Genomic DNA, 71,529 nt, shown 5'->3' with positions numbered 1-71,529 from the left:
TTGTGGGTCCCATGGAAAAGAACAATTCTGAGTGCGGCAGTTACTTGGGTAAGTATTACTCCTTGCCCACTTGGGTAAATAACTTTCCTACCCGTAGGGAAAATTGTTTACACATGAGGGGACAACATTACCCCTTCAATAATGAAATTTTTATGGATCAAACATCATTGTTTAACTTTATTTAGAAAATAAAAGAACATTGATAAATACATTTACTTGAGTAGGTGTTTCCCAGAAAACATTTGCCTAAGTAAGTGCATTTACCCAAATAAATGTCCTCTAGAAAAATGAACAAGGCCTAGGACTCTCTTACTTAACCTAGAAGCCTTCCAGTCCATTTTTCCACCCACCTCTCCATGGCTTATCACCTTGCTGAAAACCTAGAAGCCTTCATTTGACAATGCCGTTTAACACCAAAGTTCATCTAACGAAACAAATACTCCACGAACTCTCATTGTGCATGGGAAGTCTGGATCTGCTCCTTACAAAGCGCTCCTCATATAGACCTCACAACGTGTCCTGGCCACATATCGGAAACATCACTTGTATTTGTATTTATCCTTCATGGGGAGATGTTCCTAATACATGGTGGGATGGCTGTGATGTTGGTGTGAGGAGCGCTCTATGAGGAACAAATCCCAATTCATATATGGTCGCAAGGTTCAAAATATCGATACGCTGATAGGGGGGTATCGAGCATTTCGATACTTTTTTGTACTTTTTTTTTTCAAAACTGGTTCAGGGGAGACGGTCTAGGACCCCTCCATCCCCTGAACCGGTCAGATCCCCGATACACCCACTGTAGGGGCATATTGGAAGGGTCTTAGAACGATACGTATCGGTTGATACGAGTCGATATGTAATGATACTTTAAACCTTGCATGGTCACATGCCTTCTACAAATTCAGCTTACATAGTACGTCAGAGGTACCTTTCTAGATGGGGGAAGGGGGTACATTTTTCCTATTTATTTATTTATTATTGTATTTAGATGGTAAAAATGACCAAGGAAGTGATTGATTTATGCAGGTGTTACAAATTTTGGAAGATCTATGAGGATTGAGGACCATTAAATAAGGCCTTTTCTTTTAGGGATATTATCACCAAGGGGTAGGTGCATGAATTGTCCCAGTGGTGGTGTGGTTTCGAATCCCATTATTATCATTTCTGTAAGAAAAAGAAATTGTGTGATTACTTGAGGTTGTTGATGTGATGTTGTATTCTTCACTTAAAGAGTAATGACCCCTATGGGGGGGTGATTAATACCAAAAAAATAAGGCCTTTTCTTTTAGGGATAATATCTTAAACTCCCCATAGATTTTTTTTTTGTATTTCTTTTAAACTCATCATGACTTTTGAAAACCTCCAAGAGCCCCTATCAATGAGTTTTATTGTCCATAACTCACCTTCCATTAAGGGGGCATTCTTTTTTCAGATTCTGAGAAGGGGGAAAGTTGGTCAATGGGATTTTGGTTCCCATTGACCAAGAATCCCATGTTCTTTTTTTTAGATTTATGTGGAGAATAGGGAAAGTTTATTTTCCTGTGTATCACTTACTCGGGTAAGTGATATCCATCTAGGAGATGGGTAAATAACTTTCCCACCTAGGGGAAAGTTACCAACACTTGAATGGGACAAAAATGCCCTTTTTAATAATGGATTTTTATGGCTAAAATGGGCATTGCCTTATTTACATGAGAAATAAAAAAAATATGGGTAAATGCACTTACCTAAATAAGTGTTTCCCAGGAAAAACTTACCCAGATAATTGCATTTACCCGAGTAAGTAACTTACCAAAAAGCGAACGGGGCCTAAGAATTCCATTACAAACCTTGTATAGCTTTCCCTACCTTTCCCTTCCTTTCCCTACCTTTTCCTTCAAACCAAACATAGCCATATCATTACTGAAAGTTGTCCATGTAAGCATTTAAGTATTTTACATAGAGAAAATTATCCCTGAATGTTAGTCATCATTATTAAATATTTTGATGACAAAATTACCCCTGACTGCCCACATATGATAATTATACATATATAATCCTTTGTTTAATCAGGATTGGATGGGTTATATTTAGGGATGATTATGGGTCAAGTTGGCGTGGGCCAAGCCTAGGTCAGGCTTTGAACCTATGAGAATTGTTGTAGCCTAGGCTTAACCCGACCAAGGTTCCAAGCTTGAAACATAAACCTCATGCTTATGTTAAATGGCATATAAGAAATATATAAACTTATTTTATACATTAACATAAAATATTATATAATATATATTGTGTCATTACAATATTTATACATAAAATATAACATGAAACAACATACATACATACTAAAATTTGTAGGCACAAGGTGGGTCTATGCTCGGATCAGGGGTAATTTTGTCATACCTTATCACAGAAAACCTGGAGAAACATGGGTTTGATCCTAGACAGGTGAAATTTGGGCAAAATGAACCTCGTCCAATCATATTAGAATGGACTGATTGACCAACCCAAGTGCATCTAATTTTGGTATGTGCTAGGACCACCAGATTGAACAAATCGGGCTTGACTGTAGGCTCAGTCTGAGCTTGGGCCTTATGCCTAATTTGTAGGGTTGGGCCTGGGTTGACCTATAAACCCGGCCTAACCCGCCCAGACTTGCACCCTTACATAGAAGGGCGCAAGTGACGATCTTAACAAGAGAGAATGATGGTTCAGCCCAGGGTCAGAATTTTTAGGCCCAAAGTATAGTTGGGATTAGTGCCAGCTTGGAATTGATGCCAATTCACGCGGGCATTGATGTATATAATATGGGTTTTTGACATTTTAAATGTTTATAGCTCTGCAGTGGAAATGAGAAATCTGCATTGGACCTGTCCGTACTTTTCCGTCAATTGGATCATCAGAAAATAGGGCTTTTACGAAGTACCAAAAAAATCCTCACACGTACGGAAAAAAAACATTAGAAATGTAACTTTCATTTTGGTCAACAAACGTTTTCTTATCAAACACCAAACTGGAGCGCTAAACGCTTTGATTGTTTGAAAAATAATTGCACAACTCTTTTATGTTAGTTTCTACCAATAATAACTGGATAATATTAAAACATCAACAATTCTTAATTTGACTATTACAACAACAAAAAAGAGAGAGAAAATGACACCATTTTCCTAATAACGAAGCATCTAAAGTTCGTGTTGGCACGTTGTTGCGCACTTACAGCTTTTACCATTTGATTTGATCTGTTTCAATTCTAGACCCCCTTCAAGAATGGGGGGAGAAATTAATCTAGCAACCATAAACGAGAGTCTCTTCCTGATTGCTTTTCATTTAAGCTTTTGACTTCTTCCCCTTCACTTCTGTCTGTGGGCTTGTTTGGAAAGGAAGGAAGATAGTGCCACCCATGTAGGGTTGCAAGGCTTTTGGAATCTCAACGCCATCTTCCCTCTGATAGTTCTCAAGAATACAGCAGATGGTTCTCTCTGTTGCAGTGAGGGTAGAGTTCAACAGGTGAACATACTGTTTCACTTGTTCATTGCTCTGCAACCCAAACCAATGATAAGTTGTAAATATACAGATAACAGCAAAAGAGTCCTCCAGCAATTGAGTTGAAGAGTAAAACTGTGCTTAAAGTTTGAGTTTCTTACATCCTGCAGCTTATATTCTAGGGTCTACTGTCAAACGAGCAAAAGCATGAATTGTAATTAGGAACCTACCTTTTTCTGCCCATATCTGATTTCTAATCTTCTGGACTGGTAATCTGTACAATTTGAGCAGGAGACTAGTTCTCTATATGTCTTGGATGCAGGAAACCATCCTTCCAAATCGTACTTCTTTGCAGCTGCATCATTTAAAGCACCAGAAACAATAGCCACAACCTGATAGGGGATATTCAACTGTAATAGAGAATACAGATCAGACAAATGTGGCAGATTCTACATTTTGCATTATTCACACAGAAAAGAGTAAAAAGATCAAAAGAGATGGCAACTCCCTCCCAGAAATTTTCCTAGGAATACCCTATACCTCCTTGTAAAAGTCTTCTGAATTTTTTATCATTTCCTCATGCATGTCCCATGAATCATTGCCATTCGGGCTGGTAATGCAGAACTGCTCCACTTTTTCAAATTGATGGACTCGGAAAATACCTAGAGTATCTCGACCATGTGAACCAGCTTCTTTACGGAAACAAGTTGAATATCCTGCGTATCTGGCAAAATATCCAATTGTTGTCATGAACAATTGACAATCATCTAAGTGAAAAAAAAAAAGAAATTTATAGTATAGCTTATTGGTTACTATAATCCCTCTGTTTCCAATAAAACAGCAATCGCAATATTTTCTACCTTATGGGTAGTTCTGAAGGATGGATCCAATCATCAAGATGATAAGCACAGAGTGGTTGTTCAGATGTAGCAATCAGATACTTGTCATCTCCCTCACCAGTTACCTGCAAATAACAAAATCAACTGAGGGGAATATACTTCTTTTGGGTGGGTGTTTGTGTACATATATGTTCAGGGGTAGCTAAGGGAAGTAAGCTTGTTTTTTTAAAGAGTAAATGATCATAGAAGCACATAAGAAACCTCCTGATACTAACAAGTCTGGAGTGAATGTAGAAATGGGGTCCCTTTTCCTTGCTTTTGATGAGCAAGAAATGGGGATCCTGGTGGATGTGGTTGATGAAATGATTTGGTAGAAAATTGCTTTGAAGAATTCTTTTTTTTTTTATCAGTACATTGATTAGAAGAAATTATCTGATTAGACTTTGAAAAAATGTATCGATTTTACATCTTTATTCACATTTGTATTTTACACTGAGAAAATTTAAAGGGTGCACCAATAAAAAACAAGCTTTATGATTGCTGTTTTCATGTCTTATAGATTTAACATAGCATGTATACAGCACCAAAGATGTATAGTGCATCTTCACTTGTGTATGACATCTTGTATTCGTATTGGAGAAGCAGTAAGTTGTGGTCCCTCTTTATCATTGATTCCCACCCTTTATTATCTATGAAAAAAAAAATCTCACCCTTTATCCCTTTCCAAAGCTACCCAAAGGTTGCAAACTAAGTGATCCTTGAATACAATCTCAAGAAAAGACACCTACTTCACTAAGTATAAAATTGTTTCTGTAGACCAATCATTATCGCCATTACTACAGCATCACTTGGCTTCAAGTTTTTAAGAAGAAATTATCAAGAGTTTTAAATGATTCTCACTTTAGGATGGACAAACCTTCATTTAGGAAGGCCTAATGATTGCATGTTTTCCTATTATTATGAAATTCTACCATTATTCAATAAGGACTGGGGGCAGGTTCCGATTAGTATTATGGAATGAAGGGTGATTTCTGGCAAGGACTCGTTAGAATTTGGGGCAACACACGGAGATGGGTAAACAAAGCCATCAATAAAAGAGAAGAGGAAGATTACAGAGAACAAGCATTAACAAACATGTTTTTCTTGTTCCAAACTTCGTTTTTTTTTCATCATTTATTTTTCCCTTGAACTGATTCTAGGCAATAGCCTATTTGGTTAGTGTTAAACATAGTTTGTGCACATGGTTAGTTCTACCAAGTGAAAATTAATGATTCTCTCTAGCACTCCTCTTTCTATTAGAAACAAGTATTTCTAATTGAACTGATAAAAGGCTGAACATGGCTAAAAGCCTTGGAATAGCATCCCTACAAACCATATACCAAATGTGTTTGTTTTGAAAATAGTTGGTTCATGCAAGTTATTAGCCTTCATAAACAAAAATAAAAGAACAAGGAAAAAATATCCTAGCCTAATCCAAGATATTAACAAGTCTTATAAAAGAACAAGGAAAAAATACCTTGTAAAGTTCTTCATCAAATTGAGCTAGTTGAGCACATTTTGCCATAATATCCTTTTTCATGAAGAATGGAGTCTGCAATGGTGTATACTTCCGGCTTGTCAAAAATGTCAAGGCAAAGTTTAGCAATGCCTGATTAAGGAGTAGACCAGCCCCTTTTAAATAGTAACCTCTTCCTCCCGCTACATTAGTACCTATATGTGTCACGAATATTTTCATAAGCAGACACATTGGAATCAAGCATAGATGAGTAAAAAATGTATCGATACATATATTTACTAAACTTATTTATGGTACCAGTTTCACAATGGCATTGAACAGAGTGGAATGGTGGAACAAGATTCATGTAGCCAACCTCATATGGTTGGGACATGGCTTAGTTGAGATGAGTTTCACAATAGAATTCAATTATCTGTTTTTGGCCTACTGATATAGGATGGGAAGAAAACTGTCCTAGGATGAATGAAGTGGGTGAAAAAGGGAAATTAAAGATTTGAATTAACTTCAAACAAAGTTTTCATTCCATTAATTCTCATTTAAGTTCAAAATTCAATGACTCTACTTATAGACTAAATACAAGGGTTAGGGTCTCCCTTTGTACTCCAAACTCAACTGGGAAACTAACTGAAAACAACTTCTAATTGCTTCAAAACTAAGACAAAAATCCAAGGAGGCACTGAAACATGGACTAGAAGGGTCCAGTCCTAAGACCATGACTTCACAGCCAATACTTGCAGCCTACATGCAAGATAGCCTATGCACTAGACCCATTTCATCAGTTTTGGCCAGCTCAAGTTGGTCCCATGGAGATTTTTTTTATCAGTGTTGAAGGCTTTTTTTTAATCCAAATAATATTTAAATAAATTATAACCCAAATAAGTGGGTTGGTTAGTCTGCTAGCCAAGTCATCAAAACTATAAAAAAGTGTTCCATATGGGAGTTCCCTCTCTTTAAGTGGGAGGGACAGGTGTCCTTCACCTAGGGGGAGGAGGTAGTTACATAACTACCCCGCTCCCTCTTTAAGCTCCTTAAGGGGAAGCTAGATCCCCCCCTTTGGAGAAAATTGTCTCAAGAGATTCTTAAGAAAAGCCAAGATAAAGAGAGAAGAAAAGACAAGTGCTCAAGGGAAGACAGGGAAGGAAAAGAACTCTCATTAATACAGGTAGGAAAAAGTCCTGGAATTAGGGTATATCCGAATCCGGTTCGACACTGTTAAGAGACGATATGATCTGAATATCCAATCGGATCTCATAAGTATGGGTTCAAATTCGAATCCGATGAAGAAGTCAAATTTTCGGATCAGATCAGATCCTATATAAATTTCTTAAAAAATTAATAAATTATTAAAATTAAAATAAAATATAATAATTTAAAAATAGAAAACAAAAAAATACAAGTATCTTTTCAACTATTTTCATCATATATATATATACATGTTTTTATAAAAAAATAATTAATATAACAAATTTACAAAAGTGCAATAAATAATATATTTATAAAAATAAAGAAATAACATATATATATATATATTGGAAATTCGGATCGAATAGGGGTGATCCAAATATGATCCGATTTCTGATCGAATCCTATTTTCTGATCCGATCCGATCTGAATAGGGGGGATCCAAATACGACAAAATAGGATCGGATCAGAATTTGATCCATTTGCACCCTATATGTCTTCTACTATGTATCCTTCTTTCTCTCTCTTTTATTTTTATTTTTGAGAAAGGAAATAGAGAGAAATAAACCATCTACAACCAAGTGCTTCTACTTGGTTGATTATGGTCCCTCTTCCAAGACAAGTTAGGGATTAAACCATCTAAAGTCTAATTCTCAAGGGTTGATTATGGTTCCCTTCAAATGAAAATGAAGAACTGAGGGATAAAAATCGTCTATAATCAAATATTCAGTTTGATCAATTACGATTCCCATCTTGTATGCAAAAATCCAAAGGATTAAGGCTGTCTACAATCAGAATTTCATTTGATTGACTACATCTCATTGTGAAGAGGAGTGAGAAGGAAATCTTCTTTGTATCAAAAAGAAAAGAATGAGAGAAATGTATTGTTGTAGAGCTTCTCAGTTGTATTTTTCTTTTTTTTCTCTCTTCTCATTCTTGTACACTTGATGTAAAAGAAATGCAAATGAAAAGTTCTTTTTAAGTACTCTATTGTTCTTTTCTTTTGTTCTATATATTCATTTCTCTAAGTCAGAATAAAAAAGTGTTCTCTACTTTCTTGTGGAGATGTAATTAAGGGGAACAATCCGTATTATTCCCTGAATAGGCCTTATCCAAAATAATAAAAAAAACTCAATCACATGATTGAGTGAATTATGTTGCATGAGAATTTATTAAAATTTTTCACACCAACAATCAGCAACACAAAAAAATTGATTCATTAGATTAAAAAGAGCATATACAACAAGAAGCCCAAGAAAAAACTATCCCACTATTTACAAAACAGCCTAGAACATGGATTGTCTCTGAATTCCTTGTTTAGCTAAACCATCAGCCATACTGTTTGCAAATCTCCAAATCCACTTTATTTGGATCAACATGTCTTTAGATATCTGCTTGAAGCACCTTAGTTCATTCCTTAGACCCCACCAATACCCAATGGGTCAGGATTGCCTATACAGCTGCCATCAAAGTTTAATTTCTTCCATCCAGAACATGGAAAAGACCAGACCTCATATACTAATTGTCTTCTAGATGAAGAGTCAGCAATTATTCCCCACGAACTGAAGAAATCTTCTACCTTAAAGTCAGCAAACAACTTTAAGGTTTTCACCCAATGCGCCACCCTTAAGGTTATAACCTTGATCTTGCTTCTTTCCTTGTCATCAAAGATTCTTAGGTTTCTTTCTTCCCAAATTGTCCATGGAGATTCTCTCAATCAAAGATTTTCTTTGATATCATATCAATCAAGAATTTGATAGAGATTGAGAAAATATTTCAGATTTCATTTTCTCTCCTTTGTAAGTGTTTTAAAAGTGGAAGGGGCATCTTGCGCCCATGGTGCAAGGCACAATTTAAAAAAAAATAAAAAATTCATAAAAAACGAAAAATAAAAATGAAAATAATATTAATTTAAAATACATACTTAAATTTTAAACTAAATGTGTTAAAAATCATATTAACTCAAATTAAACTGCATGAACATAAAACATAAAGCATATGCAAAGTGATAATGTAAAAACAAAATCAAACATAACATATAAAACATATTCAAGCACTCAACAACTTAAGCATGTGAAATTTTCAAGCTCTTTATTTCTTTCCCAATTGCATTACTCTAGTTCTACGAGCTGCCTTTTTATTGAGCCCCTTGAAGCAAGCTCAAATATGTCAATGCTATGATCTTAAAACTCTTAATACCTACTTAAAAAGTTGGTTTTATGGTTTCGTTTTAGTTCCTTGTCTTTTAAAAAATGTTTTGTATTAGGAATAACGAAATGAACAATATTAGCAATAATCCGATGCCAATATTCATGCTCTTTTTATCTGAGAGTTGACCCATATAAAAAATTGGATGCCAATAAAATTTGCGAACTCTAAAGCAAATGTAGTACTGTAAGTCAATATAAAAGTAAACCACAGTGACGCCAAACTTTTTAATAGATTGTTCACAGCAGAACTTCTTTGTCATGTGAGAATAAGGAAATAAAAAAGAATCTATCCACAGGTGCTTCAAGATTTTATTTATATACCTTTCTTCATATCTGCAATTCCGAGAAGTTCAACTAATTCAACATGATTTTTCAGTTTTGGCTCCTCTCGTTTCTCCCCCCACGATCGAATAACAGCATTATTTGCCTAACAGGGAAGGAAAAGAAGGAAAGCCGACAATAAAATGTTAAACCAAGTCAATAACCTTGATCTGTGGCTAAAATTGAAAAGGAAATTGCTGATAAAAAAATGAAAAGTAAATTATAAAAACCACAAACCTCATCATCGCTGATGGGAACCGAATCGTGCACAAGGTTTCCAACAATTTCCAATCTGGAATACAAGGCCACTCTCGCCTCCTGAACTTCGATCTCTTTCTTTGCCGTCAACTGCTTATTCTCATCCGTATTCTTTATCATCTCAGTCGCATCTTCACCCGCCTTGCAAAGCAAAAACCGCAACCCACTTCTAAAATTCCAGCATGCCACAATTTAATCTCAAATAAGATGAGTATAAGCGAAGGAAAGTGGGCAACTCACAACTCACAATTTTGAGGCGTGCGACTTCCTTGTTGATCTTGTTGAAGTCCTTGCGCAGATTATCGAGCTCGAATTGACCTGAACAACCAAAACCAACAGAAAGCCATTGCCTAAATTATTGGTTCGAAAACATGAAGTCACAAAGCACAGGAATTAAGACCATAATCGAAGACTTTGGAAGCTCACGCTGTCGCCATTCCTTGTCGAGGCGGATGATCTCATCGACGATCTCGAGATTCGCGAATCTCCGACGCTGAGATTCCCGGATCCGTTCAGGATTGTGGCCCTTGTCTTCTCGAAAGAGATTGATGTCCAGCATTTCTCTTCCTGCTAAGGGACGAGAGAGAGAGTGAATAGCAAGTCAACCTAAAACTCCAGAAGTCAGAACCTTGATAAATGGAAGGGATGGTGGGATACCCATTAATGCTAATGCTGTTTTATTAATATTTTATTTATAATACAAAAATAATAATAATTAAATTTTCGATGTGATTGTTTAGGATCGTAATTTTTCCTATTCTCTCATTAGTGGGATTCGGGGTAGGGATGGACACTTCCTGCCCCGTGTGGACTCCCATTTTCATGATATTTCTGCTAATATATATATATATATATATATATATATATATATATATTTATATGTTAATATTTTTAAAAATATGATTGAATATATTTGAATTTTTTTAATAATATTATAAATTTTAATTATTTTATTTTTATTTTTGAAATAAAATAAAAAACAAAAACGTAATAGTTGATATTATAAAGAATCACGGGGAGTGAGGAACCTTGTATGGGGATAACTTTGTCCTTGTTAGTAGGGACCTGGTTGGAGATTTTCATGAGGATGGGGATGGCGAGAGGCTCCTTGTCCCCACCCCCACTCCATCGCCATTCTGAATCAAACTAATGAAACTGACTGACCCGATTTTTAGTATTTCTAGTCGGCTTTAGTTCAACAATTTACCAACCCGACTAGGTTGGATAAGTTTCACTTTGGCCATTTGTAAATTGACTAAAATTGAACAACCCGATTATAGATATATATTAGTATTTTATATTCTAAATATATTTTTTAATACGAGAAAGTGGGAAAATTCCAATATTTCTTAGGCTAAAATAGTTTATATCATAAATTTAATTTTAAAATTTATTTTATAATAATGCCATTGTAATTTTTTAAATTTAAATTTAATTTTTTAAGTTTAAATCTTTTGAACCGACCGACCAAACCAAAAATTGACCCAAACTGGTATAACCTCCCCCAACCTAACCAGGTCGATTTGGTTGGCTAATCAACCTACAACTAAATCGAATAATCCCGTGAATAATAGTTTAATCGCTGGTAATTATTAAAATTTATAGTAAAAATACGCAATAAATTAAATTTAAAAAGACAAATAACAGTAGTTTAAACTTCAATAATTATTGAAAATTTTCTATTAAATAACAAAACAAAAATATATTTATATATAATTATTGAAAATATATTTATCACAAAAAATAATAAATAATTACTAAAATACAATAAATATTAATTTTAGTATAGATAAATATTAAGCTTTTACAATTATTATTAATAAACAATAATTTTTTTGAAAGCTATTTTCCAGAATTATTAATTGGTATGAATGAAATAAGTTATTTACAATATTATTTATTTATTGAATTAATATCATTATTTAAATTTTAAAATATTAATTACTTGTTGAATTTAATAATTCATAAAATTATAGTACTATTAATACATAATTTTGTTATTTTAACTATTTAAAATCTAGTTATTCAAAATATTTAGTTATTTAACTAAATCTTTAAAATCTTAATCTATTTATTATAATTGAAAGTTATTCAGTAACTATTTAAAATATATTATTAATTTATTTAAAATATTAATTTCAATATTTTGTTATTGAAATATTTAATAATATTTTATTTTTTTATATTAGATTTTTATTATTTGAATAACATTTAGATTGAATAATCTAACCAATCATAATTTATATTGTTTGTACATAATTTTGTGATGAATTTTGTAAAAATATATAATTATTAATAATATGAATATTTTTAAATCAATTATAATTGTTTTTTGTCTTTTTAATAAATATTTTAAAGTGATTATATAATTTTGTTAGAATATTTACATCATTCTTAAATTTTTTAATCCAAACTTTCTTTAGATAGATGTAGATAAAAAGTGGGGTAGTAGATAAATAAGAATTAGAGATAATTTAGGAGAGAAGTTATCTACTAAATTAGAGATAACTTATAATCTAGAAAATCATAATTTATATTGTTTGTACATAATTTCGTGATGAGTTTTGTAAAAATATATAATTATTAATAATATGAATATTATTAAATAGATTATAATTATTTTTTGTCTTTTTAATAAATATTTTAAAGTTATTATATAATTTTATTAGAATATTTAAATAATTCTTAAATTTTTTAATTCAAACTTTCTTTAGATAGATGTAGATAAAAGGGGGGGGGGGGGGGGGGGGGGGGGGAGATAAATAGGAATTAGAGATAATTTAGGAGAGAAACTCTCTAATAAATTAGAGATAACTGTTGATCTTATATTCTTCTTCTTCTTCTTCTTCTGTTTTTTTTTTTTCCAAAAGGGAAAATGGAAATATTTTGTTTGACTGTCTTACCCTCAGTTGGTCTATTTTATCTACAAAACTGAACATACGTTAAAAAATTTCCTATTTGCACAACCCGAGATAACTTTGTTTTCCTAATTACACAGAAAAATACCTCTACCACTTATATAAAGTAGGGATGCAGATGGATCGGATAGGATTCAAATCAAGGTATAATGGTATATTTGAATCCGATCCAACACTATTCATGTTGAATCTGATCAGATCTGAAAGGACTTAATATGAATTCGAATCCTATCAGATCTTCAGATCTGATTTTATCCAACTTGTTTTCTTTAAAAATTAATAAACTATTAAAAAAAATAAAATATACTAATTTAAATAAAGAAAAACAAACAAATATATATTTTTTATTTTTTCATCATATATATACACGTTTTTTATAAAAAAATAAATAATATAACAAATTTATAAAAATACAATATAAATAATATATTTATATTTATAAATATATAATACATCGGATCGAATCTTGTCGGATTGGATGGGGTGATCCGAATCCGATTTGATTGGAGCAATTTTATTGCAACAGTGGGAGAGCAAGTTAGGATTGATCAAAGGGTTTATAGGCAAAGTTTTTTGCAATTCTGAATGCCATTTGATTTGCTGTGGAAATGAAGTTGAAGCAGGTGGTAGTTCAATCAAACCCCTTGATGTCTGTAAAAACTGTAGATGGAGACATTGTTTGTGCCACGTGGTCTTCTATGCATGATATTAAGGCTTAGTCTGGGTAAAGTGCCTTGTATTTGTACTGTACAGAAATATTTTTTCTTGTGAGTTGGTAGCTTTGTTTTGCTACGGTATGGCTCACAGGGTGATGCAAAAAGTTTAAGGCTTCGGTTGTCTAATGGAGTGGAGGGATTTCCCTCCAAGTTGGCTAGCTTAATTTTATTTGTCTTCTAACGTCATGTTTCAAAAGTAGCTTAGTACACGTCATTTTATATGAGAGCGAATTGATATAAGAGGGAGATGATGCAAAATTTGTACTGACAATGAGTATAATGGGACAAATGTACAAATTTTATATCAGATGAGAGTGCAAATCATAATTACAAACAAATAGATACAAAACTGAACCAGATGCAAATTTTGTATCCAGTCCAGATTTGTTCCACAAACAAATACAGCTTAAATTTTAAACTTCTTACAAAAACTTCAAATATCTCTATTTTCCTCTAATCCTACATGGAACTACTACAAGTTTACAACACTACTAATATGTTTACTTGTAAATCTTACTTATACTTCTATTATTCTATAAAAAACAAAAGTGTGTGGGTTCTTGAATAGCATTGTGTATGCTAAATCCACTGCTTTAGAGATAGGGATTAGTTTTGACTTTTGACTGTTAAAAAACACTTTTTTTATTATTTTAAAAAGAAAATCCAAAAGTTAAGAGTTATAGGTGTAACCAACAATTGCAACTAAATCTTGTAATAGTCAATAGTCGTTAGACAATAATGAAATCAGTTTAGTTAAACTAGTTCTTCAAGTGACTCTCCAGTATCCATAAAATAGGTGTAAGCAGGATCTGGGCTAAACGATAAATCCAGCCTAGGATCAGCTCTATTCGGGTGTAGGGTTGGGTTAGGGTTTTTAATCCTTAACCCGAGTCAAGTTATGATTTTGGTTATTCGGGTGTAGTGGTGGGTTAGGGTTTTTAATCCTTAACCCGACTCAGGTTAGGATTTTGGCTATTCGGGAGTAGGGTTGGGTTTGGGTTTTAATTTTAACCTGAATCGGGTTAGGAATTTGACTATTCAGGTGTAGGGGTGGGTTATGACCTAAATTTTGGATAACTCACCCCTTTGGGTCATTATACCCCTCATATATAGGATATTATTGTAATTTGACAACTTCTAACTCCATAGTCTCAAATCATTTTTATGTTTATTTTGGTTTTTCATCTTTCAATAAAAGAAAGTAGCATGTCAGACTGAGTAAATTAAATTCTAATTTAAATTAATAGGTTTTAAGTTTTCAAAATATATTATAAAGGGAATATCTATGATACAGAAAAGATATGATATGGAACAAATTTTGACCAAATCAAAATCTATCCATGAAAGGCTATAGGTCAGGTTGGGTTGGTATCGAGTTGAATCCTATAGAGTTGGGGCTGGTCCAAAATTACATGAATAGGGTTGAATTCTATGCAGGTCCGGGTGGGAACGAGGATTGGGTTAGGTTCGGGACAAACCCATACTGAACCCTACTGGTTGACATCCCTGACTGCTTTTATTCATGGCCCATACAACTTTGCCCGGTCAACCTTTCTATGAACCAATGTTTTCTAACCATCTCGGAATCAGAACCACTTTGACCATTGACTTCTGGGTCAGTGGTTCAACTGTCCAATCCGAATAGACAGCCCATTACAATTAAAAAAAAAACATTAAAACAAAAAAATCAGCCAAAAACCGTTGTCCAAGTGAAACAAGTTGATGGTTTGACTGCTCAAATCAGTAGGGTACTGACCAAATCAATGCTTTTTTTGGCAAAAAAATGGTTTAGGGGTAAAATGAAACCGATTTCCAGGCCAAATGGCCTGACCATCCGGGTCAACAAAGATTTGAAAACCATGCTATGAACAATACATCAGAACCATTTTGGGTGCAATTCCCGGTCCAACCATCGACCCATCCGGTTGGAGCCTGACCCCACTACCCGGTGCACATGCCATGGGAATTGGGTGGGGTTGGGTTAACAAGTGGTGGTGGCAAGTGGCTGCCATGACCATGGTGGAACTGATAGAACAGTGGGGCCCACGAGGCATGAAAATCGGGAATAGTTCAGGCGGGTTGGTGTGGTGGTTGTAGAGCAGCAGCAGCAGCAATGGATGCGCATGGCGTAGGAGGGAAAGCCGTGGTCCGGTGAGCCAACAACGCCCCCCCCCCCCCCCCCCCGGTCTCTCAAATGGCTGGTGTGAGTAGAAAGGTGGGGCCACCCCCTCATTCAGTTTTTTTTCTTCCCCCTAATCCATGTGTCGTTCAAAAGAATCAAAACCATATATTTTGTTTAAATATATAAATAACTGCAACAACCAGGGGAGGAGGGGCTTACCGAACCCAATCCAAAATTCCAACCCAATCCACGTCCCTCATCCCACTCCTCACGTCGTCGTGAGCATCCAAAATTACATTATTGTCCCTTGATTTCTCTATTAAGCAAACTACGATACTGCCTCCTCAACCTAACGCCATCATCTTTTGCAAGGTCGCTTATACCCTTTTTGTTATTATAAAATGACAGATCTGCCCTTTTCCGATGGTTTTGTGGTTCGACTGGTTAAATCAACCGGGTCTCAGCCCAAACCATCTATTTGATTAATTTTACTCTGTAATAAAGGTACCTTATATACAAAAGGGCACGTGATTGATTCAGAATGATCAATGGTCAAAATATCGATACATAGTGGGACAAGGTCCAACATTTCAATACGGGATCGGATCAGGTAGGCATGCCATTGTAAGCACGTTAAATGAATACTTTAAAAAATTTTACACTTGATGGCCCTTGAAATACCCCCAACTTACACTTGAAAATGATTAAAGATAAATTTTAACAGTTGTTAGAATATTTATAAAGTACTCACCGGATGTACTTTCTATGTTTTGCCTATTGGATCCCATCCCAAATACTATTATCAATTTATCATATTGTATCATATCTATGGGGTTTTAATAGAGGAAATAATGGGGTTGGGAATTTGGTCATTTTTAGGCAGGCCTAAGGCCAATTCTTTGACCAATTTTAAGAAAAATATAAAAAAAAGAATAATATTTTATTGTATTTATCATATTGTATGCTTGTTCATGTATATCGGATGTATCGATATTTTAAACCTTAGATTGGATGTAACATATAAAGTGTTTTGACCATACTCATTTTTTAATTTTTTTTTTCAAAAATTAATCAGATAAATTAATCTTAAGCATGCCATTTATTTATTTTTAGAATATCAGTGACCCATTAATAAGATACATATACATTGGAAAAGTTTGATCCTTGACAATAATATATGTTAAAATGTAGCATTTGAATGAGATCTAACAGACTTGGTCTAATCTGTGTAAGGGTCCTGCTGCCCTGCCTTGTATGCATCGGAAACTATATATGATCATTGATCATATACGCTTTGGTTCATATTATTTCTTGGTCCAACCGCCCGGTTCATTTGGGCGGGGCTCTATATAACCCCGTGTCTGACTTATTTGGGGGAAGGGGGGGTCCATTTGTGAAACCGAAGTATGAAATAGAAGGAAAGGGCAGTTTGGTCAGTTTGCTGACCTCATCTACACTCCATACCCCACGCCCACGGGTGTTGGATCGTAAATACCGTGCGGACTCGGGGTCAATCTCCCATGATAGAATCCCATTCCTAATACACACACACACACTCTCCAGTCTCTCAATTTCCCCACGTTACTATAATTGGTTACGTTGCAGGTCAGAGGTTGGAGCTGAACAGACTCCATCGTATCTTAGAACGAGAGAAAAAGGGAAAAGAAGAAGAAGAAGAGAAGAGAGAGAAAGAGAGAGAGAAATCCTCTTTACCTTCTCTCGCTCTCACCTCTCAGATGGCGTCTATGGCCGAAGATGGCGATGTGGACATTGAGGAGGCGATGCTGTGGCTTCCCGCTGACGTTCTTGACGAGCCCTGCGAATCAAAGGTCCTTCTTCCTACCAGAAAACAAACAAGTTTGCTCTTGAATGATACTCCTCTTCTGTGTAAATTACTGTAGCGTCATCTCATCTCATTGAATCTGAGATTCTAAGTTGTGTTGTTTGGGATTTCCATTTTCTATGATTGCAGGAAACTTTGCGCCACCACCACCACCACTATCAAAATCATCAACATCATCTAAACACCTACGCCGGCACTGTTACTCGGGTAGTATTTCTGTTTCCTTTCGCAGTTTCAATTGAGAGAGAGAGAGAGAGAGAATCTAAACATGTAACGACTAAACAAGAGAGAGAGAGAGATTCGTCTCCAGGTTTTTTCTGCAACTTTTTTCTCTCGAAATACGGCCGTTTAGTTGTGAAGCTCCAGGGGCTACTTTGTTATTCCTGAAATTTCTTAAGTCCGAAAGGATTTTCTCATCATCACCATCCATTAATTGGTAAGTGGGCCATTTCTAAAAGGTAGGTGGCCCGATGGTCTCTACCTGATCGAATGCAAATGAAGCAATTAGGTAGATAGTTTCCTTGAACCACAGTATCTAATTGAGCAGATTGCTTTCTTGAGTGAAAATATCATCTCCCTTCTCTACTAATTAGAAATTGAGGCCCCGGGTAAGTTTGGTTTTAGTGTTCTTATGTGACATAAGTTATCCAGATATATAGAGAGAGAGAGAGAGAATTGGGAAGAAGAAAACATTATTTGGTAAATTGCAAATGAACCATAAAATGGAAGGGCCTAAAGGTAAATTGAAGTTATGAGTCATACACCTAAAACCTAACAAGGATCTTTGTTGGGCTTACACTGGTTTGGGTTATATTACTCAAAATGGAAAAACCAGACATAAAAAAGGAGCTTATTCTAGTAGGTGTTCAAAGGGTCTCCAAATTTCCATCCCCTCTTGAACAATACAACTCCCCTTGGACCCCTTGTTTGCTTTCTCTTTTCTATTCTTCTTTCCCTTGTATTACCAAATTGATTACATCAAACCTCAAGAGACACTGATGGAGGTTTTTCTTACTTTCTTATGTGATGAAATGGTATCAGCACCAATTGTCAAAATGGCATCACAGACCACCAAAGTACCCACTGAACCGGGCATCTGGAGGACCGGGAATGCAAGCCATATTTCTAGACTCCAGCCAAAGATCATGCGGCACAGGGGTTTTCCTCCCTAGGCGGGCTGGTACCAACTTCCAACCAAGCAAGAAACCAGGTAAAGAGAAAAGAGATCTGTTTTCCTTACTCTAAATATTTGTTAAAGAAAAGTTGTTCAATACTGGTCCGTTTGGTTTATAGTCTGAATCGGAGATTCAGAATTGGATTCAGATTCGGATTCGGAATTGGAATCAGAATTGGTTAGAATGAATTATCATTCTCAGGGGAGGAGAGAATGGGATTTTCATTCCACCATAAATGAGAATGGGATTTTCATTTGTCCGACCAAATAATTAAATTTCATTCCAATTCCAAACCCTATTCCTGCAAACCAAACGGACCCATTTCTCCAATTAACATCGAAGAGGTGGTTAAAAGTTATGGTTATGATTTCTGAACTTCTAACCACCAAAGAAAGTCAGAAAAGTTGGGATAACTTGTGATCATCGTGCAGCTTGTTCCCCTGTGCTTCTCCCTTCTCGTGTCGTTCAATCTCTCAACCTCAATGTTCATGCACTGGGTTGTTCCCAAACAACACCTCAACGAGGTTAGTCCTTCAATTAATTAATCTCTCTCCTCACTTCAGATGAGTTAGCTCACTAACAGTCTGGATTGTTTGTTTGCAGAAGTAAACAATAATCTATACAATGGAAAGAGTCGGTATTCAGTCAGTAAAAGAAATGGCAACGACGTTACTGATGGCGTATCACCTCATCAGTGCTGTGTCTTCCCACAGTCTCGCAGCTCTTCGCCAGAGATATTTCTTCCAAAGGAATGGAGCTACTAGCTCAAACGGGGGGATTGATTAATGGCGTTGCACTTGCAGCGTACAGAGAACAAATAAGAAAGAAAAAGATGTCTCCTGTTCTGATAATGTAATTACTGATTCAGTAATAATAGCAAACGTTTCAGTTCCACTTTAGGCTTGTCTGATATGCAATGATAGATAAGTTTTGCTAGCTCATTTCTAAAAACATGTCGATTAGAAGCAGTTCAGTGATTAACCTAAACGAGTTTAAATCTGCCTTCCATAGAGGCCCCAAAAACGTCTCATAGCACATCTCAATCGTGTATTGGGAACATCTCCCAGTGACAAGTATGGGAGATGTTCTTAATGCATGTGGGGCGTTTTGGGGGCACATTCTGTAGGGGGCAGATGTGAACTCTAACTTATACATACGGTGTGTATTGATCCATGAGATTTTGGTTTTAAAAAACGACCTGGAAACAACTGTTCAGTACGAACGGATGACCTAATAAAAAATTTCAGGTTCAAACATTTAGAGAAACAATGACATTTCATGTCAAAATGTCAACACCGGCGTTGTTACGCAAGTTTTTGAAACAGTATTGTGTTTGGTATTGACATTGCTACCTAATACATTTAAATCCAATGCTTTATATTCAAAGTGACACCACTCAACTGTACTAGAATTTACATCTTATCCTCACAAAACTCGTCTTCACAATCCTTACATATGGGCATTGGGAACATTTCCATTTCCCAACTTGTATGTTTGTATTGATCAAAAGATATTTCTAATGCAAAGTTGTAAGGGCTGTGATAACAACCTGAGGATGAATTTTGTGAGTATCAAATCCAAATTCACTGTACTAATTCTCATCCAATGGTTAAATTTAAAAAATAAATGTTTTTCGGTGATTGGCTCATTTTTAATCAAAGTTCTAGAAACACACAAAAAACCTTTATTTTGGAGGTGAGTCTATTGGCATTCTATGATGTATTATTAGATCTGTTCATGGGCTGGGTAGCCCGATGGCCCGGCCTGGCCCAATCCGCATCCCAGTCGGGCTTGGTCATGCAATTAGGCTTGAGGGCCTGACCTTGGGCCTAACACAGTAAGCCTGACTGTGTTTCTGGCCGAGCTTGGGATTTGTCAAAAAAGCCCGGCACGAGTCCGGCCCGGCCCGACTCAGCATTATATATTTTATAAAATATATAATATGTATTTTATAATATATAAAATATATAAATAATATAATATTTATTAAAATATATATTTATAATTTAATATATACATTTTTATTCTTTTCTTTATAATCTCTCTCTCTCTCTCTCTATTCAGCTGCTAATAGTATGGGCTAAATTTCGGACTCGGGCCCAGGCCCGGGCCTCGGGCTTTTTATGAGGGCCGGGCTCGGGCCCAAGTTGTAGGCCCGATGGTCGGGCCGAGCTCGGGCTCGGGCCTTAGAAAATTCTGTTAATACAGAGTGGAAGCCCGGCTCAGCCCATCCCATGAATAGGCCTATGTATTATCCATCTTTGCACTGCAATGCAGGACACCAATTAAGAGCCATGCCATTAGAGGTGTAACCGGGTTGTGTCGGGCTAGCAAGGTACAACCCACAGGTGGCCCGTGCTTTTGGCGGGTCGTGCTTGCTACCTCTAGGATATTTCAAAGGTCCAGCCCAGCATGACCCATGGCACAAGCCTAGGCAGCCCAAGCCATGTTGTGCCATGCTACGGGTCGAGCCTTGGGCTAAGATGGGCCGTAGACCTGGCTAAGCCATGAGATGTATATTTTGTTTAAAAAAATAGAATAAAAATAATGAAACTTTAAAATAAATTAACAAAATAAACAAAAAATGAAAAAGAAACTTAAAATTTTTTCATATGAATTTTGATGTATACAATTGTTTATATATGAAATAATAAAATGAACTTAAAAATTTACAATGCAATTGAAATAAAATAATATAATATAATTGAAAATAAAAATTATATATATATGGGTTGTGTCATGCTGTTTGTTGGGCCATGCCGGCACGCAGGCCACGAACAGTACAGCCCACTTGGTCGTGTCGTGACGGCCCTTGGGCCTGGAAACCCAAGCCCAGCATGGCCCGATTTACAGTTCTGCATGCCATTGGACAGTTTCTTCAAATAGGCAGTTGATGAAGGAAATATCAATTTAACATTTTCCCAAACACGCCTTGTTTTATGTTTCTAATATAAACATCTTACAGCTATTTAACTCAAAACATTCTCAATCAAAATCAGACAAAAAAAAATGAAAAATTGATGTTTAAACTCAAAATGCCTAGGTGTAGGGATGTCAATGGGCCGACTCTGACTCGGTGGACCCAATGGACCAAAACCGATTGGGCCAATTCTGGTTCCAAGATCTGGTAGCAATGGATCAGTTCTGGTTCCTAATATATTGTCCCGACTATTATTGGTTCAGAACCAATTCTACCAAATCTCAAACCTACTCAAAGTTAATTTGGGCTATATATTATATATATAATATATTAATTTATTTAATATATATTGTCCCAACTGTCTCGAGAATTGATCGATTTAGTTCTAGGTCTAAAATTGTAAATCCTATCAGGTCTGGTTCAATTTCAATTCCTTGATATTTCTTGTTGGGGTCGATCCTGGTTCGAGCCAGACCCAACCCATTAACAACCCTTGGTTTTTCCAAGTTTGAGACTTGCCTTGTGGAAAATGTTTGGCCAGAAATCTCTCAAGTTAATAAACCAGAAGTTTGGAGGGTTATCATTTATTGTTAGGGCTGTTAACGCATTCTGGAAATTTGATACTTGATTCCGGTTTTGGATGTTAAAACTTGCATCATATCCATTTCGATTACATAAAATATACTAATGTTTTGAATAAATGTGTTTTGTTGTTGCTTGGATTCTTGTCCAACCTTATCCATTGGATTTAGATTGAATTTGGATTAGATTTCTTTCTTTCTTTTTTGGTAATCGGATTCATTTCATTGAGGCTCCGTTTGGGAATAGTGAAAATGTAGGTTCAATATATGCACTCTGGTTCAATTTTGCTAATGTTTATATATATATATATAGAGAGAGAGAGATAATAAAATTGAAGGTGCCATGTCAGCATATCTTTCTTTTGAGAGAAGCTATTAATCTATTTTTTCCATTTTTTTTATATTTTTTATTTTCTTTTATTTTAAAAATATAAAAAAAGTAAGCATTGCCTATTTTGATTGGATCAATAACATTGTATACTATTAGAGAGAGATTTGGGTTTTCTAAGGCCTTATTACATTAGAGAGAGAGAGAGAGAATAGTAATAATATAAATAGGTTGAGGTTAAACAATCAAAAAATTGTTAATTTAAAAATCCACTAAACTTTCACTTAATATTGAAAGTTTGAAGCCTAATAACTATAATTAAAAATCCAACAATTAATTAAAATTCCAGAAAATTCCGAAAGCCCTAAACATAATTAAAATACTGAAAATAATTGAAAAATATTGAAAGTTAATAGTATTTTATATTAATAAAGGAATTTAATAAGAAATAATTAAAAAGTACAATTAATATTATTTTATTATTAATAAGGGAGTCTATCAATATTTCTGAAAATATGATAATTTCCAGAAAATTACTGTATTTTAAATAAATGCAATAATTTAACAGCTAATAGTATTTTAATAATTAATAGTATTTTAATAAATTCAAATTTTATTAACAACACTATTAACAATTACATTAATAAATAATGTATTTATTAATTAATCAACAATATTTATTACAAATAATGTATTTATTAATTAATCAACAATATTTATTACAAATAATGTATTTATTAATTAATAGTAAATTAATAATTACAATACTTTTAATAATTAACAGTATTTCAACAAATATAGTATTTAATAATTAATAGTAGTTAGTTAATTAGAGTATTTACTAATTAACCCTACTTAATTAATTATAGCATTTATTAATATATATATATATATATAATTGGATGGTCCATGTCAGCATGTATCTCCTTTGAGAGAAGTAATTTATCTATTAGAGAGAGAGACCTTTGGGTTTTCCAGTATTTTTAATAATTACAATATTATTAATTAATTAATTAAAATTATTTATTAAAATACTGAATTTATTAATTAACAATATTTTTAGTTAATATAGTACTTTTAATAATTACAATAATTTTAATAATTATAGTATTTTAATTAATTAAAACTATTTATTTTAAATAATGTATTCTTTATTAACATTAAATTATCTAAAACTCACCATGAGTTTTCAACATTTCTCTTTAACTCACAACTTTTCAAAATGTCTAAAACTCACCATGTCATTAACTTGACGTTAAACAGACTAATGGGCATTAATATATTACCATTCTAACTTTCATAGAAAAATATATATACAAAATAAATTGATGGGTGTTAATATATTACCATTTTAATATTTAGACATGAAAAAAGGAAAAAATTCAAAAAAATATTTTCAAATATAAAATACATAAAAACATAGAAATTACAAAAAATATAAAAATATATAGAAATTGCAAACAAAATAAAAAATTATTTTCAAATTATAGAAACTATAGAAATTGAAAAACAAAATCAGAAAATAAAAATTGTAGAAAAAACACCAAAATTTTATAGATTGTAGAAAATATAAAAAAATGTAAAAAAATAGAAATTATAACAAAACACTAAAAATGCAAAAAAAAAAACAAGAAAATTGAAAACTATAAAAGACCATTTTTCCTCTAACTCACCATCCAAGGGTAATTTGGTCATGAAAATTATTATTTATGCTGATATGGACACCTCTGTTAAGAAGCATTAACGGTGCACTAACGCAAGGTGAGTTTTGGAAAATAAAAATTTACTAACAGGGTGAGTTTTAGACATTTTGAAAAGTTGTGATGAGTTTAAGAGAAATGTTGAAAACTCATGGTGAGTTTTAGACAATTTCCCTATTTTTAATAATTATAATATTAATAAATAATCGTATTTTATAGTATTTTCAATAATTGTAGTATTGTTAATTACAATATTATTAATTAAATATTAAAATACTGTATTTATTTAAAAATATTAATATTTTTTTATTAATTCATTTTAAATTGTTAACTAATGTAATTTATAATTTAAATTGTATTAATATTTAAATTATATTTGAAAATGTAAGTACTATAATTAAATTTTAAATTGTAATTAAAAGTAATTATATTTAATTTATTTATTTAAATATAATTTAAGCTATAAATAACAGAAATTTACATTTAATGAACAGAAATTAGCCAAAAAATAACCAAAAATAAAGTACCAATAAATTTGTCATAACTACCAAAAATTATCCAAGAAATTACCAAAAATTGATTAACATGATTTCTAATAAATATGATAAATTACCAAAAGCTAAAAAATAAAATCATTAAAATTACTTTTTGAGAAAAGTTATTTATCTATTTTCTCAATTTGTTGCATTGTTCCTATTTTCTTTTGTTTTAAAAATATAAAAAAGTAATCATTACTTATATTGATTAGATTAATAAAGTTGCACACACTATTAGAGATAGACATTTGGGTTTTGCAAGGCCTCTTATTTTAATGCATGCTATTAATGCACTTAAAAATGACATTTAAGAGAGAGAATAGAGAGAGAGAGAGGGAGTAGCAACAATAATTATTGTATTTTAAAATTTACAATATTAATAATAAGGGAAAATTCCCGATCAGTACCCTATACTTTGGCTTGAGTGGCAATTTGGTCCCCAAACTTTAAAATGTGATAATCTAGTACTTGAACTTTCAAAATGTGACAATCAAGTACTTGTCGTTAACCAGTTCGTTAATCAGCTGTTAAGTGACATTTGAAAAGTCAAAAATGCCCTTTGAATGCCATCTAATTCTCTTTATCAACCATCTAAACGTTGACAAAAAATTGAAGAGTCCCAAATCCTATCTTCTTCTATTCAAAAAAGTTGGTGAATATTTAGAAAAATCTAGAATTTGGGATTGTTCATTTTATTGTCAATGCTTGGATGGTTGATAAAGAGAATTAGATGGCATTCTTAGGGCACTTTTTACTTTTCAAATGTCGCTTAATGGCTGATTAGCGGATTGTTTAATGACAGGTACTGGATTGTCACATTTTGAAAGTTCGGGTAATGGATTGTCACATTTTGAAAGTTCGGGGACCAAATTGTCACTCAAGCCAAAGTACAGGGTACTGATTAGGAATTTTCCCTAATAATAATTACAATATTTTTAATAATTAACAGTATTTTTACTAATTAACATTATTAATCGTATTTATTAAAAATAATGGATTTATTAATTAATATAATGTAAGTTATAATTTATTAAATCTACTTTTAATTAATACAGTATTTTTAATAATTATAATATTATTAATTAATTAAAAGTATTTATTAAAATACTGAATTTATTAATTAACAGTATGATTGAAATTTCTCATAAGCCAATACATTACACAGGTTTATATTTCATTTTGATCCCTTTCCTTTATCCATTTGAACATCACAATTTTACTCGCATGGGGCCCCGCTAGTAAAAACAATAAAAAACAGATTCTAAGACATGTTCTCAAAATGAGAGCAAAATTTGCATCCAAAAAATAGATGGAACCTTTTGCACACAAAGTTGTTCAATGTAAAATTAAACCAACTTTGCATTTGCATGGACACAAAGTTGTTCACTCTACGTATTTGCATTTACACTCTATTTTCACTCTTCCCAATCGAAGACCGGATGCCTTTAACAAATTAAATGAAAATAACCAAAACATTATATTTATACGATAATGAAATAAAAACTGATATCAGGATAAATTGCACCAATAGCCCCTATATTTTTGAAAAAGTTCACCCACCTCCCCTGTAACAAATTTTTCTAATCACTTATCCTTTGTTTTGGGAGTGCATCAATAAGTTTGCTCATGAGGTAGCTCAGCATGTTGGAGCATGTCAGAAGTCATTGAACTAGGGCAGGTCTATATTTGATCCAAATTATGAATGAAGTGAATTTGTATGGGGAAGATGCATGTTTTACTCAGCTTCGATTTCACTGGTCCAGCTTCCCATGATTCCATCTTTTCGCAGTATGAATTAAGAAATGGACTACCACCATGGCCCAAACAATTTCTGGGTGACCTTACCATGAGATTTAGAGCTCAACAATTGGAAAGTGAAGAACAAGACTGGAAATAGAATCTTTATTGCAGAATTGATGGTTCACCGTTAACTAGTCCAGTAATGTTTATGACTTGTGAGAATCAACCAATCAAGTTCCATTTCTTAAAATTCTTTTTCCCTTTCCTCTTTTTTTTTTTTTTTTTTTGTTGGGGAATCATAGTTGTACATGGCTATATCTGTTTATGTGGGTGCCCGAATGCAACCAGCACTGTCATTTTATACAAAAGTGATGCAACAGGACAATATAATAGTAATACATCCAAAGCCTATGATACAATTTTTAACAGAGGGATTGAAAAAGAAAATGTACTGGGTACCTAGACAGATCAAATTACAAGGCTGAGCACCCACTATCAACCTCCGGAATCCAAACTGCACCTTTAGGTACATTCCATTTTAGTAGAGGCTCTTTAGTTCCTCGAAAGCCCAAGCTGCTTAATGCGTTTCCTTCCAATCAGCTTTTGTAGTGAACCCCCCTTGTTGAAGGTGACCACACTGATTGAATTGCAAATTGGTCACAAAATTTCCTGAATATGTCCATATTAACTTCTTCACCAACTTCCTCATTTACTGACATGTATGTTAGGTAATTTTGGAAGATCAAGAGATATCCTATTCACCCATAAGTTTGCTAGTGTCAGAAAGTAGTTTTCTCCATTCCACACCACAAATTTCATGCCTGGTGAATTTAAGAAAGTAAACAGTGTCAACGTGAGAATGTTCTTACATATATCTGAAAACTACAAATTCTAAAACAAGATGGAAGCAGGCCATCTCTTCATTTATGGTGGCGCAAAACCAACCATATTTTGGTGGGTCCTCCCTTGTAAGTATTATAAGCCAAAATCACATTGGTAAGGACCCTAAATATTCAATTTAACCACTTCCAGACCAAGATAAAGTAGCCAATCCAATATCTACTCAGAATCATCTTTAGGGAAAAAACAATTGACTTGGAATATATTCATTTTATGTATATCTATGTGCGTCAGTCTGTGTGCATGTGTTGATGCCTGCACAACATACAAGCTGCGAACTTACTTGACTTTGATTTTCTTCAAGAAATATGATATATAGATCCACTTACCAGGCACCGCCACAAGAGATAATCCTGACAGCTGACAAACTGGTTCTTTCTTAGCAAGGAGATGGTTTTGCAGGACCACTTCATCAAGGTCATGAATGGACTTGATTGATTCTAGCAATGCCTTGGTAGTTTCGTCACATCCAAAACCAAGTCCATTGGATAGAGACTTGAGAGCTTCTTCCAGACCTGAATTTGACCATACAGCAACACACTCCTCTAAAAGAGCAAAGATATCAGATGGGTCCGCAAGAATAGAAAGTATCCAAGGCTTGTAAAGCTTTCCTGATGCTCTTAGAATTTCAACCACTCTGTAAATTTCTCCAAGGGCAAGAATATATCTCTGGCCTGAATTATTTGTTGAAGTGTTAGGAATGACATCAATAGCTAAAGCTATCAATAAATGAATTCATTCATTCAATGTACTAGACAATACCTCGTGGTTCAGATAGTATTTTCTTATGTAAATTCTTCTGCACTGACTGCTTCCAGATCAGGCCACCGTGTTTCAACTCTTCAACACAAACCAAGATCATTTGAGATAATGAAGCGACATAACTGGATTTCTCTTCCACAGATCCCATGGCCAGAATATTTATAATCAAAATAGCATGTTCGGAGAGCTCAATTGCAGAGCTTAAATCCTTTTCTGCCTGTTCATGATCCCACAAGTTAGGGAAAGTGATAGAGAAATCAAATGGCTTCACAAAATTAAATTGAACATTGTGAGCAGAAAAAAATAATAGTTGTAATTATCTATCAAAAAAATAGAAGTTGTAACTTCTGAGGTTCAAAATTCCGATATGTATTGGGCCGTATTGGCCGATACGTATCATATCAGTGGCTTCCCGATACAGCCCTACAGGGGGTGTTTCGGGGTCTGACCTGGTTCAGGGGGTAGAAGGGCCTTAAACCGACCCCTATGAACCAGTTGGAGAAGAAAAACTAAAAAATTTTGTTTTTAAGAGCCCAGAACTTGTGGCCTTAAACCTTAATTATTTCAATGAACTTGTGGAATCTTGTTTTTAAGAGCCCAGAACCATGAGCACCAAAGTAAAAAATTTTGTAATTCCAATGTATCTGTGGAATCCATTGACAGAGGACAGCCAATTTTTTATTTTGGTGGTGATCCTAATTCACTTGCTCCTCAAAACAAGTGTCCATCCATCGGAATGTCCAGAAAAAAGAATTCAAATTGAAAAAAGAAGAATGCGTATTTCATATAAGGATTTGCCATAAAATGAATAAGGAATAGGGAAAATCAACCAATTTTTTATATAAAAAATTGACTAGGTGACACCTAGACAGTGTGAAAGAAGCATAAAAGTGTGAAAGAAAACTTAGAGAAGGCCTTTATGATCAGTAAGAAGCATGGGGTCAATCTATTGAAGAGGTTAAAGATGCTAAAAAAAAGAGGGCATGAGAACTCATTGCAGGGTCTCTGATTTCAAGGCATCAGTCTACTGTCCAGACCTATTGCAAATTTCTAATAATTAGAGGTATTTTATCTACACCATTTTTGCAAAACTGAAAATCATTTTTTCCACAGAACTCATTAGAGAATAGAATCATACAAGTGATATTCTTCTTAACAAGTGATATTCTCCTTCGAGTATTTGGAAGTCTGGTTCTTGCATAAATTCATCAACTGAAATATTTATTGTCGCATGCTCCTCTGTGAATGATTTCTCAGAAACCACATTTTCCATATGCAATTTCCTACAAGCCACCTGAAAAAAGGAAGAAAGAATAATATAAACAAAATTTGCTGCTCATTCAATGCCAAGGGCTGTGCATTAGCACAATAGCACCACACATCAATGCTCAAGGTTGATCCAGCTTGAAGCAAGTGAGAAGATGAGTGCACTAGCAGTGTGATGAAAAATGGATGTATGGACAGTGTCTTTACTTGCTGGCTGCACTTTAATGAAACAGCTTGATCACTAGGGACAAAAATCAGCTCTGGCTCAAAGGATTTGATAATTGCACTGACACTCAGGCAGTTGCATATTAGTGCATTCAATGCTTTTGAACATATATGTGCTAGGGCACACAGTACTTTTCACATGTTGCTACCATGCCTATAGTTTTCTTTCTTATTTCTTTTCTCTGTTGCCTGTTGCTTGCACTAAAAACCATTTTATAATTCACAGTATCTGAAAACTACTACTAACATAGACATGACAATATCAATTAAATATTCAATAATTCATCTTGAAAACCAGAAAGACTTTAATATCTCAAAGAAGAGGAATACATTAAGGAACTCTAACTGAAGGATTTAAAAGTTAAAAGTTGAACAAACCAAATGATATACGACAATTAACGGATCCAACAAGTTCTCAACTTGGTTATACACTATTTGAATGTCCAAACCCATAAATGTACGAGAACTTACCAAAAAAGTGTGCAATAACCCATACTGCTTACTCACTTGGCAAAAAGGTTTCCTATGCTTCTAGGAACTTTAAGATAGGATTAAGAGTGATGCGGGAGCTGAAGAGTCAAAATTGGAATTTTATGAAAATTTATGTATTTTTTTATTTTTTGATAGTAGGGGTATTTTTGTCATTTTGCAATTTTCTTTGGGTCCAATGATAGGGTTTAACAGTTGACTCTTAGGATTATTATGAGTTTAGAGTCTTTGGGGCCCAATGTAAAACATCCATACATATTTAGAATGGAATCTCTTTTGGTTAAATGTTGGTTGTTTTCTTTCTCCCGAACTGACCGTATTTGCCGAACTGACCATATGCCTGATCTGTCTCTGAGATGCCGATGTCCTTATTAGTTCGTTGTCACCACTTCGTTAGCTCGGCATCCTAGCCCTTGGGCTCTGATAGCGATTTTGTCCACTTCGCTTGGTGGTTATAGGTAGTATCGCCTTAAGTTGACGATGTTCCACGCTCGGGGTACTTGTTTGCCCTCTAAGGTTTCGAGCTCGTATGCTCCCCCAAGCGCTCTCTTTACTCTGTATGGCCCTTCCCAATTTGGTCCAAGTTTGCCCACACCGGGTTCGGGTACCATGATCTTACGGAGAACCAGGTCGCCGACGCGAAAGCTCCGCTTCTTTACTCTGGCATTGTAGTACCGAGCTACTTTTTGCTGGTAGGCTGCTGTCCGGATGTGCACGAGGTCTCTTACCTCATCCAGTAGGTCGAGGTTGGTATGTAACTCATCTCCGTTTGTCTGATCGTCATATTCTTCTAATCGCAGTGTGGGTATTTCGATCTCCGCCGGGATTACCGCTTCAGTGCCATAGGTGAGGTTAAAGGGGGTCTCTCCCGTGGCGGTTTTTTCCGTAGTCCGGTGAGCCCATAGAACACTTGGTAGCTCGTCCGCCCACAGCCCTTTAGCTCGGTCTAGTCGTGCTTTCAGTTTGCGGAGGATGGCTCTGTTCAATACTTCTGTCTGACCGTTTGCCTGCGGGTGTGCAACCGATGTGAAGTTCTGACGAATTCCCATATCTTGGCACCATTCTTGGAACTTGATATCCTCGAACTGCTTGCCGTTGTCAGAGATCAGTACCCGAGGTAGACCGAAGCGACATACTATGTTCTTCCAAAAGAAGTTCTGTATGTTTCGAGCTGTAACTGTTGCCAGAGGTTCAGCTTCTATCCACTTTGTAAAGTAATCTACCGCCACCACTAAGAATTTCTTCCCACCTGTTGCTGGCGGGAATGGCCCCAGGAGGTCGATGCCCCATTGCGCAAAGGGCCATGGACTGGTGAGGTACTTGAGGTCGACAGCAGGCTGATGGTGGATGTTGGCATGCTTCTGACACTTGTCGCATTTTCTGACTAGCTCGATGGCCTCTACCTTCATCGTTGGCCAGTAGTATCCTTGTCGAAGTGCCTTTTGAGCGAGGGCTCTGCCTCCCAAGTGTCCGCCGCACAGACCTTCATGAGTGTCACGGAGCACGAGCTCGGCTTCAGTAGGTCGCAAGCAGCACAGGTAGGGCAGCGTGTAGGACCGTCGGTACAGCTGTTCGTCTATTATGACGTATTTGGCTACCTGGCGCTGCACCCTCTTGGCTGTATTGTGGTCCGCAGGGAGGGTTCCATCTAGCAAGAAGCTCGCGAGTGGGTCGATCCAGCTCGGCTCTGCTTCAAGGACGGGAGCGACCTCCTCTGCCCCACCGAGAATGCTAGGCCGAGGTAAGTCCTCTATGTACATGGTTCTCATGGTGTTGTGACTCGTGCTGGCTAACCGGGACAGGGAGTCAGCCTCAGTGTTCTCTAACCTCGGTATTTGCCTGATGAAGTGTGACTGGAAGTTGAGCAGAGCCTCCTTTACCTTTGCCAAGTAGGCGATCATAGTCAGCTCGCGTGCTTCGTATTCGCCCGTAACTTGGTTGACTACAAGCTGGGAATCGCTGCAGATAACTATGTGTTTGGCCCTTACTCTTTGCGCTAGGTTCAGTCCGGCTATCAGTGCCTCGTATTCCGCCTCGTTGTTGGATGCCGCGAACTCAAAGCGTAATGCGTATTCCAGTTTCGTGCCACCTGGGCCGTGTAGTACTATTCCAGCCCCACTGCCCTGTTGGTTCGAGGAGCCATCTACGTGAAGGATCCAGGGCTCCTCATCCCAGTTCGCATTTGTCCTAACCAGGAGAGATGCCACACTGGCTGCTACTTCACGGGGTTTAGACTCTGTTGGCTTGGGAGCTCCGTGCTCACCCGAACTGGGGATCTCGGGCTCGACCGGCCTGGGGACTTCGAGGCTGAACGTGCATTCGGCGATAAAATCCGCTAAGGCTTGGGCCTTAATAGCAGTTCGTGGCTTGTACTGGAGGTCGTACTCGCTAAGTTCGATGGCCCATTTCGTCAATCGACCGGAAACCTCGGCCTTGAGTAAGACTTGCCTCAGAGGTTTGTCAGTCAAGACAATGACAATGTGAGCCTGGAAGTATGGGCGGAGTTTCCGAGCTGCTATCACCAGTGCGTATGCTAGCTTTTCTATATGCGGGTACCTTGTCTCTGCTCCCTGCAAAATTTTACTAACATAATAGATGGGTCGTTGGACCCGATCTACTTCTTTTATTAGTACCGAACTGACCACCTCGTCGCTTGCCGAGAGGTACAGTTCCAAGACTTCGCCCTCCTCGGGCCGGGCTAAGGTTGGCACACTAGCGAGGTAGCTTTTTAGCTCGTCGAACACGAACTGGCAGTCTCGGGTCCACTCGAACCCTTTGCCTTTGATTGCTTTGAAGAAAGGTAGGCAGCGGTCTGCTGATTTGGACATGAAGCGGCTCAGAGCGGCTATGCGGCCGTTTAGCCTCTGAACCTCTTTTACTTTTCGGGGTGGTCTCATATCTAGGATGGCCTTTATCTTGTCCGGGTTGGCCTCAATACCGCGCCGGTTGACAATGTACCCTAGGAACTTACCCGAGGTGACACCGAAGACACACTTGTTAGGGTTCAGTTTCATGCTAAATTGACGCAGAATTTGGAAGACAGAATCTAAGTCTTGTATTAATTCCTATGAAAAGTCGTCTACATAACATTCTATTTTCGTGCCAATTAAGGGCCGAAACAGCCTATTTACAAGTCTTTGGAAGGTCGCCCCGGCATTTTTTAATCCGAAGGGCATGACCTTGTAGCAGTATAGGCCGAACTCGGTTATGAAGCTGGTTTTTCCTCATCGGACTGGTCCATCCTGATTTGGTTGTAGCCCGAGTAGGCGTCCAGGAAGCTTAGCAACTCATGTCCCGAGGTCGCGTCCACTAGGCGGTCAATTCTGGGGAGGGGGAAGCAATCTTTCGGGCAAGCTCGGTTCAGGTCGGTGTAGTCGACGCACATGCGCCACTTGCCGTTTGCCTTTTTCACCAGCACTGGGTTGGTTACCCAGCTCGGGTAATGAACTTCCCTTATGAAGTCTACTGCGAGGAGCTTTTCGACCTCCTCGTCGACCGCCCTCCAGCGCTCTGGGGCTAAGTTGCGTTTCTTCTGTCTAACGGGTCTTACTACAGGGTCAGTATTAAGTTTGTGAGTTATAAGGTTGGGGTCAATACCGGGCATGTCGGCCACGGACCAGGCAAAAATATCTAAATTTTGAAGTAAAAAACTCACCAGTTCGGTTCGTAGTGGTTCCTCGACGGAAGCACCGATCTGTAGCGTGCGAGCTGGGTCTGTAGCCGAAGTCGGGACTGCGACCGTTTCCTCTGTGGGCGAAGCTCGTTCCTCGCCTTGCTCCGTAGGCCGCTCCAGTTCAAGGTCGTCAGCCGCCTTGGTTTTTCCCTTCAAGGCGGCAACATAACACTTGCGGGACTCAAGCTGGTCGCCCCGCGCTACCCCCACACCGAAGTCTGTAGGGAACTTCATTGCCAAATAGTATGTGGAGACCACTGCCCACAGGATATGCATAATTGGCCGCCAAATAGTATGTGGAGACCACTTCCACAGGTACTGTTATTTTTCCGAGGGGCCTGACTTCCTCTCCGCTGAAGCCCACCAGAGGAGTGTTCACGGGCTTTAGCTCGCTCTTCTGCAACTGTAGCTGGTCAAGTGCTGACTTGAAGAGGATGTCCGCCGAGCTGCCCGAATCCACGAGTATGCGCCTGACCTCGAAGTCGCTGATCCTCAGTTTTATGACGCGCATCATCGTGGGGGTAGTGGACCCCTCGCGCATCATCTTCCGTGAAGATCGGTTCTTCAGTCTTCGGTCTCTTTGGAGGGTTCTGTTCCTCTCGGGCTGCTTCGCGAACTGACATCTGGGCCGCTGCCGAAGTACACCCTGCTACCACCGAACCTCCCACTATTACATGGATGGTTCCCCGAACTGGCCTCTCTTCCGGAGGCCGTCGTTGCAACGGTTCGGCTGGCCTGCTGCTGGATTCGGGGGCATCCTTTTCGTGCTCCCCTTGCCGACCTGCCTTATTGTTATTATTATTATCATGCTGTATAAAATTCCTCAAGTATCCGCGATGGATGAGTCCCTCCATCTTGTCCCGGAGATTATTACACTGTTCGGTACTATGATCGTGGTCTCTATGGAAACTACAGTACAAATTTTTATTTCTCTCGTTCGGATTCCCCTTTAGGCGAGGTGGCCACTTTACGTATGGGGCGTCCTTGATCGTCATCAAGATCTCGGTCCGCCTCGTGTTTAACGGTGTGTAATCCGTCCGAATTGCTAAGGGAGATCGGAACGGCTGGTTCGGCTTCAGCTCCCGGGCCGGGTTTTTTCTGTCGACTGGGTTGGAGGGCTCGCCTTCCCTCTTTCTTTTCCCGTTCCCGCTTTCGGTCCGTTGGTTGATTTCTTCCTCTATTCTCATGAACTTATCCGCGAGCTCGAGGAATTCGGCCACGGTTGCGGGCTGGTTAGCTACCATGTGCCATTTGAACTCTTTGTGCGTTACTCCTCTCTTGGCCACCGCGAGCTGCACCGCGGGGTCTAATCGCGGTATCTGCAAGCACGCTTCATTGAACCGCTTGATGTAGCCCCGAAAGGATTCTCCTTCTCTCTGGACTACTCCGAAGATGCTTTCCTCAGTTCTGGGGCACCGCTTGCTGGTGACAAAGTGTGCGGTGAAGACCTGCACGAACTGGGCCCAGCATCTTATCGACTTGAGGGCCAGGTTCCTGTACCAAGTGCGGGCTACCCCCCTGAAGGTGGTGGTGAAGGCCACGCACATGCACGATTCACTGGCCCTGGCGAGGTGCATTTGGGACTGGAAAGCATCAACGTGGTCGTTGGGGTCGAAGGACCCATCATACTTGTCCAAAGGTGGGAGCTTGAAATCTCTGGGCATGGGGACTGCCAGGAGTTCTGATGCGAGGGGGGAAGGAACTGAGAGAATTGGGGCAGCTTTTACCTCGTCCGAGCTCGTCTCTTCTTTACCTCTGAGCTCGGGCAGCACACGGGTGGCAGTTCGGCTACTTCGCCGGCGCCTTCGTTGCTGAGTGGGCCTGGTGCTGGCGCTGCTGACCTCTGTGTTGCCGAGCTCGATGGGCCCAGACTGTTGGTAGTCTGCCGCCAGGACGCTGAACCGATTCTCTGTCAGCGGGAGCTCAGACTTGGAGTGTCGAGACATTGACTTGGCGGGCGAGGTGCCCGACCCACCGGCGAGCTGCGAGGCGGGGGTGATCTTTCTTTGCCCTCGGCCCGGGGATGTGGCCTGGCTCTTGTGGGGGTTCTGAGGTTGGGAGGCCTCTCCTCGGTGACGGCGTCCACCCTAAGGGGAGGGCTTAATCAGCTTTGGGGCAGGGTGCCAAGGTGAAAGTAGTGGTTGGTTCAGAGGCAATTGGGGGAACTGCTGCTGATAGTGATACTGGGAGATGTTGTGCAGTACTTGGTGCTGCTGGAGCTGATGTTGCTGAAATTGTTGCATTTGGGCTTGCACTGCCCGCATGCATTGCATCAGGTCGTCCAACTGGTTCTGGCTGGTTGCCAGGGGGACAGCAGTTGGTTCAGTAAAGGTTGTTTCGATAGAGAGAGGAAAGGGGATGCTCATGGCAGGAAGGTTTACAGGCGCCACTACTTGTGGCGCATTCAAGCTGGGGATCCCATCCACCGGAAGGGGGATGGTGAACTGTCCGACGCACACCACGGGGACTTGAAGTTGTTCCCCGGTGGTGTTCATCTCCGTGCCACATCCGGCATTGCTGGAAGAAGCCATGAGTGTTGGGGTTTTTGGAGAAAAGAGGTTATGAGAGTTTTAGAGGGAGGCTTTTAGAAGTGTTCCCACAGACGGCGCCAATTGATGGTGCGCAATCCGACCGATCCTAGCTGTCAACGACCTTGCCTCTGATTGGAGCAACAGGGGGGCCTGAAACGAAGAAGGTGGGGAATCTCCGGGGAGGAATCCGGCGAGATCACTTCGAAGCTCAAGTTAGTATTCTCTCAAAGGCAAGATAAAACCAGATGGCGCAAAGTTCACATACCTTCCGCGGGGGGTAGAGAGCCTTTTTATAACCACCTCGCGCACTCACTCTGAGGCCTCTGTCAGGTCGGGTATGATTACTTATGTGCTTTTGCCAGTTCGGGTGTCATCACCTCTGCTAGGACAGAACCACCACTGCTCCTTGTCGGAGCCATCTCTGTAACTGGAGATAGCGGTGGCAGGTGGCGGTGGCAGGTGGCCGTTGGAATGCGGTTGTCAAGCATCAGATCCCAAGTCAGTCAGGTGCGCCGCCCCTGGATACGGACTCCTTCGGTGTCAGGTATGGTTTGTTCAGTTCGGTGTTCCGGGGGCGAAGTGCTGGAGTGGTGTGCGAGGTTAAGTCTTGAGTTCGGATAGAAGTGTGGCCCGAACTGTCGTGGGGCAGGCTAGTTCGGGTTGTTGCCCTTTGTGTTCGTAAGGCTCAAGGCCTAAGGGAGAGCTCGGGCTCCTTACTAGGAGTTCGGGCTCCTTGCCGGGAGTTCGGACCACTGGTTCCTCCTCTCGGAGCTCGCGCCTTGGCGAGCTGTTGTCCCGAACTGTTGCCTTTGCCACGTGTTGAGTGGTTACGAGGTCGGGCCAAATCTTCCTTCATCACTAACTATGGTGAGTGATTCTCTTGCCCTAGAGTGATTCTAGGCACCCTGTGAGTAATTCCAAGTATTTTCTCTCTTCTTTCTCTCCCTATCAAGGACTAGAACTGAGCTGGTCCTACATCAAAGAGTCATTTCATGAGACTAATAATATGTAGGTCAAACTTGAGGAATTAAACAGGGAATAATAAGAATGACATATTTGGGAAGTTTTTATTTTTTTCTCAAGGTTCATTTCTTTCTCCTTCCATAAGAAAAGGGACAAGGTTCTATTTGTGCATATATACTAAGGTTCAAAGTAATGATACACCCCAATGCAGCGCAAGGGGTGTACTGGTACTTTGAACCTTGCTCCCATCCTTTTTTCAAAAATAGGTCAGGGGTAGGTCTTAGGCCTGTCTACAGTCTACCCCCTGAAATAGGTCAAAACCCAAAGACTTTTGATTTAGCATATTGGTGGGTCACCGATACGATAAGTATGGGCCAATACATGGTGAAATCTTGAACCTTGAGCAAAACTATGGATAACTTGAAAAGAAAGGAATGCAAGATTTTTTTTTAAATAAGATCCAATCCAAGAAATCTCTTATTAAAATCATCTTTGTAAGAGTAGAGTAGAAATCACTATTTGGAAATCTAGATGAATTCCTTGTGAAGAGAAAGAAGAAGAAGATGAAGAGTTTCAGTAGTAGAGAAGAAAAGAGAAGAAAGAAAGAGTAGGATGTCAACCAAAATTGAATTAGGTCTGGCCACCAACCCCTCATTATACTTTATACTTAACTTAAAAGAATAAGAGATTACAAGAATGCCCTTAGTAGGGCGGCTACTAAAGTAGCTGAACAGTCACAACTTAAAAACATAAGCTAATGGGCCTAAAGCCCAACAACTTCCTAACTTAACAACTTAAAAAATAAGAGCTAAATAACTAGGCCCAATAACTAGAAATCGGCCCAACTCAACACTCCCCCTCAAGTTGGGAGTAAATGTCACACATTCCCAACTTGCGTAGATCATGCTCTAGCTTGTTCCTTGCAACACCTTTTGTGAGAACATCAGTAAGCTATAGATCAGAAGCAATGTATGGGAGACAAACTTCCCCAAAAGTCACCCTTTCTCTGATGAAATGTCTATCCACTTTAATGTGCTTTGTCCGGTCATGTTGAACTGGGTTATGGGCAATGTTGATTGCTGCCTGGTTATCACAGTACAACATCATAGGTTCTTCTGCCTATACACCAATCTCTCCTAACAGGGAACAGATCCAGAGAAGTTCTGAAACTCCATGTAACATGGCCCTGTATTCAGCTTTAGCACTTGATCTTGCCACCACTGTCTGTTTCTTACTCTTCCGCAGACAAGGTTACCCCCAACAAGGGTGCATACTCCTGAAGTAGATCTCCTATCGTCAAGGCATCTTGCCCAATCTGCATCTTATAAACCTCTAATTTCAACTGTCCATGATAAGCAAACAATATGCCTCTGCCCGGGTGTCCCTTCAGATAAGCAAGAATCCTATCAACAGCCTCCCAGTGCTGGACTCGTGGAGCATGCATATATTGACTTACCACACTTTCTGCATAGGAAATGTCTGGTCTTGTCATACACAAGTATAGCAACCGCCCCACAAGTCTCTGATATCTCCCAATGTCCTTTATTGGCTCACCTTTTGATGCATTAATTCTGTGATTCTGCTCAATAGGAATACTGATTGCCTTTGTTCCAAGCTTCCCTGTTTCTTGTAGAAAATCCAAGTCATACTTCCTCCGAGAGATAAAAATTCCATGTTTTGATCTTGCAACTTCAATGCCTAAGAAGTATTTAAGTTCTCCAAGATCCTTATTTTCGAATTCTCTAGGTAGATTATTTTTTAGATAACCAATCTCACTTGGGTCATTCCCTGTGACAACAATATCATCCACATAAACAATTAGGACTGACACCAAGGATCCCCCCCGCTTCACAAACAAGGTATGGTCAGATTGAGTCTAAGTGTAACCAAAAGCAACCAAGGGTTTCCTGAACCAGTCAAACCATGCTTTGGGAGACTGATTTAAGCCATAAAATGACTTCTTAAGTCTGCATACCTTTCCCTTTTCAGCATTACTGTAGAAACCAGCAGGAAGATCCATATACACTTCTTCTTGCAGATCTCCATTTGGGAAAGCGTTCTTCACATCAAGTTGAAACAAGGGCCAAGAGTATGTGGCAGCAAGAGAAAGAAGCATCCGAACAGAGGTCATCTTTGCAACTGGTGCAAAAGTCTCTAAGTAATCAATGCCATAGGTTCGTGTGTACCCTTTTGCAACAAGTCTGGCCTTATACCTTTCTATAATTCCATCTGCCTTATATTTGGCTGTGTAAACCCATCTACATCCAACAGTCTCCCTGTCCTCTGGTAGGTCCACAATCTCTCATGTCTGATTCTTAATTAAAGCTTTTATCTCTTCTTGCATAGTTGTCTTCCATTCAGGTTTGGAGAGAGCCTCACTGACACCCTTGGGTATAGACACAGAGTCAAGAGAGGAAAGAAAAGCTCGGTAGGAAGAAGTCCACTATAGGATAGGTACTATGAAATACAATGGGCAGTACACTTTCTCTTCCCTTTTCTAAGAGCAATAGAAAGGTCCAGGTTATCTGTAATGGGGTTAGTAGAATCAATGGGAACTGAAACAGTAGAGGGATCAAGAGAAATACTTGAATTCGTATCAGCTGAATCTGGAGTCTCCAAGGAACCAACAAGAAGTGATGTGAGTTCTACTGCAGTGGAATCAACCTCCCTGTGAAGTCTCTATCGTGAGTAACGCTGAGAAGCAGGACGCAAGGGAGGTGGTTAGGTAGGTGACATAGGAGGATCAGGCACAGGAGTGGACATAGGAACTGGAACTGGAAGAAGGATAGACTGCTCACTCACTTCCCCAAAGCACTCCCCCTGAGAAGGATTCTTTGAGAAGAAGTATGTGGACTCAAAAAAAGTGACATTCATAGTAACATACTGACTCCCAAAGACTGGATCATAGCAACAGTACCATTTCTGATTTTCTGCATATTCAAGGAAGACACACTTCTTTGCCTTCAGATCAAGCTTCGAACGGTGAGGACCAAGATTATGTGCAAAGCACACACACCCAAACACTCTGAGAGAAATATGGAACATTTCCCCCTTAGGAAAAAGGAGGTTGAATGGGGTATTGAATCCAAGTATATGGGAGGGCACCCTATTAATAAAAAATACTGTTGTGAGAACTACATCACCCCAAAACCGAACTGGAACTGTAGATGTGATCATCATGCTTCTTGCAATCTCAACAATGTGTATGTTCTTCCTTTCTGCAACACCATTCTGCTGTGGACTATAGGAACAACTGTTCTTATGGACAACACCATATTCTAACAGATATGAAGCAAGGTGTTTTTCAAAATATTCCCTGGCATTGTCTGATCTGAACACCTTTATTCGTAATCCAAACTGTATTAGCACCATCTGATGAAATTGCCTTACCAAGGATGGTACCTCATCTCGGGATCTCATCAAGTAAATCCAAGAATATCGAGAGAAATCATCCACAAATAAGAGAAAATATCGATAACCACCCATAAAAGGAACATGATAAGGTCCCCACACATCAAAATGAATAACATTAAAAGGAGATGAACATCTATTATTACCAGCTTTAAAGGAATGTCTACAATGCTTTCCAAGTTGACAACCTTCACACTCCAGACTTGACAAACTAATAGACTCAAATAGCTTTGGAAACAAAAAACTCAAAGAAGAAAAAGGCAAATGACCTAAACGATTATGCCAAAGCATAATCTGACTCACAAACCCTGACTCACTATCCCTGTTGACATGATGACTCTGATGAGGAGGAAGCACATCCAAGAGGTAGATTCCATTCACTTCACGACCACTCCCAATCGTCCTCTTTGAATCCAGATCCTGCAAGATACAATGACCAAGAGAAAAAAATACTTAACAGTTTAGGTTCTTAATCAAACTACTAACAGATAACAGATTAATACTCAATCAGGGAACATTAAGGACAGAGGGAAGGGAAATGGAATCACTCATCTTGACAGACCCCTTCCCAGCAATGGGAACATGAGATCCATCATCTGTGAAGGCCCTGCATCTGCCAGAACAGAGTTAGTAAGAAGAAAAATAGTGGGACTATGGGTCATGTGCTCTGAGGCTCCAGAATCTATAATCCAAGGAGGTCCCTCCTTACCTGAAATAGAAACATAATTTGCAGTGGCATGTGAACTACCTGTGTGAGCAAAGGAAGTAGAGTGTGCTCCACTAGAACCACCTGTACCTGGTTGTCCACTTGTTGCTAAACTAGAACTGTTTGTATCCCACTGGTTCAGAAACTGGCAATACCTCTCAAGTTCGGCCCTTACTGCAGCTGCTGCAACAGACTCCAGAGTAACTGTAGTAGGAGGGGTCGGAATGTCACCAGTGACTGCCATGTGAGCATTTCCCTTCTTATTTTTGAGTCTATTCGGCACAAGATGGGGATAAAGCTTCCAACAAGTATCTCTTGTGTGTTTAGGCTTCTTACAGTAGTCACAAATCAAATCCTTTGTCTTCCTTCTTGATTTCACTGCCACCCCGATCTCCACCTTGTTTAGGTCTCACAGTGTTAACCATGGTTGATTGATCAAACCCAAAATTTTTCATCATCACATTTCTCTTGCTCTCTTCCCCTGACACAAGGCATATGCCTGGGAGAGAGTAACAACTGTCTCCAAATGGTCAATATCCTGCCACAGGGTTTTAAGGGCTGAAAAGTAAACAGCAATAAGTCTATCTCCCTGCCTTGTAGCAATAATCTGATTTCTCAACTGATAAGTCCTAGCAACATTCTCCCTCTATGAATAGGTTTCTGCAACTTCATCCCATATTTCCTTAACTGTATTTGCCCACAAAAAGTTTTTACTTATATGAGGCAGCATGGAATTACATAATCAAGTCATCACCATAGTTCTCTTGTACCTACCAGGAGCTGTTAGTTTTGGGTTCACTTCTTCACCAGTGATATACCCTAACTTCCCATGAGCACCAATGGCCATCTTTGCAGATTGTGACCATTCTAAGTAATTTGAACCATTCAACTTAACTATAGTAATAGTCTCAGCCCCGAAAAGGTCTCCAGCACCTCCTCCCACTGGTCTCATTTCACTCCCGAGCTTGTTTTCAACTCCGTTACCCTCCATATTTCTCATAAAGGGGATAGATGATTACTGTAATATGCAAGAATATCAAATAAATCACTTTTGGTACCAACGAAACCTTCTGGTGCCCTAGATGGTTCTCTCACAAAAGATTCCTTTTTTGCGGGACAGGAGACGAGAGGGAAGAGGCAACCGCTCTCTCCAGAAACCTCCAAATCAGGTAGGACTTGAACCGCCCCTAGAGAAAACTCAAAGGAACCCTAAAAAATTAGGGCGCCACTTCCTAGGTCAAAACTGAAGAGTCCAACAGAAACATGACTTTCCCCCTTTCTCTAGTTTTTCCTGATTTTGATGAGAAACCCTAGACCAGCTACAGGGCAAAACAGATCCACCAAAAAATCCAAAAACTGGGCTTACCTGAGATCTTTGATCAGCCTCTTAAATCACCATGCAATCGGCCGATCTAGGGCTGCATGAGAAAACAGCTCAAGGAACCTTCGGCATGCTCTGATACCAAGTAGAAATCACTATTTGGAAATCTAGATGAATTCCTTGTGAAGAGAAAGAAAAGGAAGATGAAGAGTTTCAACAGTAGAGAAGAAAAGAGAAGGAAGAGTAGGTTGTCAACCAGAATTGAATTAGGTCTGGCCGCCAACCCCTCATTATACTTTATACTTAACTTAAAAGAATAAGAGATTACAATAATGCCCTTAGTAGGGCGGCTACTAAAGTAGCTAAACAGTCACAACTTAAAAACATAAGCTAATGGGCCTAAAGCCCAACAACTTCCTAACTTAACAACTTAAAAAATAAGAGCTAAATAACTGGGCCCAATAACTAGAAATCGGCCCAACTCAACAAGTAGCACACTAGATAAAAACTATATCAATCTTTACTCCATTTGCTACTAAGGATATCATTACAGGCTGGAAGACCGCTTATTCTTCATGTACCAGGGGCCTATAACATTATACCGATCCCCTCCTGCCCTTGAAATGATTAAAATGAATTTTGATGGATGTAATTTGGGAAATCCAGGAATTCTCACGGTTAAATATTGGCCATGGTCTCTAGACTCATAGGTAACAATGATTCTACAAGGACTAAATTGCAGGGTTTGAGGTTGGAGAAATCTCTAAACTATACAATCTTAGTGGCAGAAAGGGATTCGAAGGTGGTGGTGAGTTGGTTTAGAAACAACACTATAGGTGCTTATAGATACGTTATGAAGGAGGCCAAATTGCTGGTTAGGGAACTAAAGGCTATATTTTCCATGGGATTCAAAGAACAATCAACAATATGGCTGATATATTGGCAAGACAAAGGGTGAATGGAAATCATTTGTATTGGGAGATTGTCTCCAAGGGGAGATATTTTTAACAAATAAATTAAAAGAAATAAATGGCGATAGCTAGCAAGGGCTAACCTACAAAAAGGGGTAACCTACAAAAAGGGGTATAGGCAAGGATCAAATTTCATCACGCATCAGCCTGTATCGGCCGATATGCTAACCAACAGGGTGTAGACAGGCCTTAGACCTACCCCCTGACCTACTAAAAAAAACTAAAAAAAGGGTGGGACAAGGTTCAAAGTACCAATACACCCCTTGCACCATATCAGGGTGCATCTGATGTGGACGCATTTATTGGGAAGAAGTATAGCCGCCGGCAGCAGTAGTAATTGGGTGTTCTCAGTTCTCATCTTATCTAATTCCAGCTAGATACAGTTCTATCTTATCTATTCAGCATTCTTATCTTATCTGTTTTCAGTAGTAGGATTAGTAGGGAGTCTTATCTATTCAGTATTCTTATCTTATCTGTTCAGTAGTATAGACTAGTAGGGAGTCTTCTTAAAAGTATGACTCTTATCTCTTGTAATCTCCTATTTAAGGAGCTGATAATATTCAATAAAGGCATCGAAAATTTCTGTCAAGAAAGAGCAAAGGAGAGTTGGTGATCTCTTGAACAAATCACCATTAAGGCACCAAGATAGGTTCCTCAAGAAAAGGGAGGAACAAGGGAAAACAGGAGGTTTTCCCCGTGGACCGACCCGTGACGAGATCCTATTCACGGGCCCATAACAGCATCAATACTTTGAACCTTGGGTATATGCATGATACTCCCAAGTTAACCAGATGGTTCTGGTTGCTGCTATTAGGGAGCACCTTAAACATGATTTGGGCCCAAATGTTAGTCCAAAATCCTTTTTCACATTATCTAAGAGTTTTGGATAGGCCCAAAGGTTCCCACAAGAAGAATGGTTTTAAGATTTTTTTGCAAGAGTTCATCTGAAAGAGACACTGGGCAGCTCTGAAGGATCAGAGGCTGTAAGAACAAGCACCCCTCAGGAATCACAAGGAATCTCAACCCATGAGACCCATGTTTAGTTAGAGATTGCACCTTCCAGCACAACTACTGAGCCCATCTCAGAGGAGCAGGTAGGCAAGTTAATGAACTTTGGGAAGTTGATGAGTGCCTCCTTCGTTTACGGGGAATCTAATGCACATGAGTTTTTGAAAACCAGTTTGTTGGTCCACAATGATGCCGGTTCTGCTGTAAAGAAGAACATTTCATGTAAGCTGGAGAGTCTGTCAGCTGAGAGTGGTGTTGACTCAGATTGGTCGATAGATAGTTTTGACAGCCTCACTGGGTGCAGAAAAGCAAAGCAGCTGACTGATCTCTCCAATGACACAGTGGTTAAACCCTGTAGTAAGAGAATGCACAATACGTGAGGTTGGGGTGGAGGTGGCCAGGGAAGAAAGGTCACATTCACATCTTAATCCTGCTAATTTAAGGTCTGCACATTGGGCCTGGATAGGGGTAGATTCCAGTCCAGGCCTTTCTTTGGCTCTGTAGGATTGGGTTTTTGTTTTTGGTTTTGTTGGTTTCTAAGCTGTATTTCCGTTGAGTTGTTTAACCATGATTTGGGAGGGTTGGGTCAAGCATAGAGGTGTAAAACAGACCGGGCCGCCCATGGGCCAGCACAGCCTGCCAGCTACAGTGGCAGGCCATGCCCGGCATGGCACAACCCCCAAGGCCAGGCTAGGCCGATGGTATCACCAGAAGAAGAAGATGAAAGTGGAACTTGAAATTAAAGAAAATTTTTGAGATTATTGTCAATTTTGAAATTATTATAAAATTTTAAGATTTTCAATTTTATTTGTAACTTGAATTGATTATTCGTATAGAATAAAATTTTAAGATGGTTTTTTTTTACAATTTGTTCTTGTAATCATGCAATTTGTCATTTTTCCTTCAATCTTTCATTATTTTTTTATAATTTTATGATTTTTTTTTCTTAATAAAAACAGAAAAAATGAAAATGAAATATTACAGGCCAGCCCAGCAGGCCCACATGCCACGGGCTTGTGCTGGGAACCCCCCCTCCCCCAGCCTTCATGGACCATGCCGGCACAGCCCGCTACAGTGGGGGCGGCACGAAAAATTAGGCTGTGCCAGCCCAGTATGTCACAGTAGTTGGGTAGATCAGGCTTACTTTGCTTTGTGGCTTTTGAACTTTTTCATGTGGCTCCTGCTTGATGGGGAGCTTTCACCTTGTACATTCTTTCTTTCTTTCTTTCTTCAATACAATCATACCTTACCTCTTTCAAAAAAAATGTTACAATACAAGAGAAGTGATCTCAAATCCCATCTGAGTTTCAGGTTTGAAAAAAGTTACTAACTTGTCTCTCAAAAGCTTTTAGATTAAACAAGAACCATTATTGGATAAGAAAAGCAAGGGTGTAGTGAGTGAGAAAAAAAATAGTTTCTTGTCCTATAAACACAACATATTGATCATTTCATTGAAAATGGAACTTAAGCTGATAGCAGAATGGAAGTAATTCTTAATCAGATTTATGGTATGTTTAGACATAGCCTTCTTGGAGTCCAAAAATGGGACTTGACTTGAAACTCAGTTGCAGATCATTACTTGGCCCTAACTCCTGCTTCAAGCAAGTTTTTGTAGTCTCCTGAACTACATGATGTTGTACCCTCAACATAAAGAACAAAGAAAAAAAAAAAAGATAGAGATGATAAATGATTCTAAATGACTAAGAACAGCTACATACCTGGATTTCCTCATGGAGTGCTACTGCTTTTGCATCTTCACCAGAAAGAGCAGCAACCTTCTGAGCATTCTGACAGTTCCCATGTTTTACAAATTAGTACTGTCACCAATCGGAAAAAAAGATCTTAAAGATGAGTCTTCACCAACCTTCAGACCATCAAGATGGTGAAGTGCAATATAGTGTGATTGCTCCTTCAATCTAGTGTAAATATCCACAAAATTCTTCAGTTTTGATTCTTTAGTAAATTTTGTATTTGTATCTATGAGACAGGATACACAACTTTGATCTTCAGCTCTGGTTTCTGTATAGGCATCCTTAAATTCCCAGGAACTTTCATCAGAATTATCTTCTCCATTCACCAATTGTGAAGACATGTCGGTGACTTTCCCACTCATTAACTGTGAATCCATGCCTGTCTGGGCTGAATCAGATCCATTTACCATCGTTTTCTGAGTAGCATCAACAGTTGGAGCATGCTCAGCCTGACGGTATAAAGACATTATGAAATCATTGAAAGAAACATTTGGACTGGAACCATCATTCTTTGTGCTGTTTCTTACATAGACGGTCGGTTTTGATGAAGACAGATCCTGACCATAAAAGGAATCATCAGAATCCAATTTGTCATTGCTTAAAGTGACCAGGGGGCAAGATTCCTTGAGATTTCTCAGCCCTTCTATTTCCATGTAAGGTAACTTGTTTATTTTTTAGTTAAAAAAACAATTACAGACATACAAAAGCATGTTCTATAACAAGGTTTAGGATATAGCATAAAAATGTAGAAAATAAAGGAGTAAAAAGTTCAGGAAAAAATAATTGGACTACAAAAAAGATAAGAGCAATAACCTCCAATAGATTTAGATTATGCCATACCCAATGCCTGTCATAGAGGGGTTATAAAGTACAGATAGAGAGAGAGAGAACATTGCTTTACCATCATGATGCCTAGTGAAATCTTTTCCTATTTCAAACATCTTGGATACCACTTAGGTTTAGAGGTGAGTCAGAAGCATGTTGGATATGGCCTAGAAAGCATGTGAGGAAGTTCTAGTAAAAATTCTCTTGAAGAAACGGTATTGGTCTTCCATATTTCTTTCTGAATATCTTTTACTTCTTGTTAGTGGCCAAATATCAAGACTACAACAGCCTATAAACAGGATTGAAGATCTTCGTCCTCCCATCAACATTTCCATCAAGCAGCCCTCAGCCCCTCACATATCCAACCTTCTAGCTAACCCTTGTAATTAAATTCCAAATCTCAAATCTTAACTTTCCCTCTCTTGTGTCTGAGTGTCTGGTAGCAGAATGTAAATCTTCCATTTAGCAGGGTTTCCGATACAGACCCAAAGAGAGTCTGTACAAACTCTTACATTGTATCAAAATCTTCATGTCCTAGAAACACAATTGAAGATCACATTCCAAGGGATACCTGGGTCAGAAAATTCCATTGAAGATGACCTTGCTAAGAATGAGAGTTCAGTATCAATTTCGTAGTATTGGCCTTCCATCATGTTTATTCTTGTTCTTATAAGGTTTCCTTTGGTTTTGATCTTCTTATGCTTTGTAAATGCTTGTGACCATTGGGCCTCCTTTTCTTTCAGTGAGTCTAGAATGCAAAGATTCATGGCAAATTTATCCTCCTTTGAAGGATCCTGTTTTGTGGTCTCAACCTGAATCTGGATAGGTAAAAGTTAATGTGGACAGCAGCTTTGTACAAAAGGGTATGGGTGGTTTTGGTTTTGTGTTTGTAAATGATGAATGATGTTTTTTATTGGGGAAAAATGGACCCTGTTTTGCCGGTTCTGTTAAATACATTAAGCTCTTTGCAATTAGGGAATGTTGTTTCATGGCAAAAGAATTGGATATCTCAAAGTTGATAATTGAAAGGGACTCCAAATCCCCTATGAGTGGTAAATCTAGTAAATCTTTTGACACAGTTCCAGAATCTTGGCCTATTATCTTTGATATCTTTGCCTGATGTCAAGATAGCTTTAAATTGCAGTCCAGTCACTACGTGGCTTCATCCCCCAGAACGGGTTTTGGATCTGCTATCTTCAGATTTGGTTGGTGATCTGAATAGGAGGAGCTTTCAGCCTCATAGTTGTAGTTGTTAATCTCTTTCCTTTTCTGTTTCTATTTGTTTTTCTGGGTTCTGTTTTTACTTTTAGTTTCTGTTGGGATGTTTGTTTGTTGTTGCCTTGTTTTTCCTTATGTAATAGATCATTTGCTTACCCAAAAAAAAATCCTCATTTTGTAGTATATCCCAAACTCTAATCCTTGGGGTCCATAAAGGAAATCCCATTGTCCTATATCAGTATCTTGCAGAAAGATATACATAACATGTTAGTCACATGCTAAAAAGCACTACTCCATGTTAGGAATAGGTTTTTCAAAATAAGATGCTGAAGTTGATAGGCATGAAGCCCTATCCCATTCATCTGCAATAGATGCTATAAGAGAATCAACTCTGTTCCTTTATGTCTCTATATGATGAACAAATAAAAAAGTAAAGTTTTGTAAAATATACAGCACTTTGTATCATCTCTCAGCTTATTCTTTCTCCTATTTTAAATGGTTTCTTATGCAACTTATGTGTTTGTATTCTTTTTTCTGATAGTAAAAATAAATTCATTAAATTAAAAGAAAGTAGAAGACAAGGTGATAAGAAATCACCCAAAAAGGAAAAAGAAATAACAACACCATTAACAAACCTGCCAACTGCTCAACCAAAAGCAAAACCCTTACAATCACCCCTGATGACAAAATCTAGACCCACAACAAACAGCATGGGGGAAAAGAATTTGGTACGTAAGAACTTTGACAATTTGTTATTGTACCATGAAAACCTAGGTTATAACTTGGTAAAATTGCTTGGAATTTTAACTGTTTTGTGTTTTGCATGTAGTGCAATTAAAAATCTAAAATATCAGCTATTAAATTCCAAAATTCAGAAAGCAAAGGAAATAAAATTAAATTTATCCACCTGGATTTCACTGTCAAGTATGAGTTCTATTTCAGCGCCAGAACCAGCACTCCCTTGTTTCTCCTAAAAACCCAAAAGAAAAATATAAACAAGCATGCTTTTCAAAGTTTAGTTTTGGTTAATGATAACAAATTAAGAGATCAAAGATTCACTACCTTATGCTCAGAAGAGCAATTTATGGCTCCCATTTCTGAAAACGCATCTTTGAAATCCCCGAAATTATCATCAAAATCAGCATTCCCATTGACAAAATGGGAATTCGATTCATTTTCAGTTGAAATCTGATCAGATTGAGTGTATGATCCCGAAATAGAACCATTCTTAGTAAAAGTACTATCCCCAAGCAGAAGTCCATTGTCAAAATCAGCTGGCTTGTGGGAAACCCCATCTACGGAGACAGAAAAATCACCTACTTCTTGTCTTCCACTGCTAAAATCAGACATATGTATAGCTCCCTCCAAATTTTGCAATCTTGTTCCGTCAGCCTTGAGATTTGAATGGAAAAGGAAGACCAAAAAAACAAGAATCAGCCTTGGTTACCAATAAAGAGCTTACAGAAAGCATCCTAGAAGCAGAATTAGTACATTTGACGTGACAATGATTAGTGAGCAAACTGCATGTAGGGCACCCTGAAAATGTGAAAGAGATTACAAATAGACCTTCTACCTTGTATTTTCCAGGTAATGCCCTCAATTTTTTATGCAATCGTAAGACATGTAATCACTTCTCCCAAAGAAGGGAATCGTTCATAACTAAAAACTGAAAAGAAAAAAACACCTGAATTTGAGAATTGATCTTTGCCGTTTCCAATTGAACCTCCACCATATCAGACGCCCCTTCTATCTAGTACCACAGAAGAAAAGAGAAAAAACAAGCAACTTTTACTGTAAGACAACTAAGGAAACAGCTGAATAAGTAACTTACACATCCAAAAAATCCCAAAATGAAACCAAAAAAGAATCACCTTCTCTGCGGAACTTCTATCTCCAACCTTTTTTACAGGTGAGGCTTCCTGGAATTCCCATTCCTCGTTGTCAAAGTCTCCTTTTTCATCAACCAAATTGGAACTCGAGCCATGTTCAGTCTTGCTCTGTTCAGCCTGACTATACAAGTTCTCAATAAGGTCAGTAAAAGCACCATTTGATCCTACATTCTGTTCATTCTTCACAGGGGTCGCCGGTTTAGGAGAAAACATGTCCATAGTATCATTTAAGGGAGGATCAACCGAATCAGACTCTTCATCTTCATCTCCAAAAAGTGAAAGAGGCAAAGGTCCCCGAGGCTTCTCCCACCGTTTCTCTGCAACCGGAGGAGCCGAATGCTTCCCGTTTTCAACATGGTTTGGCTCCGGTTCAGGGACTTTTGTCGAATAATCCGAGAAAAAACCGATAGGATCAAAACTTTTCCCGCTCTCAGGATAAATAGCGGGGTATTGACCGTGAACGAAGCCATTGAAGCCATTATAATTATATGGCTGAAACCCAAGAGAGTTTCCCAAGGAATTCTGCGTCTGAGAGAAAGTATACATAAAACTGTTCGACATGGTTTGGCTCCGGTTCAGGGACTTGTCGTTTCCAACATGGTTTGGCTCCGATTGAGGGACTTCTGTCGAATAATCCGAGAAAAAATCGGTAGGATAAAAACTTCTCCCGCCCTCAGGGTGAATATCGGGGTATTGGCTGTGAACGAAGCCATTGAAGCCAGTATAATTACATGGCTGAAACCCTCCTAAGGAATTCTGCTTCTGAGAAGAAGTGTCCACAAACCTGTTCGGCATGGTTTGGCACCGATTCAGGGACTTGTCGTTTTCAACATGGTTTGACTCCGATTCAGGGACCTTCGTCGAATAATCCGAGAAAAAACCGGTAGGATAAAAACTTCTCCCGCCCTCAGGGTGAACAGCAGGGTATTGACTGTGAGCAAAGCCATTGAAGCCATTATAATTATATGGTTGAAACCCAGGAGAGTTTCCCAAGGAATTCTGCTTCTGAGAGAAAGTGGCCACAAAGTCTCCCCATTCGTCTTCATGTGCTGTTTTGCTTTGGTCCAAACTGATAGGTTGATTATACGAGGAGACAAACTTGAAGTCTCCGAAACCCTCGTCGTCGTCGTCTGGTTGATTTTCCGGCATCTTCTTCTGTCGTAAGATTGGACGTAATGAAATGAAGACAGCTTTGATTTGTCCTTGGTTTTATATTGATGGCGGGCGTGCGGTTTTTGCGCGCTACGTTCGTTTATGGGGCGAGTGCAAGTTACGCTCCTTTGTTCTTTCCCTCGGAAATTTATTGAGCCTTTTTTCAAAAAGAAACCCCCCGTACTATGGGGTATGTGACAAAGACCCCTGTATTTTGTTTTGCGACAAAGAATCTTTGTAATATGGCCCATGAGACAACCTGAATCTGGTATTCGTTAGCTTTCCGTTGACATCCGCCGTTGTAATATTTTTTAATCTCCATATTAAAAACAGCAATGGCGGTAATCCCTTCTATTCTTTCACATTTCTCTCTATCTCCTCCTCTCTCCTCCCATCCCCGATCTCTCTTCTTTCCCTTCCCTTTTCTTCTTTCCGCTTTGCTCTATTCTGCCTGTTCTGTCCAAACTATCTAGTCTTCAGACTCCCCTTGGTCTTCTCTCTCCATCGCTGAGCTAAGCTGCTGGTTTTGCAATCCTGTCATGAGAAAAAGGAAGACAAGAAAAGGATTTGCAACTTAAACCTCTCAATTGTTAGAAACTCAGCATTTATGAACTGGTCAGCTTCTTTCGGTCAGGTTAGCAATAGCACTCCTACCGTAATCCCTTCCATCATCGAGTTCCATCCGTAGTGAGTCAGGAACCTGCCCACGGCTCCATGGTTCAAGATTGGGACTTGTGGGGCCCATACCCTTATAATCAAACCTCTCCCAGCTCGGGGAATTTGCGATCATGCCACCCTTGACGATCTACCAATCGGGATCTGATTCCCTATAGAGACGGATTATAGAGGGAAAGCGGTTGTAAGGAAAGGAAGGGGAATGTGGGAGGCTGGGGAAGGAGATGGGAGATGGGAAGGGATGTAGAATTTCGAGTTTCGGACAGAGAACGTCGAGATTGGAGGTTAAAAATGCGTCGGAGGAATAGAAGGCAATCCGGGGTACACCCAGGCAATGAGCGAGGTATTGGGTCCAACCGAGGAAGAAATCAGAGAGGATGGCTACAGGTGGGGAAGGGTGAGTGTTGAACCACTGGGTGATGGGATTGAAAAGTGCAAAAAGGGCGCGTATGATGGGAGTATTGTCATGGTTTGGACCGAAGAGATGGGTGATGGGGAAAAGGGAAGACGAGGGTTTGGATTGAAGGGTGTTTGGAGGGAAGAGGATGTAGAAAGGGTAGGTTGTTGGGTGTGACTAGTACGGTGATGGTTATCTTGTCGGTGTAGAGAGAGAGAGGCATGAAAAACAGAAATAAATGGGATATCGGAGAAGATAAACAGTGTTTTAGATAGTATGGGGATTAAAAAATATTGCAACACGGATTTCAATGGAAAATTAACGGAAGGGGATCATAGTACAAGGGGGTCTGTTGCAAAACAAAATACAGGGGAGTATTTGTCATAAACCCCATGGTACAGGGGAGTCTTTGTAATTTACCCAAAAAAGATAAATTACGTGAACCCCTCCCGTACTATGGGGTATGTGACAAATACCCCTATACTTTGGCCGATAGATAAAACCCCCTCTGTCAGCGTTCCGTGAGATATATTAAAAAAAAATCCATTTTCACTGCTACCATATTTTATAATCTCTAAATTGCCCTTATGATAATTTTGTAGACAATTTTACCCACTTTCTTCTCCACCGTGCTGAAGCGTCTAGAGCTGCCACCCTTACGTATAGATCTTGGCTGCCATCCATGATGTATGTAATCCTGGAAATCGATCAGATTGTCAACCCAAAACACACAACCGCTTCTAAGCGGATGCTCTCTCTCTCTCATTTACACTTCCATTCACTGTTAAGTATTTTTCTTCCATTAACAATGATTGGATCTTTGGGGCGTAATTCCACGATAGATGGGAAGATGCAATACTTGTTTGATCGTAATTTCAAGAACGCTGTCATCGGCTCCACTACAAATTCTGCCACCTCCGTCATTTTACATCGTCGATAAACCATTCCAAAACAAGTAGATTGTTTTTTGGTTGACTCCACCCCCGCCAAATGAAAGTGGCGTTTGTCGAGGGTAGGGAGCACATCGGCCCTGAAACACAAGTCAAAGTCCGACAACATTATATGACCATCATCCCTTATCAATATGTTTTCTAGTTTGAGGTCCTAGTACACCACCCTAAGCGCCTGTAGATATTCCAAAGCCACCAACACCTCCATTGCGGAAAAATGAACCGAGTCAACCTGGAAGTGATGTCTTGACTGCTTGCAGAGGATCGACTGGAGGTCACCACCGGGGCAATAGTTGATGAGTAGACAAGAGTAGTGTGACTCCTCTAGATGGGCGTAGAGCATTGGCAAGAAAGGGTGGTCAACCATGGAAAAGACTTTGGCTTCCATCTCTACGTGGGAAAGCTTCTTAGCTGTGAGAACGTCTTTGTCCACGACCTTGAGAGCAAAGTTGGCTCTGTCGTAATCTTCAAGATGGTAGACAAAGATGAGTCCTAGATTTCCGTTGTCGATGTGGCGGACGAGCTTGAGTTGGTTGAGGTGCAAGGACCTATCAGAGGAGAGGTTGGTGGCGGCTTTGATTGCCACCTAGTGAGGGTCGGATTTCCAGTAGGGCCATCCTGCTCCAGTGGAGGAAGAAAGGCAGAACTCGTTGAAGCTAACGTTGAGACTGCTGCAAGCACTAGAAGAGGTGAAGGTGCAGTTCGTGGAGGTATTGGAAGTGCAACTGAAGTCGAGATCAATGTCTGAAGGGAAAAGGATGTCTTCATCCATGGCTATAAACAGAGATTAGTCGAGGATCTTGTAGAGGCCACTACTGGTTATATAGGATCGATAAATTGAGATCGAGACTCGAGACAAAAACGGAGTATTAGTTTACTGTTTAGTTGACCCATCTCATATCTCCGCCATTAAAATATTTATTTTTCCAAAAAGAAGGTGATGTTGGGAGCTATAAGCTCTAAACTCGCCATGGCTATGAGCCTCTAAACTAAAAGGAATTGAAAAAATGAAAAAGCGCAACACGAGTTTCACTATGCATGATCATATCCATACCAAAGGTTACTCGAAGATAGCTAAAGGCGCCACCTATGACCGGAATCTGAGTAGAGAATTTTGGTATAACACAAGGAAGAAAAGAGTTTTTTAGGAGAAAAGGGCAATGAAAAGAAAATATAGAAAGTTTTGATGGGTATTTTAGTAATTTAATGTATTCCATTATCTGACTAACCAACTAGGGGGTCTTTGTCTAATGGTCAAAATATAGAGGAGTCTTTGCTGCAAAAAAAAAAACTGCAGGGGGTCTTTGTTACAAACCCCATAGAACAAGGGGTCCTTGTAATTTACCCAAAAAAATGAAAAGTAAATTACAGAGACCCCCTTCTTCTACCAAAACATTTTCACTTTGCGACAAAAGAATGCATTAAATTATTAAAACATCCACAAAACCTTTTTTTATTTTCTTTTTTTGCCCTTTTCTCTTAAACCCTAATTTACCCAAAATACCTCTATTTTCTTCAAAGAATCCAGCTAAAATAACAATAATCATTTTATGTTATAGAAAAACGACTTTCTTTAAATTCTTGTTTTATTTTATTGGCATGAATGTCTTCTTTCTAAAGTATATAAAAGCTATCCACTCCTTTCTCCAATAAATTAAAGAAAAACAAGTGAAACCTTAAATTTTTATCTATCATAAGATTAGAGCAATTGAGAGGACTTTTAATGTTATATTTGAAAACTAATAGAATCATAAATCATTTAAATAAATAAGAAAAGATTAATTTAGGATTTAAAAAATTTTAAACAGCTGAATGAAAATCATTTTTGAAGTTAACTGACAGAACTTTAATGGAATGGAATATTTGTTGCAAAGTGAAAAGTTCAGATAAAAGTGTAGGGGGTATATTCACCCCATAATAAGAGCGTTTGTTGCAAATAAAAGTTTAAGGGATAATTGTCACTAACCCGGGTTTTGTAATTTACCCTAGGGGGTTTAGCTAACCCGTGATTTCCATTTAAGTTGAATGACAGAAAAACTAACTTACTAAAATACTCATTTTATATAAAATGGAAAATGCAATAACCCCCCCCCCCCCCAAAAAAAAAAAAAAACACTCTTCCATGAAACCATGGAATTGCAACAAAATGAACATGTAATTAATATCAATTAAACCAACAACAAATCGGAGGCAGGGAGGGATACTAAATTGAACCCCCAGTACAGGATAGTAATCCCTAAATAAGAAGCTTTTGATATTGTGTGCTTAAGTGGATAAGTCGTTAACGGAGTTATAAGCACCTTAACGAGCTAAAGCTTGGGTTGATTAATATAACAGCCCTATGACATATTGATGGATTTGGGTTAGATGGGCAACCCGAGTTGTCGAATAAGATCAAATTGGGTTTAATGCAGTTGACTATTTGGAAAATTTTAATATAAGTTCCTTTGTATCAAAAAAAAAAAAAAAAAAATCAAATTTGGGTTTAAGCTTGCACAGATTGGATTATCTGTCCAATTCCTCTTTCTCCATTACATTTTTGTTGAAATGGTTTTCTTTCTCAAATTTAAGATTGGTGAATCAAAGGTTAACTGACTTAAAAAACAAAAATTATGGATACATACATTCATTCATAGATACACATCTACTCACCAGATTTAGGGCTATTAATAACAGCTGAACAGAAAAGCTTATTGCTTAAACTAAAGTTTGAATAGACCACGGTATGTTTGAAGATTTTATTATTTAATTATTTTAACAACTAAAAGAGAAAACAATAACTCTTTAAGTTAAATAACTTCAGCTATTATCAAACAGCCTCAAAATCTAAAATTAGAGTAAAAAAAAAAAGTGTTTTTTTAAGAACTTAGAGATGCTTATGGCTTATGTCCCTGCCTATGTTCCTCTAAAAGCAATGCCAAGGCTCAACCGAAAAAAAATGTTAAGACCAACTTTGGCATTTGTAAGTTCATCTCCAAGTGATTGATTATGATAATTTATCTAGAGTTCTAAACTCGTTCGAGTTCCTCTTCAGTAGAGAGGAATGGAGAATATGGAAAATTTTCTTTAAAATGTCACCAAACACCACCTTATACAACCTACAACCCATTTAAGATAAATTGACAAATAAATGGGCTCATAACCAAATCCATGATCATGATTCATGAAGATGGCCAAGAATCTGGTGTTGTCTAAGTTTGCGTTCTACAACGTGAATTGTTTTTCTTGCTGGTTTCAAAAATAAATAAATAACCATCTTATAAAACAAAAATATATAAAAAAACATGTTACTGGTTGCGAGTATGTTTTTTGTTTTCAAAACTGGAACCAAAAACATCATGTTGAATCTGGTGTCAAAAGCATGTTTTCATCTGATTATTCTAAAAATCATATAATTTCTATACTAAAATATTTGTTTTTGTTTTAGAAACCAATATTTTGTTGGTTCCAAAAACATGTATTGTTTTTCGAAACAAAACCAACTTGTTTTTCCCTTACAGACACAAAACAGAATTTTGCACTCCAGTGGTAAAGAAATTAAACAAGATATTTAAGAAAACCCTGGAACTCAACTTTATTCAATCAAATGTTTATTGTTTCAAACTGCAATTCAAACGTAAGTCGCATAACCATGCCCACTTGCAAGGGCATATAACAACATACACTAAAGGAAAGATCCAAGGAATGATCACCCCCTCCCATTAGTCTATTTTGTGGATGCTTGTAACATCTCTTGCTTCTTTTGCTCTGGCTTAAGGAACGGATCCTGCAAATTCCAAGATGGATGGGCATTAACAAAAGTTTGATCTTTAACAAGTCAGAGAGAAGGACATTGACAAAAGTTCGACCATCAAAATTAACTTCAGGAGCTAAATCTTTAACAAGCACAACAGAAGAACTTTTTCTACACATAAAGCTTCACAAAACTTAATAATGAACTCATTGGGCAGCAATGCACCGAAAGGGATGGCAAAAGCTATTGGAGAAAATACGTTGAAGGCAAGACAAGTAGATCTTTTGGTCATTAACTGGGATATAAAGATACAGCTGCCCCATCCATTCCTCCTAAAGCTCCTTTCCTTGTATGGGAAGTTATTGGAGGACTTGTGAGTTGTGACAGACTGCAGGATAAATGGACTGGGAAATCATATCCATCATGTGTCTTGGGAAATAGGACTGTCAATGGATTGGGCAGACCCAACAAGCCCAAATTGAACAGAATCAAATTAGGGTCTGGGTCTTACATTATGGGTCCCGATTACATGGTCAGACCGGTTGTAGCTGTTCTGAACCAATCAAGACACAAAATGACTATATATATATATATATACGCACACATTGGTATATTACAAAGATATCCCTGGTCTGATACTTATTTTTCTCTTTAAACATAAAAATACCTATTTTTCTCATGATATTCTTGTAACATACTAACATCATCATGATATGATGACCTAATGTATCAACTATTCAATTTAACAAATAAGTAGGTTAGGTATCAAATTACAGGTTAAAAATACAGCTGTCATTTATAATTGGGTCTTATCAGGTGAGACCCGATAGTCCTGATTTCAGACACTATAGAGTCTGGTTCAGAACTGGTTCTGCACATTTGCTTATCAGGTCAGGTCCAGGAATATCCTGACCCAGATCAGACCCAATCCATTGACAACAATATTGGGACTTGGGATTGGTGACAAGAGTGCAAGTCAGGCTGGGTTAGGTCGGGGTGGGGTCAACGTCAACCCTAACCCAACCCAAGCAACCCCCAACTTGAAGTTTTCAAGTTAGCCCAACTTCTCACTTCCTTTTGCCAAATGTTCTTATCTTCTAGACTCAAGGACTGAGGCAAACTCTGTTTTAACATTATTTTATGTAAAAGAACATAGTTATCAAGGTTTTGAAAAATTTTGCCTTAATACAAATATGAAACTAAGCCGGGTTCAGGTTGGGTTGGTTGGCCAAATCCTAAACCCTAACCCAACCTGAAGTGGTTCATACTATTCAACCCTGACCCCAACCCAACTTTTTTTGAGTTGGCTTTGGGTTAACCTGGCCAAAGTTGAAGCCCAAAATGGGGAGCCAGCCACCAACCTTTACCTATATTATTCTATAACTAGGAATTTAGCACTTCTTGGTGCTGGTTGACCTTGAACAGGTAGCCCCAGAAACTCTTTGTGATGCACTGAGACAGAGCAAGGGTCATTGATTGGTTATGAGGGGCATCAGGCATGATCTACTGGAAAACAATAAGTAATGTCATTATGTGAGAATTGGGGAAAAAAAAAAGAAAAGAAGTTTGAAAGAAAAAATTGTTCAGCTCCAAAATAGAGTTCAGTATGTAGTTTCAGCTTTCCAAGAAGTTCCATTGGCTTCCATAAAAAAACAAAAACAAAAAAAAGAGTTCTATTGACTTTTCGTTGATCTTAGAAGACACCTACTGGATGCTAATATTCCTTCCTAGGTGGGGTTGTATATATTATAGACCTTCATCTCTCCCCTGTCCTGGGAGAGTTCAAGAAGCACCTGACATGCCTCAACCTGAGTGGAACTGGTGGCATTTTGTACGGGACTCGTGGAAACATTTATTAGATTGAGGATGTGGGTTCTACCAAAGCTGAAGTTGCTGGTCACACCTGCTCTAAGCCAAACACCATAACATCATGAATCTGGATTAGGTTTAGGCACAATCAGCAAGGCGATGAGCATACTAAATAAGCACTCAGTAAATTTTCTAACACATATCTTATAAACACCCCCAGCCTAACCTTGAAATGACTCAAAGCAAATTTCTAATACAACTGTGAAACTCAGTGTGCTCACATGGGTGTACATACTAAATCCGGTCATCTAATTAGCCGTTGTGGGTGGTAGACTTGACTAATAAAATCCAATGGAGTCACGGTCTCACAGATGGGGGAGTCGCCCTTGGAGGTCGCTCACTATATCAATGCTATCAAAGACATCCTGGCAAATCTCAGCTTAAATCAGATGGATCCTTCTGAAACTAAACTCAGTGGCATATGGTCTTACTGCATCTAGCAAATTGTAATTTCCAAATATGTTGAATGTTATCTAAATTTAATATTTTTTCAGCTCCAGCCTTTTTATGAAAGAGGGTAATGGTATTGTTGTATTTATTATATACATATAATAAACACACAATCCAATGGAGTCAAAGTTGAGGGAGTGACCATTGGAGACTATCTTGCTATCTCAATAAGATCAAAGAGATCTTGACAAATACCTCGGCTCAAAATAGATGCATCCTGCAAAAACAAAATTCAATGGCATATGGTCTTACTGGACCAGAGATAGATTAGATTTATTTTACGCGATAGTTTCCTGCTCTGTAAGCACTGAACAAGGCTGTCATTCCTTTTCTTTTCTTGTATACGTTATGTAAAAAGGCCAGCACCCAATGTTGGTCCCAGCTATTTGAGGTCTTGGGAGGGATGGACTGGATACAGATCTAACCTCTGGAATAGTTTTGGGGTTATTCTTTCTCGTTGCTTCAGATATACTAAATTTATCCCTAGCATAGCAAGACCATGGCGGAACAAACCTGAAATCATGGTACTCGGTGCAAATACATTCTTTGATTTTGTCACTTCAAAGAGACAAACTGAACCACTCAGGTTCCGACTCTAAGAGTGGATGTCAATGATAGCAGCTTGTGTAACAGAATCGGAAACAGAACTAATTTTGATAACCAAAACATGGACTTTCCGACCTCTCGTGAGGTCTGATAGAGCTGTGCCGACGACAGGCGTATAGGCCTAAGTGTCAAAATCACGGTGAGTTTGGTGCATCTGATGGTAGAGAAGCCAGGCAGCTTAAGCGTTACCATTTGGAAAGTGGGTTGCAAGAAGAGCGTTAAATGACTACAAATCAAGTGGAACGCTTTAACAAACAGGGTTTTTTGCGTGTTCAAAGCCTCACTGTGGTTTCAGATCGGTATTTGGAACAAGTGCTTTTGAAGTCAGTTTTAGGAAAACCAACGAGACGATATACCAGGAATATGAAATTCAGAGGAGCGTAATAAAGAAATGAAAACAAAATGATTCCACCAAAAGACACACGCACATAACAGTTAAACAAAAGCCCTAAGAAAATTCATTGATCCCCTTGTCTCCCGGTGGTGAATAAAAATCCTACGTTAAATTCAGAAAGAATTATTCGAGAGATAATTATGGGAAGAAAAATCAGGTCGATGAATAAAACAAATCGGAGCTAATTATCCAAAATTTAGGGTTTCGGTGAAACTTACGTTATTGACGAAGAGGTAATTCGCAACGACAACGGTAGCTACGATAGAGCCCAAGATGGTTACTGGGCCGGTAAGAAGACTCCACTTTCTGTAAATCATCTTCTCTCTCCACTAATCTGCTTCTGCTTTTCCTTCTCTCACAGCACCGTGAAGCCTTGAAGCAAGAGTCTCCTCTGTCTAACCTTAGCTTTGGGCCTTTGGCGCATAGAGCGTCTATAAACTATAGACTATAAAGAGGGCTGCTCGTGGATTTCTTCTCCCTGCAACATAGTGGACCCCACGTCTGTTAGCGGCTTCTATCAGCGCGCACCGTTCGCGCCACGCGATCTTGAAACGTGTGTACGCTTAAAACGTGCGAGGTGATTAAACGCCGTTAGTGAATCGCGAGATTCACTCCTCTCCTCTCTCTTGGCTCGCGAGATTCCTTTCACTCTCACTCTCTCGCCCCAGTGAATCGAATCCACCCTTTTCATTCTCACTTTCTCCCTCTCCACTACATTGATATGGTGGATCCCATTTTTCTTTATATAGATATATAGTGACCAGTCAGTCCCTTGGACACCTCATGGAAGTTGCAAATGCCGATTCATCTGGACTCTCCCAACAAACCAAGCAATCTACAGAAACCACTCGAAACGTTCAGACCATTGGGAAATTGGACAAGGCTGCCTTTCGTGTTCAATACCATATGTCTCTCCGATGATCCATGCCAGCTTCCCCATGCCTTCTTCTTTCAATTCGTCGTTGAACCAGCAAGCAAGGCTAGAGTTATTACTAATTACATGCGAAGATCACTGCGTAATCTACCACCTTGATCAAGAAGTGGAAATCATTCTGCCGACCTTGTCTCGGAGATTCGGGTCTTCTCTCCCTCTAAGAAACTCCATTCGATGAGTCTGTCCTTTGCCTTGAGTAGCGTTTGGATTAGATTATTATCTAATAGGGAATGCTGTGACATAACTCATCCTGTTCCTGAAATAAACATTACATGATGGGTATTTTGGCTATTGTAATGTAAAAGAAGCTAAAATAAATTCAAACGGCACGATCAAAGATGCAATGTTTGGGAAAGGAATAAAAAAAATGAATATCTGAAAATTTTCTCCGGTCACTGGTAATTAATAGCTGTTGTCGCTACGGTTGGAGAGGGAGAGAGAGAGTGAAAAGAGTGGATTCCGTTCGGTGTGGCGAGAGAGTGAGAACGAGAGGAATCTGGCGAGAGAGGATAAGGAATGAAGAGATACACCTCGCACGTTTCAAGGACGTATGGTGCGTTTTCATGCTGCATGCATGAAGTCTGCCCTGATAGAAGCCGGCTTCTTAGCAAAGAATTCGAAAATTACTTAACGATAGATGCCGATAATTGCATTGGCTTCACGTCCAAGCCATAAATTAAACCAAGAATATTACCTTACTGTATATTTGTACGATGTACAGGAGTAGGAATGGCAACGGGGCGAGGTCGGGTTTTGCCTGCCCCGTACCTGACCCCAAGTTTAAAATTTTCGCTCCTTACCCACCATAAACCCCGATAGGACTAAAAATACGAACTCCATCCCCGTCCCTGTGGGGAACGGGGATCTCCGACTTTCCCTTGCTTTGTCCCGATTATTCTTATTTGTATATTTATTAATTTATATATTTTTTATTTTTTTTAAATTTAGTTAGAACCATTTTATAATATAATATAATATAATTGGGGCCCAATGGATAAATACTATCCTTGAACCCCGATTAATAGTAAATAAATCCAACCCAATCGGGGCAGGGCCCCACAGGGATGTGGCAAATTGCCATCTCTATATAGGAGGTGCTATGTATGTGTGCAAATAAACATTGATTTTCACCAATAATAATGTATTGGCATTTGGCATGTGTTCCATGACATTTAAAATCAAATTTAACTTTTATCACCTACATTAAAATCAAGGCATGTATTCATTTATAATAGTATAGATATTATATATCATATTTGGATTCAATTTTTTTATCATTTGTATGTGATATATATATATATATATATGCAATTAAGGCCATGTTCGTTTATTGGTAAATAAGTAAAAGTTGGTCAATGTGTATCTTTTGTTTCATTTACGCCCTATTTGGCACTTATTTTTCGCATGGGCCATCAGTTGTTTAAAAGCTTAGCCGCCCGCGTTTTTGTCTTTTTCCATTTAGTAGTGGGAAGATCTAGCCACTAAAAGACTCTACCTTGAAAAGATACGGAAGCCCATTTCGAGCTACTTTCAAGAAGCTTCAAATGGAGCTTTTCAACCTTTTTGTCTCGTCATTGCATGGAAAGACATGCAATTAAGGCCATGTTCATTTACCGATAAATAAGTTTGGAAAAGTTGGTCAATGGGTATCTTTTATTCTATTTACGACCCATTTGGCATATCTTTTTTCGCATGAGCCGTCGGTTGTTTAGAAGCCTGACAACCCACATTTTCGTCTTTTCCCATTTGGTTGGGGGAAGATCTGGCCGCCAAAAGACTCTGCCCCGAAAAGACGCAAGAAGCCCATTTCAGGAAGCTTCAAATGGAGCTTTTCAACTTTTTCGTGTCGTCATTGCGCGGAAAGATGCGCCTCCAACCAAATGTTCTATGGGTTGTCAATATCTTTATGTAAAAGCCCACTACGGGGTCATTTGGCAATTCTTTTTTGAAAAATTGTCTAGAAGCTCTAATAATGAAAAAACGTAGTGAGATTTTGCATTAAGATCTTGACAGCTAAAAGACCGTTTGGTTATAATGTGTCTTTATGTGCAAATATGAGTTGAAAAAACCGAAAAGCTCCACTTGGACCTTCTAGAAAATCGTCCAAAAATGGGCTTCACACATCTTTTCGACACAACGTCTTTTGGCGGCTAGATATTTTTCCAACCAAACGAGAAAATGCAAAAAAAAACATGAGTATTGGGCTTTTAAAAAGTTGACAACCCGCACCAAAATATGCATAAAAAGATCTTTCAAAAAAGAGTTTATATTCCTAAACATTACACAACACACTATCATGCCCTTATCCTCTTTGGCAAAGGTTGCATCATACTATATTTTATATGGGAAGAGAGAAATAAAGCATTATTTGAAGGGGTCATTCCTCATCCAAGGGACATTGTCTCAAAGGCATACTCTCATACAACTTAATGAGATGCATGTATACTCACCCACTAAGGGGGTGTTATTTTTTTTGGATTTTGAGAGGGGGGAAAGTTGGTCAATGGGATTTTGGTTCCCATTGACCAAGAATCCCATATTCATTTTTTAGATTTATGTGGAGATCAAGGAAAGTTTATTTTCCCGGGTACCACTTACCCGGGTAAGTGATACCCATCTCCTAGGTGGGTAAATAACTTTCTCACCGAAGGGGGAAAGTTGTTAATACTTGAATGGGACAAAAATGCCTCTTTTAATAATAGATTTTTATGGCTAAAATGGTCATTACCTTATTTACATAGGAAATAAAAGAATATGGGTAAATGAACTTACCCAGGTAAGTGCTTCATAGAAAAAAGTTACCCAAATAATTGCATTTACCCGGATAAATAACTTACCGAAAAAGCAAACCAAACCTAAGAATAAAAAGATCCAAGGGAACCCTCCTAAGCTTTAAACAAAATATTGCTTGAAGTATGAACTCTACTAACCTCTGACAACTTTACAGCCTTTTTCATTTAAACAATCCATGATTTCACATTGTGCATACGTAGCCTTTTTACTTTTATAGGTATTTGTTTTTTTTTTTTTTAGGAAAAAAAGTTAGAACTAAGGAGAGAGTTAAACGTTAGTAGCAACTGACACAAGTCAAATAAGAAAAGAAAAAACCTTAAAACAATAGTAAGAGGATAGGGTTTTATGCCATTATATCTGGTTTAATTGGGTTGGTTGGTTTACACAATTTTGTAAACAGATCTAAGAGAGAATATGGGTTTTGATTCCACCAATACCCTAGTTTAAATATTGAAAGGCCATTTTCAGTAACTAACACCCTTGCTAAGCTGGTTTTCAATCATTAATACCTTTATTAAGCCGTATCTTTGGTTCAAATCTTGAAGCTTGAAACTATATCTAAACATGAATATCACTCCATACTTTGAACTTGATACAAATTTGATCCGCCTATAGGCATTTGACTCTGAAAGTAATGTTACCCGTCAGATCGAGATAAGGATGGCTTCGATTATATTTGGATGTCATATATTAGTAAATCAAATTATAATTATTGAAATATTATTTTAGTATTGTAAATGATGAATAATGACTTAATTTCGAAAATTAAAGTTATTTTATTCATAATCTGAAATATGGTTTTTAAAACTGAACTGGTCAGGGGTTCGGTTACCCTGTCGAACGATCCGACCATTTGAACCGAACGCTCGGCCCATTATGACAGAAAAATAAAAAAAAATTCAAAAAACCGTTCGAATGGTTAACCGCCTGGTTCAGTGGTTCGCTGACCAAAATCAACGGTTTTAGGGGGGAATCCAGTTTTTGGGGAAAACATAATCAGTCAGGTGATCAATTCCTGATTTTTTTGGTCCGACTGTCTGGTCCAGTCCGATTTTGAAAACCATGATATGCAATAACAAAATTCCTTTCATCAAACTAAAAACTTCTACTACTACTACTACTACTACTACTAGTTAAGTGGCATGATAGTGGTAAGTGAAAAATAAAGGGAGAAGTACCAATCAGCCCATATCAAAATTTACTAGGCCCAAAGTACGGGGAAAATGCATTCTGACTGTGAATTGATGCCAAATTCACGGGTAGGATGTGGTTTATAGGGGAAAAGGCTAATTGTAAGGGGGGGGGGGGGGGGGGGGCTGGAATTCAGAATTCTGCATCGTGTATTTCCGTACTTTTCCCAAAAATAAATGGACTAAAGTTTTCAATGACCATCTGAATGCCAAATAGGCACTTAGACCTAATTGAAAAGGCATTTATGATAATGTAACATTTTAGAGTACTTGTAGGATAAATGCCAATAGTTTGCAATTATAATAGAACTTCACTAGGGTTCAGCATATATGGTTATTTATTTGTACCAATCATGGATGGACTGATTAAACATGTTTGGCAGGGTATGTTGTTCGTTGATGTCACATTATTAATATTGATGAGACAAAAGAATGAGAAATTGCAAAATTAAATTTGTGAACATATGTATTTGAAAGTATAATATATATATAAAACATGAATCTAATAATGATAATGACTATTCCCGTCGAAATTGGAATCACCTATTCCCCATTTGGTTCAAACAAAAATCAGAATCGGAATCCTTAGAATTTGCATGATTCTAAGAAGACTTGGCACCAAGTAAAGAGAAATAGGGTTTGTGAGGGTTTTTAAGTCACTTGTCTTTTTCTTTTTAGATGTCTGGAATGAGATTCTCATTCTCAAAGGGAGAGACCATAATGGCCATTCCCTCAAATGGGGGAATGCTATTCCACCAAGAATGGGAATTAGAATCTCACTCTGCCCAACCAAATGACTAGAATTGGAATGGGTCATTCTAATTCTAATTCTAAACCCCTACTACTGCAAACCAAATAAATCCATGATAAAAGGGTAAAATACAAATAACTATCTTATACTTCAGGGGTAGTGACACTTGGGTCCTTAAACTTTCATTTACCGCAAAGAGCTACCTTGTAATTTCATATTCCAACACTACATTATTGTTACCGTTTTTAACATTCCATTAGTTTTGAACTTTGACGATACCATTTTTCCCTATAATTTACTACATCTTCAAAACCCAAGTTTTCAACCCTAGCTAATTTGTCTCTCTTTAAAAGAGGAAAAAAAGAGATAGGGAAGTTCAAAACTTGGGTTTTGGAGATACAATAAAGAAAAAAGACAAAATGGTTTCATAAAAGTTATAGGCTGATGGATTGCTAACATAGGAGTATCCGAGTAAGGTGTTGGAATCTAAAGTATAGCAAATGAAAGTTTAGGGCCTAAGTGTCACTACCACTATCCTAAAAGTACATGGTGATATTTCTTGTTATACTATTTAGCATACTCCAAGTGGGGCTACACAAATAGGGTAGCCCATCCCCAAACCCGTAACCCCCAACCTAATGACAACATGATTTGGCCCCAAGACTATACTACAATCAGTGGCAAGCCAAGATTTTTCTTTTAGTAGGTGGGGGGGGGGGGGGGGTGTGAAACAGGAAAATGAGATAAGAAGTAGTAGGGTTTAGGGAAAAAATGGCTAGAGAAGGTTTGGGTCTATTACGATATTATTTTTTAAATTAAATAATATATATATATATATTATTTAATTTAAATAACTTTTTAGAAAGTTATGCGGTTGAATGTTTTATCTTCACATTGTACTCCATTTGCCTCTTCGCATGAAAGATGAGGTACTTTGGTTGCAGAAAATCTTAGAAGAGAGGGATGTGCAGCTATAGGCATCGAATTTGAAGCTTCAAATCAGAATTTACCTTGAGTTCAATTTGATATAATATCTATTATGGTTCAGTTTCAAGGTAGATGACAATGAATAATGTTTTCTTGTTAAATAGTGTATGCCTTTAACTCCAATCATATTGATTTACATAAGCATTTATTTGTAAATGAATAAAGTACATTATTGTTTCATATTAATATTGCTATATTTTTGTGCATCAAACCTTAAACTGAACATTTAAGAGACTCGTATTAATTTATAATGTTTTCAGCCATTGAATAGATTTGGGGAATTTATCCTCACAAGACTGATACTGGTGTTCTGCCAAGGAGTTGGAACAACTTGTTTAAGCTACTAGGGTTAGACCCTAAGCAAAGCCAATAGATGTTTATTAGAAGCACTGGATCCGGACCAATTTCAGTTATGCCATCAACCTTAAAAATAGATGAACAAAACTAGAAAATTATACATAACCCCAAACTTGATTAATGGTATTGACTAAACTGATAGTTTTTAGAAATTTAGATACTTTAATGGCACATTTTGAAATTCTGGTGCTAAATTGAAAGTAGGTCCTAAAGTTCGTAGAATAAAAAAGTTTTCAGAAATTAGTCAATTTTCTGAAAATTGACCGGATACAGCAGTCTATGCCCTGTGGCGTACACGATCAATGCCTGCGTTGCCACAAAACAAAGTCGAACGAGATCACAGTTTCTTCTAAAAATCCGTAATTCACAGAAACTGTTGCTGTTTTTCCTAGTCGAAGTAATCTTGTTTTCCCGCTATTATATTGTTGGAAGGGTATTTTGGTCATTGAATATGAAGTGAGGTTATTTCCGTATTCTTTTATTAGGTGATGATGTTTCACGTCCGATGACTAAAATACCCCTCGTTGAGTCGCTACTTTTTGCTGCCTCGCTGATTCAGTATTTCTTGAACAAACTTCGAACTGGAAAGCTGGTTCAGAACATCGACAGAGACGGAGGGAGTTTCGTGAGCGTTCGCACTCGAAGCAGCGATGAAATTCCAATTGGAGGATGTAACGGTCTACTTCCCGTACGATCACATCTATCCGGAGCAGTATGCGTACATGCTGGAACTGAAACGAGCCCTAGACGCCAGAGGTCACTGCCTCTTGGAGATGCCGACGGGCACCGGAAAAACCATCGCACTCCTCTCTCTCATTACCAGCTACGCCCTCTCCAAGCCCTCGAACCCACCAAAACTCCTTTACTGCACCCGCACTGTTCACGAGATGGAGAAAACCCTAGCCGAGCTCCGCCTCCTCCACGACTACCAACTAAGCCAACTTGGCCCCTCTGCTCGCATACTAGCCCTTGGTCTCTCCTCCCGCAAGAACCTCTGCATCAATCCGTCGGTCGTCTCTGGCAGTTCCCGCGACTCCGTCGATGCCGCTTGCCGCAAGCTCACCGCCAGCTGGGTCCGTGCTATGGCAATCGAGAACCCTAATATCCCCACTTGTTGTTTCTTCGAAAATTACGAGAAGGCGGGATCGGATGCAATGTTGCCTCCCGGGGTTTACACCTTGCAGGATTTGAGAGCGTTTGGGAAGGAGAAAGGGTGGTGCCCGTATTTCTTAGCGCGGCATATGGTGCAGCTAGCCAATGTGGTTGTCTATAGTTACCAGTACTTGCTCGATCCGAAGGTTGCTGGGATTATATCGAAGGAGATGCAGAGGGAATGCGTGGTGGTGTTTGACGAGGCGCATAATATTGATAATGTGTGTATTGAGGCACTTAGTGTGAGTATCAGGACGCAGACTCTTGAAGGAGCTACAAGGAATCTCAGCAAGATGTCTCAAGAGATTGAAAGGTAAGTTCTTGTTCTTATCTCAGTTTATTGCCTGTATATCTTCATGGCCATTGTATTCTGCTGTAGAAGTAAGATTGATCATCCTCATTGTTGTGTTTGCGAACTTATATAGGAGGGAGGGAGGAAGGGCCTGGAGTCAACTTATTTATATTGGCTTCAGATAACATATTTGAGCAATATCCAGTTGGTTTGTCTACCTACTATTAAAAAATGTGAACAAGGAACCATTGATTTATCTCTGTTGCAGGAAACCTAAAAAATTAAAATTCGCAAGTTCTACGAACCCACTCACTTTTGCTTTTTTTAATTACGTCAGTTCTCAACCTTAACAGTATAACCATTAATTTCATGTTTAGTCGGTGCTAAGCCTTTAATTAATGCTTAATCTGGCAAGAGCGTATAAACACTATCAAAGTGCCATGCTAACATTGCAGCTAACACTTAATCACGTAGTGTCAGTTCCTCCTTCACAGCCCTGATTCTGAAGCTGCAAGGAGCAGGGAAGGTAAGACCTATTAGCTTGGAACTTAAAAGTGTCTATAAACTACTGTTCAAGGTACAAGGTGATTGAAAACTAATGTAGAGGACAACAATAAAAAAAAAACTAATGTAGAGGATACTTGGGCCCATAATCTCTTCATCATAAGGAGATTTTGTAGGTGGAAAGAAAATTCTTGACGGTTCATTGATTGTAGATGTGCATATTGAGTCACAAATAAGAGAATGGGAGACAAGGACTATTTGTAAACCTGACATGGAGAATGGGATTTGACAGGAAGTGAAGGAGGTGGATTTGAGCTGCATATCAATACCAATCTTCTTGATGTTAATAGATGGGTTATCAAAAAAATTCTTTTAGTATCTCCAAGGGTTTGAGATGGGGGGACCCCTTAACCCATATCCCCATTTCTATTTACCATTGTAACAAATGCACTAAACCACTTAGAGAAGGAGAGGAGACTGGTTTGATAGAAGACTTCATGATAAATCCCAATGGTTCTGTGGCGTGTCTATAGTGATATAGCGAGAACAGTTAAACTTAAGAACAGTCAAACTCCTGGAGGGAAGTGATTACAAATAAGTATGCCAGAACAAATTTCAGTTGGGAGCCATCTCAAACATTGAATGACAATGCTGTTGGAATGGTATAATGAAAGTATTACTAGACTTCAAGAGATACTCAGCATTCAGTGAGCTGCATCTGTTTCTGGCATGGCATATGCTGTGTAGAATCCACTATATGTTCTATGTGCCCTGTGTAGAATAGCGGATGATCCAGCTGTGTCCTTTTCTGAGACTGCAATGGACCTGCATAAGGTTAGTGAGGAAGACAAGTGGATGCCAAAATTGATGCTTCTCTGTAGAACATTCTAGAAGGCCTTAAGGGGTATCACTGGAGAGTGGAGAGTCAGTCTCCTGGAAATGGATTTCAGAACCTAATTTACCTACCCAAAAGATGCCTTGTTTTTTCATGTGGACAACAGTACTAGACAAGATTTTTAACAAATGATCATCTTATCTCATGGGGTCAGGAGTTGGAAAATAGATGGTCATCATGGGGTGATGAAGGCGTCAATAGCAAATCTTTTTACTTGCTATTTCGGTATTTCCCTTATGAGATCTTGCCTCGTATCCAAGGATTAAAGTATTGATGCACCCAACACACTAACATGGGTATCGGTGTATATTGATATGGCTGATATTCACCCTTTTTTATGTTTTATTTTTTATTTTTTAATTTATAATGATTAGGAGGTTGGGGAAGAGGTGTGAAACCTTTTAAATGTTTCAAAAAATCTGTGTATCGGTGTATCCAAGCGTATCTGGGTATACCTATACTGATATGATATGTCCCATATTGTATTGATATTTTAATCCTTGCTTGTTTCACTGCAATATTCTATGGGCAGTGGGTCATTCCCAAAGACTTAGTAGCCCTGATAGGAGCTTGGCCAGTTAGGGGTTTCAGCCCAAGGGGATGGTTGCCTTTGAAAGGAAAGGAACTGTTGGATTTACAAATGCAAGAGCAGTCATTTGAATGTTGCGAAGGGAAGATCAAGAGGCAGCTGGCCTCTTTGGGTATCAGTATTCTAGGAATTTCATGGTTATAAGTTTGAATTCTACTGAAATCAATGAGAGAAAATACTTTTTATTTTAACTTTTGAGATATAGAAATAAATACATGTTTATCTTGGACACAATTCTTTCTCATGAATCATGTAAAGCTATGTCCCTTGGTCCATTCTTTTGATATACCTTTAAAGGTGAACCTAGGCGCACAGGTGAGGCTCATTTTAAGGCATGGGCCTCACTTGAACCTAGGTGATTCCCGGCTCAAAAGGCGTGTGTTTTTTGCTTTTTTATATGTTCTTATGTGTTTTTAGTTTTTACACTTTTATAATAGTCTATTAACTTCTAGAATACTTTAATTGGTGCTTGTGCACCAGTAGTGGTTTATTAACTTATAAAAGAAATAAAAAAGACCTTTTTGAACATTTGAAATCCTAGTTATGGATAGATTTTAGATAACAGAACTTCCACTAAAGAAGC

At 38.3% G+C, this 71,529-nt stretch overlaps 4 protein-coding genes and 1 pseudogene across 10 annotated transcripts in view; 2 read left to right on the top strand and 3 right to left on the bottom strand.

Moving 5' to 3' along the window:
- Positions 1–3,008: 3,008 nt before the first annotated feature.
- LOC104612328 (serine--tRNA ligase-like) lies at positions 3,009–10,433 on the bottom strand. Of its 3 annotated transcripts, none has more exons than XM_010279717.3 (9): positions 10,215–10,433; positions 10,036–10,106; positions 9,768–9,929; positions 9,531–9,636; positions 5,818–6,011; positions 4,323–4,426; positions 4,003–4,186; positions 3,693–3,872; positions 3,009–3,516 (listed from the first exon to the last, which is right to left on the bottom strand). In XM_010279717.3, exons 1-9 carry the CDS (start codon positions 10,345–10,347, stop codon positions 3,307–3,309), a joined length of 1,344 nt encoding a protein of 447 aa, XP_010278019.1. In that variant the 5' UTR covers positions 10,348–10,433; the 3' UTR covers positions 3,009–3,306. The 3 variants fall into 3 exon arrangements, with proteins under 3 accessions (XP_010278019.1, XP_088760178.1, XP_088760177.1); XM_088904052.1 differs by having other exon boundaries at positions 10,029–10,106; positions 10,215–10,396; XM_088904051.1 differs by having other exon boundaries at positions 9,768–9,957; positions 10,215–10,396.
- Positions 10,434–17,119: 6,686 nt separating this feature from the next.
- On the top strand, positions 17,120–19,474 carry LOC104612337 (uncharacterized). Its single transcript, XM_010279728.3, has 5 exons — positions 17,120–17,373; positions 17,517–17,594; positions 18,429–18,597; positions 18,994–19,086; positions 19,166–19,474. The coding sequence occupies exons 1-5, from the start codon at positions 17,281–17,283 to the stop codon at positions 19,324–19,326; spliced, it is 594 nt and encodes a 197-aa protein (XP_010278030.1). The 5' UTR covers positions 17,120–17,280; the 3' UTR covers positions 19,327–19,474.
- A 7,041-nt stretch (positions 19,475–26,515) lies between these two features.
- On the bottom strand, positions 26,516–52,681 carry LOC104612348 (uncharacterized). 4 transcript variants are annotated; one of them, XM_088886544.1, is made up of 11 exons: positions 50,259–52,680; positions 50,072–50,137; positions 49,450–49,779; positions 49,295–49,357; positions 46,872–46,901; positions 46,458–46,760; positions 46,312–46,380; positions 29,168–29,323; positions 28,030–28,246; positions 27,597–27,941; positions 26,517–27,188 (listed from the first exon to the last, which is right to left on the bottom strand). In XM_088886544.1, exons 1-11 carry the CDS (start codon positions 51,423–51,425, stop codon positions 27,073–27,075), a joined length of 2,862 nt encoding a protein of 953 aa, XP_088742670.1. In that variant the 5' UTR covers positions 51,426–52,680; the 3' UTR covers positions 26,517–27,072. The 4 variants fall into 4 exon arrangements, with proteins under 4 accessions (XP_088742669.1, XP_088742670.1, XP_010278040.1 ...); XM_010279738.3 differs by having other exon boundaries at positions 26,518–27,188; positions 46,458–46,901; positions 50,259–51,962; positions 52,083–52,678; XM_088886543.1 differs by having other exon boundaries at positions 26,516–27,188; positions 27,551–27,941; positions 46,458–46,901; positions 50,259–52,681.
- Positions 52,682–52,868: 187 nt separating this feature from the next.
- LOC148800820 (serine/threonine-protein kinase WAG1 pseudogene) lies at positions 52,869–54,401 on the bottom strand (annotated as a pseudogene).
- Positions 54,402–68,050: 13,649 nt separating this feature from the next.
- The window catches only part of UVH6 (RAD3-like DNA-binding helicase protein), a 16,578-nt gene continuing 13,099 nt past the window's right edge, over positions 68,051–71,529 (top strand). Inside the window, exon 1 of one of the 2 annotated variants that reach the window (XM_010279764.3) lies at positions 68,051–68,979. In XM_010279764.3, coding sequence (XP_010278066.1) covers positions 68,165–68,979 — 815 coding nt within the window. In that variant the 5' untranslated portion in view covers positions 68,051–68,164. The remainder of the gene's footprint in view (positions 68,980–71,529) is intronic. The other variant, XM_010279758.3, reaches the window with a different exon arrangement.

The sequence above is a fragment of the Nelumbo nucifera genome, chromosome 4 (genome assembly GCF_055504915.1).
Source record: "Nelumbo nucifera cultivar China Antique chromosome 4, China Antique-T2T, whole genome shotgun sequence".
Classification (NCBI taxonomy): Eukaryota; Viridiplantae; Streptophyta; class Magnoliopsida; order Proteales; family Nelumbonaceae; genus Nelumbo; species Nelumbo nucifera.
This window is presented reverse-complemented; position numbering and strand designations above follow the sequence as displayed.

Excerpts from the sequence above, each read along its gene's own strand:
- LOC104612328 (XM_010279717.3), bottom strand. The coding sequence starts at position 10,347 with ATGCTGGACATCAATCTCTTTCGAGAAGACAAGGGCCACAATCCTGAA. Across the intron at positions 9,637-9,767 it reads TTCCCATCAGCGATGATGAG|GCAAATAATGCTGTTATTCG; the intron begins GTTTGTGGTTTT and ends CTTCCCTGTTAG. Across the intron at positions 3,517-3,692 it reads TCAGATATGGGCAGAAAAAG|AGCAATGAACAAGTGAAACA; the intron begins GTAGGTTCCTAA and ends TTTGGGTTGCAG.
- LOC104612348 (XM_019200249.2), bottom strand. The coding sequence starts at position 51,425 with ATGCCGGAAAATCAACCAGACGACGACGACGAGGGTTTCGGAGACTTC. Across the intron at positions 50,138-50,258 it reads ATAGAAGTTCCGCAGAGAAG|ATAGAAGGGGCGTCTGATAT; the intron begins GTGATTCTTTTT and ends CTGTGGTACTAG. Across the intron at positions 46,381-46,457 it reads ACCATCTTGATGGTCTGAAG|AATGCTCAGAAGGTTGCTGC; the intron begins GTTGGTGAAGAC and ends GGGAACTGTCAG.
- LOC104612337 (XM_010279728.3), top strand. The coding sequence starts at position 17,281 with ATGGCGTCTATGGCCGAAGATGGCGATGTGGACATTGAGGAGGCGATG. Across the intron at positions 17,374-17,516 it reads ACGAGCCCTGCGAATCAAAG|GAAACTTTGCGCCACCACCA; the intron begins GTCCTTCTTCCT and ends CTATGATTGCAG. Across the intron at positions 19,087-19,165 it reads CCAAACAACACCTCAACGAG|AAGTAAACAATAATCTATAC; the intron begins GTTAGTCCTTCA and ends GTTTGTTTGCAG.